The sequence below is a fragment of the Solanum lycopersicum genome, chromosome 2 (assembly GCF_036512215.1).
Source record: "Solanum lycopersicum chromosome 2, SLM_r2.1".
In the NCBI taxonomy this organism is placed as follows: domain Eukaryota; kingdom Viridiplantae; phylum Streptophyta; class Magnoliopsida; order Solanales; family Solanaceae; genus Solanum; species Solanum lycopersicum.
The window spans coordinates 63,495,896-63,564,117 of record NC_090801.1 but is presented as its reverse complement, the minus strand read 5'-3'; the positions used below and the strand labels follow the sequence as shown (position 1 = coordinate 63,564,117).

The 68,222-nt window shown below is 33.9% G+C and overlaps 1 protein-coding gene across 6 annotated transcripts; it reads left to right on the top strand.

Annotated features, from left to right (window-relative positions):
* The first annotated feature begins 16,886 nt into the window (after window positions 1–16,886).
* Window positions 16,887–67,930, top strand: LOC101262381 (uncharacterized). Of its 6 annotated transcripts, XM_069293841.1 has the most exons (20): window positions 16,887–28,325; window positions 28,903–29,065; window positions 29,165–29,389; window positions 29,564–29,620; window positions 30,809–30,908; window positions 32,456–51,689; window positions 51,796–52,863; window positions 53,562–53,636; window positions 53,733–59,738; window positions 60,327–61,367; window positions 61,459–61,498; window positions 61,593–61,675; window positions 62,237–62,282; window positions 62,354–62,472; window positions 62,590–62,642; window positions 63,260–63,322; window positions 64,158–64,280; window positions 64,677–64,901; window positions 65,075–65,131; window positions 65,770–67,930. In XM_069293841.1, exons 13-16 carry the CDS (start codon window positions 62,246–62,248, stop codon window positions 63,318–63,320), a joined length of 270 nt encoding a protein of 89 aa, XP_069149942.1. In that variant the 5' UTR covers window positions 16,887–28,325; window positions 28,903–29,065; window positions 29,165–29,389; window positions 29,564–29,620; window positions 30,809–30,908; window positions 32,456–51,689; window positions 51,796–52,863; window positions 53,562–53,636; window positions 53,733–59,738; window positions 60,327–61,367; window positions 61,459–61,498; window positions 61,593–61,675; window positions 62,237–62,245; the 3' UTR covers window positions 63,321–63,322; window positions 64,158–64,280; window positions 64,677–64,901; window positions 65,075–65,131; window positions 65,770–67,930. The 6 variants fall into 6 exon arrangements, 1 of the variants encoding a protein (XP_069149942.1); XR_011214812.1 differs by having other exon boundaries at window positions 16,888–28,325; window positions 39,111–51,689; window positions 62,237–64,280; XR_002026895.3 differs by lacking the exons at window positions 30,809–30,908; window positions 32,456–51,689; window positions 51,796–52,863; ... (11 more) ...; window positions 65,075–65,131; window positions 65,770–67,930 and adding an exon at window positions 30,218–30,801 and having other exon boundaries at window positions 16,899–28,325; window positions 29,165–29,393.
* The last annotated feature ends 292 nt before the right edge of the window (window positions 67,931–68,222 follow it).

The window sequence follows — 68,222 nt, the reverse complement described above, 5'->3', positions numbered from 1 at the left end:
AACATATTTTTGATATTTGTTACAGATATGATCAAAATTCGTGTCTTGATTATTAAAATCATATTTAAAATGACGTATCAATTTTTTTTAATTAATTAACTTTTTAAAAACAATAATCAAAGCTAAGCTCGTTTTGACATGTTTTTGAAAGAAATATTGTACAAATTTAAAATAAAATCTTTTGAATAGTTAATATTTTGTTCCTAAAAATACTTTAAAGAATTATTGCATAAACATATTGTTAATATTTGTTACAGAATATGGCCACTAAATTCGTATCTTGATTATTGAAATAATCTTTAAAATGACGTATCAATATTTTTAATTAATTTGAAAAAATATAAAATTACATGACCAAAAGAAAAAACAATGTTTGATTATTAAGAAATTAATGATTCGATAATGTATTCATCAAAATATTAAAAAATAAAAAAAATTATTTTTTAATAATAAATATTTTCTTAATATCAAATATGATAAACTATTTAATAGGAAAAATTTGACAAGAAAAAATATTATTATTCAAATTCTAAGGAATGTAAAAATACGAAATAAAGAAATATGAGTAGTTAAAAAATAAAGAAAACACAAAAAATGAAAATGTCAATAGCAAAGGGCTTGAGAAATATAGAGGAAGAAATAAAATTTAAAAATAAATAATAACTTGAAAAAGAAAAATGAGTATATTGGTTATTTTGCGGGGGTAAGATTCAAAGTTTTCTTTCACGGCATGATATTTAGAGTGTAGTATTAAAAAAATTATTAATATATATATATATATATATATATATATATATATATATATAACATTATGTCAATTCTTATCGTATATAGATATAAAATTGCTTTCATGATTGTTTTTATTTTTGTGAAGCTAGATATTTTAATAAATATTTTCAATATTTAAAATATAACAAATATAACATTATGACAATTGTTATTGTATATAGAAATAAGTTTGATTTCATGACTGTATTTAATGTTGTGGAAGTTAAAAATCAAGTTTTTAATAAATACTTTCAATATTAATACCAAAATAAATAAAAGTATTCTATTATCGAAGACAATAATCAAATGTATCACAAAATTCACCGACAAAGCAAATTACAAACACATTATACTTAAGTTGAAGCAATAGAGATTTGAAAGGCTTTGAATCGATCTTTACATGGTTGATCTATGATTAGTATTTTATGAGATGCAAAGCTTACGGTATAAATATTACAAAAATAAGATGATATCATTGTAGAAAATAGATACCATTTGCGAAAATATATGAAGATCGATGAACTTTTTCAAAGATATCAACATTTAATATATTCCTCGAATGTGAAATGTTTTAATTAATAATTATAACGTAATTCTCTATTTTCTTGTTGCATTGAATGTTTTAAAATTCAACTTTCTCAATTTGGATTGTAAACTACACATTTATATCGTATGAACATTTGGAAAAGGTTATTAAGTAATATATTGAAGTTATTTACTGGAAAAAAAATAGTAAGATGTATAGAAATCTCATATATTTTATATTCCAAAGTTTTCTCAATTACAAAAATCTCGATTTTTTCGTTGTTCTCGAATACATTTATTGTTTGTTTAATACATTACTAATGATATATATTACTTCATGAGAGAGATGTATTTGAGAGGGGATATTATGTGTTCGAGAGGGAAATATGATATCTTAAGTTGTAAACTTATATAATTTTTTCAACAAAATATATGAAATTATATTAGGCCCGTATCACGGGTCTTAAATTATCTAGTATATATATATATCAAACCAATCAATTGATCCGATTATAGGGAATAACTCACTTAGACTTAAATTGCCTTTTTGTAAAGACTAAAGAAGTTTGTTTCCTCTTTTATATATATATATATATATATATATATATATATATATATATATATATATATATATATATATATATATATATATATATATAAGGTATTTTTTATTTTTATTTGAAATTATTGAAAATTCATAAATTTTAATTTTTAAATTAGTCTTATCCAACAAAAAGCAAAGTTTCAACAGAATATATGACCTAACATCCACACATTGAGACGTTAAAGATTTGACAGATCTAAGCTAGGATTTGTAACACTGTTTTATAGAATTACTACTTCATAAACAAATAATATTGAAGTATAAGAGAAAAATATGAGTGTGAACATGAATAATTTTCTACAATTATTCATCACTTCTTGTGGTACCTCGAATTTTATTGAATTCTGAACTGCAAATACATTTGAGATTTTTTAAGAAGAAAATTAGAAAACTTAAAAAACCGTAGATTAAAAAATGAGAGAAAACCCCTCTATGTGTAGCTAAGAAATAGTAGTATTAATAGGTTTCTTATCAAAAAAGTTACAACATTTCAAAAAATCACTGCTCGTCGAAAAAGTCACAACATTTCGAAACATCATTGTTGGTCAAAAAAGTCACAATCCTTTGAAAAGTGACAACTCATCGAAAAAGGCTCAACCCTTTGAAAAAGACACAACCATTTTGAAACAATCACAACCCTTCAAAAAAGTAAGAATTTATCGAAAATGTGACGACTCTTCGAAAAAGTCGCAATCTTTTAAAAAAGGCATAACTCTTTAGAAAAATAAAAACCCTTTAATATACAAATGTAACTATTCTTATTATAATATAATTAATTGAATGAATAAATAATTAAAATTCAGTATTTTTAATTGAGGATATTATAGTAATTTAATGTTTAAGTTTGGAGTACATGCGTTTAAGGTAGTGTGTGTTTGTATATATATATATATATATATATATATATATATATATATATATATATATATATTCTCTACTTTTTTTTCTCATTTCATTTAATTACTTTTACGTTTTTATTTCTGTTTATTATAAATTGTAGAATGTAATTTGTATAATAGAATTTGTATAACTGTTTAAAGCTCAAATTTTTGTGTCTGTATAAATTCATTACTTAAATTTTATCAAATTTGTAAAATTTTGAATTTAATATTACTCAATTATACGAAATACGTGCGAATTATACAAACGAGGTGCGAATAACCTCTCGCCCCTCTCTCCTTCCTTAACATATAACTACAAATTATAATTAGCTATGAAACATGATTAAACTATGAAACATAATTAAATTTTTTTTTAATAGCTATATGTAAAAGTTCACATTAAGATTTCCTATATTCATTCACGTACAATCAATTATCCGCGTAATGCAAAGTAAAAATAGAATTAGTGCTTTTTAGGAAAGTATATATGAATATAAAAGGTGACATCAAACTGATCTCGAGGTAATATAAAAGGAATACCTGTGCATTATTCTTTTTATTTATAATATTAAATAAAATTTAAACATCAAAAAAAGGCGGGTGGAGTAGACAATATTACGGAGGAGTAATATTTTAAAAACTTTCTATAATGGACACGGAGATGAAATAAACAAGCGTCAATTTGAAGCTGCTCTCTCTATAAATAAACCCAAACGCATCTTCCTCTTTCTATTTAAATGGATGTTGCTATGTGATTTCAAGATTTTCGGTGAAATCAAACAAACTCTCTCTCTTTTGATTGCATCTTAGGTTCTTTAAGGTTTTATTGTTTTTTTTTTTGTGTTGATAAATTCTCTTTGTTCTTGTTATGTTTCTTGATTTCCGATTACTTAACAGTTTTTTTTTTCTGATAGTAAATTATAAGTTCGAGGGTGGTTTACTTGAACTAATATCTAGCTTCCTCTCTCTCTCAATGGATATTCCTATTGTGATTTCAAGATTTTTCGGTGAAGTCAAACAAACTCTCCCTCTTTTTATTGCATCTTAGGTTCTTTAGGGTTTTATGTTGGAGAATTTGAATTCTTGATGTTTTTTCTATCGTAATTTCACAATGTAATTTATATTATTTTGCTTTAGTGATTTCGTATGTTCAAGAATTTACAATGTCTTTGTGATTTTTTTGTCAAGATTCTACAATGTCTTTTCTTTAGTGATGACAGTTGTGTAATGGATAATTTGGTCACTACTTATGGTATTTACAAGGAGGTTGATGGTATTATTTTATTTTTCCTAAAACATATGAAGATTAATAATCCGTATGTTCCTATGCTCTATAGTTAAGTAGCTACAGTGGCTTAGTCATAGCAGTTGGAATTTCAGCTGTATTTTGTGACTTCTTCTTTTCCTGTGATGAGCAAAGAAATTTTTTCAGTGATGCAGTTAGGTTTCTTTTTGACTAGTACGTCCTTGTTTGGCATTCAACTTATCATTTTATCAAAGTGCTTTTCCACTCAAACCTTTATGACCAAATGTATTTTAATGCTGAAAAACATCACATTCCGAAACAGTTCCTCAGTGAAACATGAAGTCTGCCTCTGATTTCAAAGCAGCCCGTCCATTTAAATATCGTCATCTTTACATAATTTTCGTGATCCTTGCGATTTTTCAGCTACACGGTACTCAGAGTATCCTTTGTGCATGCCACAACTACTCTCTCACAGCATATCCTGGGATATTGTGCACAGGTTCATGGAAGCAAACCAGGCAAGGAAGCTGTAGAGGTTGTCTTGGTTGATGAAGAGGCTGTCGGAACAGCTAATGCAGTTGGATGTGGAGCAAAAGTTCTTCGTGGTAGCAGTCGGCTGGAGAATATTCCCCCCCCCCCCCCCATACTGGATTAACAATGACAATGGTTTGCTTCCTTTCATAGATAAGCATTTAAGACAACTTGCCACCAACACGTCAATTATGTATATGAGTATCTGCATAGCTAGTCCCTACCAATAATAGAAATGTTTGTCTAGGATTGACCTAAGAATCTAGAAATATAATTCTAGCTGATGAGATGTTCAATTTGGCAAGTGTTTATACAATTTACCTCCAATGTGTAGCCACCTTTAGTTTGTGTTTGAAAGTCTGTGATGTGAACAGTTTGCTCTGTCTTGTTCTTTTTAATTATCCAAACGTTCCTCTGAGGAGATTAACCAAATCTTTGGTTATGACAGTAAAATTTATTCATGAAAATACTCGCTCTGAGCATCTACCTTTAACTTTTCAATACCAAGGAATGAGTGCATGAACTGAATACGAATTCGGTTATAATAATATTTTCCCATTTAACGAGCAGTTTAATTGTCAATACTGTAGCATGAGGTAAACGTGCTGTGTAGGGAATCATTCATGGTAAAGATATAGACCAATAATGTCAATGGGCAATGGCAATGAATAAATTGGAGTACTTGCGGAGAAAACAAAATGCAGCACTAGTGCGTATACACTGAGTTCACATTTTCATGTTAAGCATTTCTCTTGGATATAGTTATTTGTACAGTAGCTTTTTTCAAGTAATTAGGCAATTGACAGTCAGAATGGACCTCGGTTGGTTCATCAAGATACATTAGTAATTTCTTTTATTGATTTTGTCCAACAGGTGCTGCAGAAGATGCTTGATGGAACTGTTAGTATTTATTGCAAATTATTTCTTCTGTTCGTTCCAATTGCCTATTACTCTTTGTAAACATGTATGCAAGTTCATGTCTGTAGTTCCTTGACTTCAAATGTGTTTTCTTTTGAAGCATTATTCGGAGATCAATAATCTCACTTGCTCGGTTCATTTTTATTTCTTCTACGGATTGTAAGTGTACCTGACAATAGAGTACAGAAGCATCCACGAGGTGATACTATTCAAGTATACTGAATCTATAAAAGCCTCTCTTGTCTACTTTTTCTATTTAAAAATTGCAGGCTAACAATTTTGTGGGAAAAACACTTAAAACTTGCTATTTGGACGGTAATATAGTTTAGTGCTTTTTAAGATATTTGGATTAAGTTGGGGATGAAAAAAAATCTCTGCGAGGAAAGAAAATTCGGCCAAGGAAAATCAGATGTTAGGCACTGACCTATTCAACAGCAAGAAACAGAACGTCTTCAGCTAGACTACACATGTTGGGAGGAGGGGGAGGTCAAGTGATGATCTCACTGCATATGGACTCATATAATTTGTCAGGCGGTTTCCAGAGTGTAGCTTCACTGGATGAGGATCATCTTGTTCAGGTTTGCCTACTCTTTTGCCTTTCTGCGATGTTGTTTCTAGTTTCACGTTTTCATGATTTAATCGGCCTTTTGGGAACTCCAACTGTGCTTAGGAGGTTGATGGCCAAATTTTAAAATAGTCATATTCTGTTGAATCCTCATAATATTTGTTGAGATGATGTCCTATTGAAATTGGCCCAACCAGAGTGAATTACACCTGACTTTTGAATGGGGAACTTTGAGAGTTTGTTCGATTTGCTTTTAGGTACTATCGTGGACACTTAGTTGATGACATTAAGAAGGGAAGACTAGTAAACTCAATATGTTCTGTTAAAGGTAACCTCTTCCAATATCTGCCTTTTTCTATATTTCTTTGATCCTTTTTTCCATGTTGACATCAGTAAAATCATCTTTATTCCTCTAGATTTGGAGCTTGAGGTGCTGCTGCCGCCTGCCAACAATTACATTGTCAAACTTCTTCAAATAAACCTCCATTTTTTTGGATTCTTTGCATTTATAGTCTAGATCAGAAGTATCTTGAACTTGTAGCTTCGTATTCAAATATTTGATTTTAGTACCTTGACCTAGTTAAATGCTAAAATCTTACAATAGTAGGTTTATACATTGATAGAGAAGCCAACAAACTTATGAAAATGAAAAGTGTGAGGCTGTATGTTTGTAAAACATCATTTACACCTGTTGTGAAAAGTCTTTTTGAGGTTCAACTTGCATGCCTTGAGAAATTATTTGGTTATGATTTTTGGACACTCGGGGAAAGGAAAAAAATATGTATAGGTCACTTGAAAATGAAAGAGGATATTTGAAGTTTATGTTCTCTTTTGCTTTTCACATTTCACATTGTTTCTTATACTCATGCTGTTCCTGTCTTGGAACTAGAAGCTTCTTATTGACCCTACTAAAATGATTGTAGTCTTCTCATAATGCATTTTGATGTGCAGAAAGGTCTGCTCAATTTTATTATTTTACTTCATCACATGAAGTTGTACTTTCTATTGGGATCTGGTGTCTCACGAGATGGACTGGTGCTGCTGATGGGAGAAAGATATGGTAATCTTTTTGCAAAATGTAGTGACAGTTTGTTTTCAGTAGCTAAATTAAGGATATTTCCTGTCTGGTTTCTTAGATTTTGTTCATTTGCATGCAGTGAAGATGACCTGATTTTCACACGTGCTTCTCCTTCTCCTTGCTGCTGTTGTCCAGTGGGTTTGGGATTCACCTGAGTTCCTTTAACAAAAGCGTTGTTGCATTCAAGCTTTTTCTGGTCCTGATGTTTACACAGTGAGGACAGTGAAGGTATACATGTCCAAATTGATGGATAAAGAGATGTGATGAGTCATCTTTTCTACACTGTTGTTCCTCTCTAATTTCTTGAAATTCCTGATAGAAACTTTTTGCATACATTGGTCACGCTTGTTAATAAGTTTGTGATGTTTTTTCCACTGCACCTCGAGAAGAATATTTGTCTATTCACAATCATGGTCTGTATAATTTTTTTGATAACCGAGAAATCAGTCTGTGACCCACCCTTTGGACCAATTACAGCCTTCTAAACTCGGTGGATAATGGGTCTGTCCCTCTACCCTTCTCCACTTAAATACTGGGCTTCGCGTTCTATGGTGTGGGCTTGAACCTGTAACCTAAGCCACAAATCCTACACCTTTTGCACCCGAGCTAGACCTTGGGGGCAATCATGGGATTTATATTGTTTGTTTAAGTATCAGTTTTGTGTTGTACTATCCCGCGGCTTTGGTTAGTGATGAGGACTCAGAACGGGATTGTGATCATGTCACAAGTTTGAACCTCTATCAATTGTCGTCAACAATGAACCTGATATTTAAGTGGAGAAGGGTAGAGAGGTGGCTCCATATTCTCTGTAGTTTCAAACTTGTTGGTCGATCTGAGCATTTAATTCACAAGAAAATTTGCTGTTAGTTAGATAAAAATTGAGCCCCACCAGGAAATTTAGGTTGATCTTCACTCTTCAGCCGTGGAGGTTGGAAATGCAGCTTTGACCTATGAAATATGGTAACACTGATGAACTAAGGTTGCTTGCCAGCATGGTCTAACTTTACGAGAAACAATCCACATCTTAGAGGAACACTATAACCATCTAACAGTTTAATTAAATATGAGAAATCATAAATTAGAATGAGAGGATTAAGGATAAGCCAGAAGAGTCTCTGAGGAAGTAACAAAATTTTCTTATTTTTCATTGATGAGTAGAGGTGGTGAGACCACATGTAAGCAGAGGACTGGATTAGGTTACTCTTAGTTTTTGACTAGACCAAACTTGAGAATTGTTGCATTTTTTAGGATTACTGAATTTTGTTTCAACTAATTACATTATCTGATTCTGTAGACCTTTTGCTATGAACTGGATAGGAAGCTAATGACTTCATGCTATGTTATTTGCTGAAAATGTTGGTCATCACCAGCTCAAAATTTCTACTTTGTGCACCATAGGTAGGTTAAGAAAGGAATAGTTGAACTTATCACAACAAAATTCCTTTTTGTCTGGCCATTTTTGTTATAATAGAAATAAGTACTTCCTACTTAGAGTAGGAATAGGAATAGGAATCCTAGTTGAAAAAGAATTTCAAATTTAGTGTCTGTAAATAGGTTTCAATGTAACAATTTAGATACAAAATTCAATAATATTTTCTCATATATTTCTCACATTAACTAAGGTTTCCTAAGCTTGATTTGCACCAGCAACATCAAAATACAGCCATTCAGATGATATCATGCTTTCCCATCAAGCTTTGGCTTTAAAAGAGGGGTTCTGAGATCTATTTCTGACGTTTCTTTGTTGGAAATTGTTACTAAAATTCATGGGAGGCCAAATGGATATCGTAAGGTTTTGAAGGTAAAAGTTCTTTTGGGTTTTAGTTGGTAGTCTCCATTAGGATAGCTATAAAACAACTAACCTAGTTTCTATTCTTGCCATTGTTTACTGGACGACAAGTGTTTGAACCTTGGAAATGATGATTGTAGACAAGATTTTGGTAAAATAGGTAATTCTGTATAAGCGTACCTGACACGAGCATTAGCTGTTGTTTTCTATTAATAAATTTCTAGTGATTTTTCTTTTTGCAGTCATTGTTCATGATGTATTTTACCACAAATCAGTTGACGGAAGCAAATGCACCCCAAGTACTTTTTTACTTCTCTGCAAACTCAAACACGTAAAAGAAATTGATTTACATACTTTACTTCTGATTGATTTTTTGTTTTGCATTTGTAATCTGGAAGTCCAAAGAGGGTCTTGCATTCTCTGAGTCTCTGCTGAGAATTATCAGGTCCTGTCTGGAAAAATGAGGCCAACAGTCTATCAGGGCAGATGAGCGAGTTTGTCTGGAAGAACTGTGTGGGAAGGTAATGATTGTCTAAAAACTCATTAAAGAGTCATTTCAACTTGGAGTCTGTAACTTATTAAATTATCATGTCCTGTCCGAAAGAATGAGGCCAGCAACCTATCTTGATCCAGAGCAAGAGTTGGTACATTAATTTGATATTATGTAATATTGATTTTGAGTCTTTTGGGGAAGTCTTGAAACTCTTTATGATAGGTACCATTGGTTTTGAGCCTTTGACCATACTCTTGCTGGTCATGTTTGAAATTGGTTACAAATTTCTACACAACTATGCTGACCAAATGCAAAACTGGGGTTGGATTTGCAGCATTCATTATCAAGCTTCAAGATTATTTACCATGTAATTTACAATTTTTGGTTAGATTTTCATCACACAACCAGTCTATGGGACTTGATAAAATTGCCATTTACCAGAAATTCCATTGCACTAAATTTTGCAACCTTCATTTAAGTTAAACCTAACACTGAGCATGAAGTTAGATGTTTTGGTTAAAATGGGAACTTAAATCTGATCCACAAGCAGCCAACATCTGTCACACTTCTTGCGTTAACATTCTCTATATTGTCTCTGCAATATTATATATTCAAAAAGTTAAGTACATCTCCTTTTCATGGAATTACACATGACATTCCTCTTTTCATTATTCTTATTACTCTCCCTCTCTCCTGGATAACAAATTCAATGCTTCAGCTAGATCCAGTTATTAATCAGACTGCTTGGCAGGTTCAAGATGGGAGGAGGAGTCTCAAACAATTGTCACTGCCAGATTAAAAGAGGATGCTTCATTAGTCACTTGAACTTGATGAGAGTTCAAATGTGATCAGGGAGAGGTTGGTGCATGAGAGAAGGAAACCATTTATGCGGAGCTGTTCTTTGCACAGAAGCCTGATCCATCTTTTGATAATGATGAAGACATTATGTTTGAAAAAAGTAATTACAGAATAAACAAAATCGCCTTGAATGATGATTAGAGTGTTGAATTTGAAGTGGCTGATGATGATAACCATGTCTTAAATCACAAGTCTCCTAGAGGCATGGAAATATATTTTGAGAAACTTCTCCAGGTGCAAAACTCAGAGCAAGGTATTGCAGAGGTCAAAATTTTTGTCAGGAGATTCAGAAAAATCTTTACAACTTCACAACAATGTATCTTTTAGTCCAGGAGATCCTTTGCTTGGGACCAGGTTTCAAGTTGTTAATCCTTACATCTATGTAAACGGGATTGAAATTCTGTTTGACTGTTAAACATGAAGTTGTCAGTATAAGTTTGGAATTATAGAACATAATCTCTTGTTCCCTGCCATAAATAATTTGGAAAAGAGGACTGCTTGCTCCCAAATCCTGCAAAGTTTGATCTCAATTTTCATGCTCTTTCTAGAGAGGATATGACCAGCATAGATGACCTGTCAGGTCATTCTGAATTCTATTATGATTGAGATGATTTGACACACATGTATTTTCATGGTGAAGAGAAGCTTCAGAATTATTTGCTACCACGAGCTATACTCGCCTCTAGGGTGGATTGGGACTCTCATAAATGATTGATGCTGATAGATGACCTGTCATGTCCTTCTGAATTCTATTATGATTGAGATGATTTGACACATGCATTTTCATGGTGAAGAGAAACTTAAGAATTATTTGCTACCACGAGCTATAGTCCCCTCTAGGGTGGATGGGGACTCTTATAGTTGGATTGATGCTGGAAGTCAAGGTAAAACAGATGAGCTTATAAGGAAGAAGAGTAGAAGAAGTCATTCAGCTCCTCCATTTTACAAAGGCAAGAAGTTCTTTGCCACAAGTGAGTCTTCAAGAAAGGCAGCAGGAAATAACAATACTTAGACTGTTCCATGATGTGCTCATGCCTGCTGGTAATTTTTGTTAATAATGAACTATGAAAGGATTTCTTTGCAACTAATTAGTGTTCTTTGCAGAATCTTGAGCTGTAACTGCATTGTTCTGCAGAAGCTATCTGCTTGGAGCCTCCGTTGTCATCCCGTCAGTGTGATCAATCTTCCACACAAAAATGTGGTGAGGGTGTATTCTCTAATGAAAGGTAATGTTAACAAGTTTCTTCTGAGGGTTAGGTCTCTTTCTGATATTATCTCAATCAAATATGTTAGTAACTCACACGACATGATATTTCTCTCTTCAGGCCAAGTGTTAAAATGGAAGCTCAAGGGGATTGCACAAGTTTACGCAGTGATTCAAAAGAAGGTAAACCATTTCTGCCATTTGTTTCTGACCTGGATAAGAGCTGAATTTATCTAGACTGCATTCTCATTAATAATGTGAAAGCATTAGAGATTACAATGTTTCTTTTCAAGTGTCCTAGGACACAGTCTCTTTCAAATTCCATCTTTGCTTATGTTTATTTGAAGTTTCTTATAGATTCTGGGACAAAATGGAGGGACTTCCATCCAGAGATTATAGTCCGTCCAGAGATTATAGTTAAGCACCTTAGCTATATCTTGGATGTGCGACTTCTCTATATTCTTTGTTCCAGAACGGTTCTGGAACAAAGAATCTTAAGAATCTGGATACTATACTCAATGTCACTTTTGGACTCTGGTGTCCTTGATATTGTTGGTGATTCATTGGTCCATGATACCATTGTGTAGGACCTTTCGAGATCTTATATGCCATGTTACACCTCTAGGGTGGATTTTGGGTCGTGACACATGTTCCTGCAGTTAGGAAAGTTGATTGAATTGATTTTCTAATCACTAATTAAAGAAACTACAAGCATCAATCGCTGGATAAGATCGGTTCAAAAAATAGTAAGCAATATCACTACCCACCATAAGAAAACCCTATTGAGATATTGCAGTTTATACTAACATTTTTGGAGAAGAGTAACACTCAATATGCATAGTTACTTCTGCAAAGAGCAGATTTTTCGATCAATTCCAAATCTACCTTGCTGCTCTAAAAAAGTAAATATGATATCTTTCCTTTCATGTAAATGACGGTATTAAATGTAGCATCGATATATGCCAATACTCACCGTCCAGGATTGACTCAAACATATTAGTGGCCCAAGGCAAAAATCAAACGGAGCTTTAAACTTGAATTGTTAATAACATTTATATAATTCATTTCTTCTAGTTTTCAATCGATAATATAACCATTCTTATTTTAAATTATTTTTAATGAGATATAGTACTCCAAATATGTCAAATTTCTTCAAATAATTCTTTTGAATTTCATAAAAAGTTTACTTTTTTTACAAATAGTATTTAATGTTTGTTAAAAATAGTAACTTATAACCTATTATTATTATTAAAAATGAGGCTCCTTAAATTTGGGGGCCTTAAGACACATGTTTTTTTGGGCAACTTTCACATATAGTAAACAAAAAATTCATATTTGTATGCTATAACAAAGTTTGCATAATTGCGCTCTATAGCAAACATAAAACTGTATAATTCGCTATACATATACAATTGTATAATTCACTAGTCTAAATTGTATAATTCGCTGGCCTATTTCGCTGCAATTGTATAATTTGTTTTGCATACAGTTGAATCGAACTAAAATGTATGTATATTGCATAATTATAAGTGTATAGCAAGAAGATATATATTTTTCTCGCTTTATACAAAAACAGAAACACAATATATACACTTCTGTTGTATAAAGCTAGAGAAAATTGTATTTCACTGCAATTGTATAATTCGCAATTGTATAATTCGTTGGTCTTTTTCTCTGCAATATTTGAAGTAAAATGTTTGTTAATTGTATAATTAAGTGTATAATATGAAGATATACATTTTTGCATGTGTATATATAATTTTCTCTCGCTTTATACAAAACAGAAATAGAATTATACACTTCTGTGTATAAAGCGAGAGAGGTGAGCGAGAATGGAGAGTGGCGAGCGAGATTTTTGGGAGAGAGACGCTGGCAAATTTTAGCTAATGTTTGCTATGGAGCACAATTAAATCAAACTCTAGCTATTTTATTTAATTTAGGTTATTAGTTTGCTATTATATACAATTTTTCCTATTTTTTTTAACACTGTCGAACCACCCCGCTCACGGAGGAAGTAAGCTGTACATAATCCATTTGGTTAATAAATTCAAGTTGTCTTCTTGGAATGTGAGTAAAACACGTTTAATTTTTAATTTATTAAAATACATGTTTCTTTTCTCTCTTTAAAAAAAGATATTTAGATTATATTAAAATTATATTCTAGTTATGGATCAACAACTATAAATATCGTAATTAAATTTTATATGAATCATAAATAATTAAAGAATTTACAAATAAAGATAAATTATTATTTTTTCTATTTTTATTTGTTTGTCTACTTTGACTTGATACGAAGTTTTAAAAAAAATAAATCTTATGACTTTAAATTAAAAATATATTAGGATTTCCTTTAATTTTGTTGTCTAAACATATTGTCAAAAGGTTAAAATCTTTAAAGAAAAAAGACTTAATTACTTGAGTGAATCCTTTTTAAAAAATAATTACTTATTTTAGCTATACTCTTTTATTATCATTTATATCAATATAAAATAATATTATATATTATTATAAGATTTTTCTCGCTCGCTCTTTCTCTTTTTTCTCTGCCTTTTTTTTCTTTTTGCTGCTCTTCCTCTTTTACTTTCTTTTTATTGTTTTTTTTCTTTTTTTCTCTGCCAATTTTTTTCTTTTTTGTTGCTCTTCTCCCTTACTTTCTTTTTATTTTTATTCTTTTCTGTTTTGCTTTCTTTTTGCTATGCACTCTCTGGTTGTTTTTTTCCCTTTAGTTTCTCTCTTTACTTTCTTTCGTAGAGTAGTCAATAATTCATAGAATGAATAAAATTTATATTAATAATTAATTACTTAAATAAATAATTTAATTGTAATAAATGAAGACACATAATAAATTGAAAAATGAATTAAACTTGAACTTAAAATGTATCACACACATATTAAAATTGAATTAAAAATATATTACACACAATGGTCTAGAATAAATTAAACTTGTATTAATAATGAATTAAATAATCCAATAGTAATAAAAAATAAAAAAAATTACAAAATCAATTAAATTGCTTTAAAATTGTATTACACAATATTAAAGTTAAATTAGAAGAGAATTTAAAATGAATGAAAGTAAATAACAAAAGACAAGACAACAATCTATAAATTGAATTAAACTCATATTATCCATGAGTAAAAATTATATCATATGTATCTTATAGATTATCTTTGCTTTTATCACAAAGATAATCAATTAATTTGACAAGTAATCTAATTGTAACAAATGAAGAAACATAATAAATTGTCAAATGAATTAAACTTGAATAAAAAAATTGTTACACATATCAAAGTTGAATGAGAAGCAAATTAAACATGAATGCAAAATTTAGCACGAAAGAGCATTATGTAATTTGTAAAAACTTGTATCAATAAGAATTAAAGACGTAATTCAATTATAACAAATCAACCAATAAAATGCAAAATGAATTAACTTGTATTAAAAGGCCATACACAAATATTAAATTAAAACTGAATTAAGCATAGATAAAAATTATAATCAATGAAAAATAAGACAATGATATATAGAGTGAATTAAACTTATATCAATAATGAATTAAACAAGTAATCTAATATAACAAATAATAAACTACAAAATGAATTAAATTTGCATTAAAAATGTATTACACAATATTAAAGTTGAATTAAAAGAGAAATAACAAATGAAAAATGTAACTAACGGAAAAGAAGATAATAATCTATAGATTGAACTAAACTTGTGTTGTTCATGAATAAATTATAAACTTAACCAAAATCAATTATAAACTTAACCAAAATCCTCTTAAAATTAGGATATAAACTCCAAACGACATTTCATTTATTTGTAGGAACAACCTATCCAAGTTTATTACAAATTCATAAAATTGAATCTTTATAATGACAATTGATGATTAACTCTTGTTTCTATAATTTTAAAATTCCTATTTGAGAACATCATATTGTACAATTTTCTGTTTTTTCTATTTCTTTTCTTGTTGTGTTTTTGAACAAAAATAGTGAAATATGGGAAAAAGCAATTTAAAATAATTATTTAAATGAAAATTAAAAAAAAAAGGAGGAAGAGAGATTGACACAGAGAAAAAAAAAAGAGGAAGAGAAAAAGCGCAGAGAAAGAGCAAATAAAGATTAACAGTACAACTTTTAATTCTTAAAAATTGTTATAATTAGTTAGAAAAATTATACTGACATAAATGATAAATATTTTTTTTAATATGATACATTTGTGTGATTTACCCAAAAAAAAAACCCATTTCATAAGGAAAAGCCCAATAATGAATCAAATCAAATATTTAAAACAAAAAATAAGTTATAATATTTTTATTCTGAATATTTTATTTTAAAAATCTATTTAATTTATATTAGAAAAAAATTAGTAATCTTCATTTAGAATTAAAACATTTTAAATTATAAATTTTAAATTCTTAATAGACCTATAAAATGGCCCTAAATTAAACAATTCAAACTTACCTACTCTATCCTAACAATATTTTTACTACATTTAACTTAATAGATACAACATGTGCTAGCATCGGTTCAATATTTTAGTATTTTTTTAATTTTAATTTATGTGTTATACATAGAATTTAAAAGTTAAATAAATTTAATATGATTTTTTAAAATATATAAGTGGTCAATTATTTTTTGTTTGCGCAAATTTATTTTGAAGAGGTCCATCAGGATGTTCACGATTAAAATATTTTCCGTCGCAATTATAAATTTTTTACTCAAAGTAGTAAATAAATATTATCGATATTCAAAATAATAAAAACATAAGTAAGAGCGTGAATTTAAAACTAAAAGTTATAGCTAAAAAAGATTTTATAATTTCGAAAAAGATTATACACTAATTAAATTAAAGAAGAACAAAAGAAATAACTTTTTTTTTTAAAAATCGAAACACGCTGAAGGAGGCACGTCGATTTTAAAAGTCATAGCTAAAAATGATTTCATAATTACGAAAAAGTTATACACTAACTAAATTAAAATAGAACAAAAGAAATAAAATTTTATTTTTTTCCGGACACATCCTAAAAATCTGAGCTAAAAAGAATTCTATATTTTTCAAAAAAATTATAGACTAATTAAATTAAAGTAGAATAAAAGAAAGAAAATTTTGAATTTTTTTCCGAAACACATGCTGAAGCAGATAAGTCAATTCTAAAAGTCTTAGCTAAAAATAATTTTATTATTTCGAAAGATCATGTACTAATTAAATTAAAACAGAACAATTTTTTTTTTTGAAAAAAGACATTAAAATACACACGTCGATACAAACTTTAACATTAACGGTCTCTTATATAATAATAATAATGTCTCTTATATAATAATATATATATATATATTATATTATGAGTAAAATTAAAAGAATTTATTACCTTCTCGAATCTGCACTAAAACTATATTCTAAATTACTTTTTTCCGTGTATTTGTGAAAAGTGTTCCTTTTGAAAGCTATAAAATGACACCGCCTATCTTCACACGCTACTTCTGATTACAAATTACGCTACTGACGCGCATTGTACAACTTCATACGCTACCGGCGCATAGCGGATTGCTGCTCTTAACTGTCACATTGACGATCCAAACCCTATGCAAGAATGGGAGGTAATGCTCTTGAAATTCTTGCCTGCGTATTTACATTGTAATTCTTGAATGCTTATTTAAGGAACTTGATGGTATGCGTGGGAGTTGCTGGGTTTTTGAGGGGTCTTGTGTAAGGTTCTTGAGGAGTTGGTTTTCAACAGCACCTCAAGGCTGGTGCGACCAAGGTGCACTAATTTACCCTTTCTAAATTTCAATGTTCTTTATGATTTTTACAAAGATGTGTAGTTGTTCTTGAAGGCCCCACTCGAACAACTCTAAAAAATAAAATTAAGTAGTTCAATAGTAAGAAATTGTGATTTGTATTATTTTAAATGAAGACACTTCTGTTAGTGTCTTAGACTTTGATTGTTTCTTAAAAATGGAAAAGTGTGCTACCTAAGAAATAGGGAATTATTTGGTTCATCTTTTTTTATTTTGTAAATGTTTTGAGGATCAGTAGAGGTGAGCTGCTGAGAACTTTTAAATGTTTAGACTAATTGCACCTGTGAATTTGTGTGTTGCTCGCACAAAAGGCATTGACCAGTGAGGCACTTCAACGAATTCTCATGTTCCTTTGTTTGCTGCTTCCTTATAGGGCTGTTCTTGTGTTTGTTGTTCTTATAAGTAGTGTACTCCTAGTTTGAACTTTAACCCAGTTTCCACTTTCCATTCTCCACCCGCTAGGTATCTGTTGCTATAGGCATTGGGACCTGCTATGTTAAGGTGGTATCAGTTCCTTCCCCACCCCTTACTAAACGACCCTTTTCATGATATTACTCATGCACTCCCTCTTTTGTTATTCTTTATACTCACTCTACTCGGTTTTATACACAATGAAGATTTAGAGGTTTTCATCTGTCGATGTTCAATCAAACATGTTGCTTGTCCAGCTAAAGAACTGTTAATTTGGCATGGCACTTCATGTTTTGGGTTTATGAGATTTTTCGAGAAATTTCATTTTTTGGTCTTCCTTTTCTGTCTCATAGGCAAACTGATGCTTGCAGCCATGATGGGTTTCAAAGCTTTTGAGCTATCATGTTTGGGCGTCCCAAAGTTCAATTTTTTTGTTGGTAAATCACCCTTTTGTGAAACTACACGACCTTCTACTTTTCTTGTTCTTTTATTACTCTCTCTTGTATAACTCAAAAAAAGCAATTTAGCATGTTCTCTTTGAGCTGAAAAACTGTTGATTGGCATGGCAGCTCAGGTGGGTATATGAGATTTAGGAGAAAGTTCCATTTCATGGTGCATTTTCTCTGTCTCACAAGGCTTACTGATGCTTGCAGGCATGACAGACCGATGCTCGCAGTCATTCTGGGTGTCAAAGCTTTTGAGCTAATCATGTTTGGTTGTTGCAAATTCAATATTTTTGTCGCTAAATCATCCTTTTTATGAAACTACACGGCCATCTTCTTTCTTGTTCTTATTACTCTCTCTTGTATAACTCAAACAAGACAATTTAAATCTCTCTTGAGCTGAAATACTGTTGCTTGGCATGGCACCTCAGGTGAGTATATGAGAATTAGGAGAAAGTTCCATTTCATGGTGCATCTTCTCTGTATCATAAGACTAACTGATGCTTGCAGCCACGGACAGATTCCAAAGCTTTTGAGTTGTTTCGTGTTTCGTCTTAGAAAAATTCAGTTTCCTTCCCACCCTCCCCAAACCACCCTTTTCGTGAAATTAAACATGACCTTCCTCTTCTTTTTTTTTTATTACTCTCACTGCTCCGTTTATTAAACCATGAGGATGTGGAGGTTGTCTTTTTGTGGAAGTTCAATAATTCTTCTTGCTCTTCAGGTGGGTTTATAAGATTGGAATTAAATTTCCATCTCATGGTGTTTCTTCTCCATCTCACACGACTGATTGATGCTTGTAGCCACGACAAATTTCAATTCTTTTGAGCTTATCATGTTTTGGCTTTGTAGAGTTCAATTTTTTTTTCTTTCACCAAACCACCATTTTGGTGAAATCACACACGACCTTCCATTTTTCTTATTTTTAGTGCTATTTCCAGTATAACTCAAATAGGGCAATCAAACCTGTTCTCTCTTGAGCTGAAAAACTGTTTTTTGGCATGGCATCTCATGTGGGTCTCTGAGATTTTTGAAGAAGTACCAATTCTTGGTGGTTTTTCTCTGTCTCTTAAGGGTAATTAATGCTTGCAGCCATGACATGTTTCTAAGTTTTTGAGCTGGTTCGTGTTTTGGGTTGAGTTTCTTACCCATCCCTCATCGTACCACCCTCTTTGTGATATTACACATGCACTTTCTCTTCTCTTGTTCTTTGTACTCACTCTGCTCCGTTTTATATACAATGAGTATTTGGAGGTTTCATCCATCGATGAATCAAACATGTCTCATGTCAAACTAAAGAACTTTTGCTTGGCACGGCACTTCAGGCGGGTCTATGAGATTTTGGGAAATGTTCCACTTATTGGTCTTTCTTCTCTGTCTCCTAGGCAGACTGGTGTTTGCTGCCATGCTGGGTTTCGAAGCTTTTGAGATAATCATGTCCGGGCATTGCAAAGTTCAATTGTTTTGTCACTATATCATCCTTTTGGTGAAACTACATAACCTTTTGCTTTTCTAGTTCTTATTACTCACTCATGTAAAATTCAGAAAAAGCAATTTAACAAGTTCTCTCTTGAGCAGAAAAACTGTTGCTTGGCATGGCACCTCAGGTGGGTATATGAGATTTAGGAGTAAGTTCCATTTCATGGTGCATCTTCTCCGTCTTATAAGGCTTACTGATGCTTGCAGCCAAGACAGATTTCAATGTTTTTGAGTTGATTTGTTTTTCGGCTTGGCACTTCCTCAAATCACCCTTTCCGTGAAATTAGACATGACCTCCTTTTTTTGTTATTCTTATAACTCTTTCTCCTCTGTTAATAAACCATGAGGAAGTGGAGGTTTTTTTCTTTTGTGGAATTTCAATCAAACTTGTTTTCTCTCAAGGTGATTAAACTGTTGCATGGTAGTAGGTACGACACCTCAGGTGGGTCTATGAGATTTTGGAATTAAATTTCTATTTCATGGTGTTTATTCTTCATCTCACTTGACTAGCCAATGCTTGTAGCCACGACAGATTTCAATGTTTTTGTTCTAACCGTGTTCTGGCTTTGCATGTTCAGTTTTTTTCTCTCACCAACCTCCCTTCTGGTTATATTATGCATGACCTTCCATTTATTTTATTACTCTCCCCGTATTACTCAAAATGGCAATCATTCAAACATGTTCTCTCTTGAGCTGAATGACTGTTGCTTGGCTTGGCATCTCATGTGGGTTTGTGTGATTATGGGGAAAGTTCCATATCATTTTGTACTTTTCTCTGTCTCACAAGGTTAACTAATGCTTTTGCAGCCATGACAGGTTTCTAAACTTTTGAGCTGATTCATGTTTCTTTCCCACCCATCACCTAACCACTTGCACTCCCTCTTTTCTTATTCTTAGTACCCACTCTGCTCCGCTCTATACATAATGAGATTTGGAGATTTTCATCCATTGTATTCAATCAAACATGTTGCTTGTCGCGCTAAAGAACTGTTGCTTGGCACAACACTTCCAGTGGGTCTGTTAGATTTTGGGATATGATTCCATTTTTTGGTTCTTTCTTCGGTGTCTCATAGAAAAACTGATGCTGGCAGCCATGTTGGGTTTCGAAGCTTTTGAGCTAATCGTGTTTGGACGTCTCAAAGTTCAATCTTTTTGTCGGCAAGTCAACCTTTTGGTGTAGCTGCACGGCCTTCTACATTTCTTGTTCTTATTACTCTCTCTTGTTTAACATGTTCTCTTTTGAGCTAAAATTTGATGCTTGGCATGCCACCTCAGGTGGGTATATGAGATTTAGGAGAAAGTTTCATTTCATGGTGCATCTTCTCTGTCTCATAAAGCTAACTGTTGCTGGCAAGTTCAACTATGAAAGATTTCAAAGCTTTTCAGTTGATTCGTGTTTTGGCTTGGCAAAGTTCATTTTCCTTTCACCCCACCCCAAACCACCCTTTTTGTGAAATTGCACATGCCTTTCCTCTTTTCTTATTCTTATTACCCTTTCTGCTCAGTTTGTATACCATGAGGATGTGGAGGTTTTGTCTTCCCTGGAAGTTCAATTGAACTTGTTTTCTCTCGAGCTGATGAAACTGTTGCTTGGCACGGCACCTCAGGGGGGTCTATGAGATCTTGGAATTAAATTTTTATTTCATGGTGTTGCTTCTCCATCTCATACTGTGAGCTTATTTGTTTATGATTTTTGGACTACCAGGAAAAGGAAAAGAAAGATGTAGGTCGCTTGAAGATGAAACAGAATATTTGAAGTTTATGTTCTCTTTGCTTTTCACATTTCATATTGTTTCTTACTTCATTTTTTTCCTTTTAATTGTGGATCCTTATTTTTGCTCTCACAGAACCCAAAAATGCTCTTTGCAAGCAATACAAGCAATCAACTTGAATAATGTAAGCTTTTAGCTCAGTGCTGTCTTTATTCAGTTATAAATTTTTGGAAGTCATTTATATTCTGGACTGATTTTCTTGAGCCTGAGGTCTACCCTTATCTTGGCGAGGCAACCCAGTAAGGCATCTCCGTTGGGAAACCGAGGTCTGCTTTCATGGGGGTTTCTTTGTCTCCTTTTTGCCTTAGAAAGAATCGGCCGAATGACGCTTGAAGTTTTGTGAATTCCCTTTCGTTAGGTTAGCCTAAAAAGGCAAGAATGAGGCAGCAGAGAGCATGATATTACTATCAAGGTTGGTTGCCCCTCTCTCTCTATGCTTCGCCTGCGATTCTCCATTTTTTAAAACAAACCAAAAACCCTAAAAAAAGAGGGACAGAGAGAGTGCACTTGAGTTTCTGGGTTTCTTTGCATTTTTGCACCCTTGGACGTATGCTCATATGGCGACAGACAACTATACTACAACAACATGACTATGAAAATTATTAAAGAGGCAGTGATGATTTCTGGGTTAACTAAATTCGGGCAATGAGATTACCCAACCCGTATCTTGGTGCGGCAATCCGGTATGGCCTGTAATTGAGACGCAGAACTCACACATGCAATCATGTATTGCAGCCACGGCGTGGTTGGCTTCTCTTTGGCCTTCTCATAATACAAATCTGAGCCTCAATTTGCTAAAGAAAAAAAAGGGTAAAGGGTCAAATTTACACCTTTACTATGCATAATTTGCAATATCTTTTCCATGATTAATGTGGGAGATATTGAACCCACACCCTTCTGATTAGCTGTTTTAATGCTTTTCATTCGTAGTGTATCTCCATATTTTGTTCTTGAAGGCCCCACTAGCACAATTGCAAAAAAATTTATGTAGTTTAACGTAAGAAAAGTTGTGATTTGTAGTACTTTGGATGTAGACACTCAATTGGACATACTTACGTAAATGCCATCAGTGGTCATTTTCCTTCACATGGTCTTGATTTTTTTATTGTTTCTTAAAAGTTGAAATTGTGACTTGTAAGAGAATGAGGAATTGGACCTGCTGTGGTAAGGTGGATGACAATGGTAAGTATTACTTTCTTTGACATTGATCTGATGCACTTTGATGTGCAGTTTCTTTCTTTTGAAGGATCATCTGATGTTAACTTTCTTTTGAAGGATCATCTGACGTTGCACTTTCTTTTGAAGGATCATCTGAAGTTGTACCTTCATTTGAAGAATCATCTGAAGTTGTACCTTCTTTGAAGGATCACCTGGATTTGTACTTCTTGTTGGACAACTTCTTGAGTCCCCCCCCCCCCCCACTAAGGATCGGGGTAAGGTCTATCTACCAATGCTAGCTTTTAATTATAGCATAAGGCTGTGATGATGACATATGAGGTTGAATAGATCTTCATCTTTTCTTATTCGTATTACTGTCTGCTCTGTTTATAAACTACGAGGATGTGGAAGTTTTGCCTTTTGTGGAAGTTCAATAAAACTTATTTTCTCTCGAGCTGATTGAACTGTTGCTTGGCACTGCATCTCAGATAGAACTACGAGATTTTAGAATTAAATTTCTATTTCATGGTGTTTCTTCACCATCTCATTCGGCTAACTAATGCTTGAAGCCTCGACGGATTTCAATGCTTTTGAGCTTATTGTATTTTTGCTTCATGAAGTTTTTTTTTTCATTAAACCACCCTTTTGGTGAAACTACACATCACCTTCCATTTTTATCTTTTAGTACCCTCTCCGGTATAACTAAAACTGCAATCAAACATTTTCTCGCTTGAGCTGAAAAACTATTACTTCGCATGGCATCTCATGTGGGTGTGTGAGATTTTGGAGAAAGTTCCGTTTCATGGTATTTTTTCTCTGTCCCACAAGGGCAACTAATGCTTGCAGCCATTCCAGATTTATAAGCTTCAAGGGTAACTTTTGCGGCCAATACTTGGGTCGGGCATTGGAGCTACCCTTATCTTTGCGAGGCAACCCTGTAAGGCATCTCCATTTTGCAACTGAGGTCTGCAGCCATGCCGGTTGCTTTGTCTTCTTTTGGCTAGTTTAACGAATTTGAGCCTTAGGAGAAAGAATTGGCCTAATGACACTTTACGTCTTGTGAATTCCCTTGTGTTAGGTCAGTCTATAAAGGCAAGAATGAAGCAGCAGAGACTATGGTATTTCTTATCAAGGTTGGTTGCCCTTTTCTCTATGTTTTGCCTATGATTCTCCATTTTTGAAAAACAAACCAACAGCCCTTAAAAGAGAAAGAGAGTGAGAGAATACACTCGAGATCTTGCCTGCATTCTTCTTAAGAAAATTATGTTTTTAAGGAATTCAAAGAAACAGTAGTTTTCAAGAATGTATTGGCATGGTACGAATTAAAGGAAATTCAAGAAATCTTTAATTCTCCTTTTTGCCTGGTTTAATCTGAGCATAAGGAGAAAGAATTACTCATTTATTATTCATCGCGTAATAATCCACATATTATTATTTACCACAGAGCAGTTTTTACGTTATTATAACAGCATAACTAATACTTCAACAAGTAATGTCTTCCTCTCTTATATTGCAATTTTGTGACATTACTGTAGAAAAAAAGACTGATATATAGAGTGCTTTATCATGCTTCTTCACTTTGTGATGGTCTGGTGAAAGTATATTTTTGTGCAGAAACTTAGGTCCATATCAAAATAAATGTGCGTCCCTTTTTACATAGTCAAGGTTTATGATTTTTTTGTTTGATTCTTGCATTTATCTTCATTGAGCATTATAGTCATTGTGATTTTCTTCAGCATGCTGAAGATGAGTGAATTCGTTTGGAAGAATAACGTGAGAAGGCAATGATTGTCTAATAATTCATTGAAATGTAATGGAGTCTGTACTTTATTGTATTATCAGGTCCTATCTTGAAAAATCAGGACAAGAACCTATCTTGATTCTGAGCAAGAATTGGTATATTCATTTTGATAGTTGGTAACATTGGTTTGGAGTCTGGTGGGGAAGTTTTGAAACTCTTTATGATAGGTAACATTGATTTTGATTTTTGAGTCTTTTACCACTCTTTTTTAGTTCATGCCTGAAATAGCAATTGCTACTCAACTATGCTGATCAAATTCTAAATTGGTGTTGGGGGATCTGCAATAATCATTCTCAAGCTTCAAGATCATTTACCAGGTAAGATAAGATCTTTGTTTAGATTTTCATTTCACAAACCAGTCTATGGAACTTGCCATTTACCAGAAATTCCATTTCTCTAAATTTTTCAATGTTCATTAAAGTTAAACCTTACTCCGAGCATGAAGTTACATGTTTTGGTTAAAGCAGGAACTTAAATCTGATCCAGTGGAAGCTAACATCTGTCACGCTTTTCTAAGCTTTTGAGCTGATTCATGTTTTGAGTGGAGTTTCTTTCCCATCTCTCACCGGACCACCCTTTTCGTGATATTACACATGCACTTCCTCTTTTCTTGTTAATATTACTCACTCTTCTTTGTTTAATACACAATGATGATTTGGAGGTTTTCATCTATTGATGTTCAATCAAACATATCTCATGTCGAACTAAGAAACTGTTGCTTGGCACGGCACTTCAGGCGGGTCTATGAGATTTTGGGAAATGTTCCTTTTTTGGGATTGCATGCATTACTCAACTAATGGGCTGTTTGACGGTTTTGTTCATTAATATCTCACTAATATTTTTTTTTTTTTATAGATGTTCTTTATTTATTATTTTGTGGTTTTACTTGTAATTGGGAGAACTGGTATGACTGTACACAACACAAAACATTAACGCTTACATTTTATTTTGGTTTTATTGCAAGATGTTTATGTATATCACATTCCTGGTACTTCGTTTCCTGTAAAATACTTCCTTTACCTGTACCGTGTCTAGAAAAAAAATACGGAATGGCCGGAGGGGTGCACACACACTCAGATACATACAAAGAGAGATGAAATATAGTTTTTGTTGCTCACTAATGTATGTAGAATGAAGTATGGTTGGGACATACATTTTGGTGCGTGTAGAATGAAGTATGGTTGGGACATACATTTTGGTGCGTAGGTACTTCTAGCCAATCTTATGGAGAGAATATGTGCCTGTTTCTTTCATCTTCTGTTGCGTTTCCTTTTTGTCTGGCCATTTTATCTTATGGTTTTGAATGCTTGCTTTACACCCGTGACGTTGAAAATACACCATTCAAATGATATGCATGCTTTCCCAGCAAGCTTTGATTGAAAAGGAGAGGCTCTAAGCTCTTAGATTTCTAACGTTTCTTTATTGGAAATTGGTAGTTAAACTCACGGGAGGCCAAATGGATATTGTAAGGTTTTAAAGGTACAATTCTTTTGCGTCTAGTTTCAGTATCCATGAGGATATGTATGAAACTACTAAATTGGCCTTTGTTCTTGCCATTCTTTACAAGATGACAGCAAGTGTTTATACCTTGATTATTGTAGACAAAATAATTGTACAACAGGTAATCTGCATATAAGACTACCTGATACATGAGTTGACTGTTGTTTACTGATAAAGGAAATTTCTTGGGATTTCTCTTTGCAGTCATTGTTCGTGATGCTATTACAACCAATCAGTTCGAAGGAAGCAAATGTAGTCGAAGTACTTCTAGTTTCTGACAAACAAATATAAAATATTGAATTACACACATTACTTTCTAAAGCTGTACTATTTCTTGATTGATCTTTTTGTTTGCATATATAATCTGAAAGGCCAAAGAGGGTGTTGCATTCTATGAAAGAGTCTCTGCTAAGAATCACCTCTGTGCTTTCCAATGTCTCCTTCAAAATTTCCATTTTTGTTATTTTTAGTACTCTTTCCGGCATAACTCAAAATGGCGATCAAACATGTTCTCTATTGAGCTGAAAAGCTTGTGCTTGTTATGACATCTCATGTCGGTCTGTGATACTTTGGAGAAAGTTTCATTTTATGGTGTTTATTCTCAGTATTAGAAGGTTGTGGCTAAATGATGCTTACAGCCATGAAAGCTTCTATGCTTTTGAGCTGATTCATGTTTTGACCTGACAATGTTCAGTTCCTTTCCCACCCCTCATTGAATCACCCTTTTCGTGATATTGCACATGCACTCCCTCTTTTATTGTTCTTACTACTCAGTCTGCTCCGTTTTATATACATTGAAGATTTAGAGGTTTTCATCTGTCGATGTTCAATCAAACATATTGCCTGTCCGGATAAAGAATTGTTGCTTGGCACGATACTTAAAGTGGGTCTATGAGATATTTTGAGAAGTTCCATTTTTTGGTCTTTCTTCTCTGTCTCATAGGCAAACTGATGCTTGCAGCCATGCTGGGTATCAAAATTTTTGAGCTAATTATGTTTGGGCATCGCAAATTCAATTCATTTGTCGGTAAATCACCCTTTTTGTTGAACTACACAACCTTCTACTTTTTTTGTTCTTATATCTCTCTCTTGTATAACTGAAGAAAAATCAATTTAGCATGTTCTCTCTTGAGCTGAAAACTGTTGATTGGCATGGCAACTCAGGTGGCTATATTAGATTTAGGAGAAAGTTTCATTTCATGGTGCATCTTCTCCGTCTCTTAAGGCTTACTGAGACATGACAGGCCGATGCTCGCAGCCATTCTAGGTGTCAAAGCTTTTGAGCTAATCATGTTTGGGTGTCTTAAAGTTCAATATTTTTGTCGCTAAATCATCCTTTTTTTGAAACTACGCAACCATCTTCTTTCTTGTTCTTATTACTCTATTGTATTACTCAAACAAGGCAATTTAATCTCTCTTGAGCTGAAATACTGTTGCGTGGCATCACACCTCATGTGGGTCATGAGATTTTGGGAGAAAGTTCCATTTCATGATGCGTCTTCTTTGTATCATAAGGCTATAACTGATGCTTGCAGCCATGACAGATTTTAAAGCATTTGAGTTGGTTTGTGTTTTGGCTTAGCAAAATTCAGTTTCCTCCCCCGCTCCCCCAAACCACTCTTTTCGTGAAATCACACATGACCTTCCTCTTTTTTTTTTTTTTTAAAAATTATTCTCTCTGCTCCGTTTATAAACCATGAGGATGTGGAGGTTGTCTTCCGTGGAATTTCAATAATTCTTGTTTTTTCTCGAGCCCATTAAATGATGCTTGACACCACTCCTCAGGTGGGTCTATGAGATTTTGGAATTAAATTCCATTTTATGGTGTTTCTTCACCATCTCACACGGCAAGTTGATGCTTGTTGGCACGACAGATTTCAATGCTTATGAGCTAATTGTGTTTGGGTTCGCGAAGTTCATTTTTTTCTCTTACCAAATCACCCTTTTGGTGAAATTGCTCACGTCCTTCCATTTTTCCAATTTTTAGTACTCTTTCCGGTATAACTCAAAAGGGCAATCATTTGAGCTGAAAAACTATTGCTTGGCATGGCATCACATCGGGATTCGTGAGACTTTTGAAGAAGTATTATTTATTGGTGTTTTTTCTGTCTCTCAAGGTTAACTAATGCTTGCAGCCATGACATGTTTCAATACTTTTGAGTTGAGTTTATTTCCCATCCCTCACTGAAAAACCCTTCTTATTGCACATGCACTTCCTCTTTTCTTGTTCTTAGTACTCAGTTGCTCCATTATGTACACAAAGAGGATTTGGAGGTGTTCATCCATAAATGTTCAATCAAACATGTCTCTTTGACGAAGTAAAGAACTGTTGCTTGGCACAACACTTCGGGCAGGTGTATGAGATTTTGGGAAATGTTCCATTTTTTGGTCTTTCTTCTCGGTCTCATAGGCAAACTGGTGCTTGCAGCCAAGCTGGGTTTCGAAGTATTTGAGCTAATCATGTTTGGGCGTCGCAAAGTTCAATTTATTTTGTCGGTAAATCACCCTTTTTGAGAAATTACATGACTTTCTATTTTTCTTGTTCTTATATTACTATCTCTTGTGTAACTCAAAAAAGTAATTTAGCATGTTCTCTTTTGAGCTGTAAATCAGTTAATTGGTGGCAGCTCAGGTGGGTAGATCAGATTTAGGATAAGGTTCCATTTCATGGTGCATTTCTCTGTCCCGTGAGGCTGTCTGATATTTAGGAGAAAGAGAGCTGCAGCAGCACATTTTAGAACTCACCTCAAATACACCGATCGCCTGTTTTCCTCCCAGAGGCTTCACAGGATCAGCTCTTACAGTAGTATCTGATGGATGTTTTGGACACTACTTTGGTTATGGTATGGAGTACCAGAGGGGCTTTGCAGCTTTGTGGGGTTCTTTGAGGGATTCAGGGATGCATAGTTTCACTTCTAGTATATTCATCTGTTCATTCCAATTGCCTATTACTCTTGTAGATATGCTTACAAATTTAAATTCTGTAGTTCCTTGACTTCAAAACTGTTCTCTTTGAAGCATTATTTGAGATCAATAATCTCATTTGTTGAGTTTATCTTTATTTCTTCTTCAGATTGCAACTGTACCCGAAGAGCACGGAAACATCCACGTGGCAATACTATTTAGGTATACTGAATCTATTTAGTGCCTACGTTGAGGAAGGCATTGCCAAAAGCACTGGTGCACAAGGCTCAAGATCTATACTAGAAATTATTTTGACTGAAGCCACGTTTGAGGTATTGTCAAGCATGGTTTCTCTTTTGTAATCTGGTTCACTTTTGCACTATCAGCTAGTTATTCTATTATAAACTTTTGGTGTTCATATTTGTTTGCAGGCTGCTGACTTAAATGTCAAAGCAACTCAGCAAGGGGTTGTCTAGATAGAGGAAGTTGATAATTAGCCAAAAAGTTCAAAAATTATTATCTACATGGATATGAATAATCGAGTTTGAAGTCATCCTTATAATTAGTCACCTGTTTAGGCTGAGAGCCTTAACATTTGCAGAGATTTATCTGAGAAGGATGTCCAACAGGCGCTGCTTAAGATGCTTGAAGGAACTGTGGGTATTTATTGCAAATTATTTCTTTTGTTCATTCCTATTGACTATTACTCATGTAAAACATTTTTTTAAGTTCATAGTTCTAGTTCCTTCACTTCAAATGTGTTCTCTTTTGAAGTATTTTCCGGAGATCAATAATCTCACTTGCCGAGTTAATCTTTATTTCTTTTTCAGATTGTAAGTGTACCTGACAATAGAGCATGGAAGATTCCACCTGGCGATACTATTCAGGTATACTGAATTAAAACCTTTTTATCTAATTTTTCTTTAAAAAAAATGCAGGCAAACAGTTTTGTTAGAAAAATACTTACCACTTGCTATTTGGATAGTAATATAGTTTAGTACTTTTTAGAATCAATTGGATTAAGTTGGGGGTGGAAAACAATTTCTACGAGGGAAGAATGTTTGGCCAAGGAAAATCAGATGTCAGACGCAGACACAGACCTATTCAACAAACAAGAAACAACACTTCTTCAGCTAAACTATATGTTGGCAGTGGGAAGTCAAGTCAAATACTGGTTTATATTCCTTGAAACAATTATCTACCAAGGCTGTGAAGTTGTCGGGTTGTTCCTGTCTTGGGCCTAGGAGCTTCTTATTGACCCTACTAAAATGGTTGTAGTCTTTTTCATATTATAGAGCTTGTTGCATAATCAACATCGGCCTGCCAAATATTTCATTTTCCTTCTTAAATTGTTTAACCTTTTCCCATTTGTTGTTTCTTGTGTTGTTCCTATGTTGGGGCTAAGAGCTTCTTGTTCAATAGCTCTTCGCTGTTCTTTCTAGATGCTGACTGCTCTTTATATTTTTCCATACAATAATCTGCAGATAGCTAAAGCTATCCTTTTTACCTGTGCTGGAGCTTTTGTTGGTTTAGAGAAGACAATTCAGAAAGGTTATTTGTCAAACTCAACTAATTTCATGAAACACTTTTAGGTCAAGTGATTCAATATGGTACAACTTATCATTCCTTTATTCTGAGACGGCAAAATCCTTTAATTGGATTCTGAGCACCTGTTCGAACTAACATGAGAGTTGGTGGTCTAACTGATGTTATAGTTACTTCATCACTATTGGAATCTCTGAGGAAATCCCTGTAACTTGAGCTTAGTTTTCTTTTCCGGATCACTATAATTTAATAATTTCATGACTCTTTGTTCTCGTGAAATTCTAAAAGCCAAATACATCGAAAGCATTTGTTCACATTGGTTTTGTTTTCTAGGTAGAAAGTGATCTCACTGTGTATGGACTTATACCTGAATTTGTGCACGGCTTCCAGTTTTAGTGAGTTGTATTCCCTGGATAAGGATCATCTTGTGGAGCTTTGTCTACTCTTTTCACCTTTTGGCGACGTAGTTTCTAGTTTCATGATTTCCTGGTTTAATTGACTTAGTTTGGCTCCATTTTTGCTGATGACAGGCAGTAACAAATACTACATATATATGGCAATTTCTGATTTTCTAAAGGAGTTAAGCAAAGAGGGTTTTAAACTAAATGTTTCTGGATTGGCTGTGAAATGGTATGACCTTTTCTCATTTTTTGTTTCTTATGCTCGTGTTTTTCCTGTCTTTGGATTAGGAGCTTCTTATTTGACCCCCTACTAAAATGGTCCTAATGTCATATTATAACCATAGGTTTGTGACCAGCAAATTTTAGAGACGACTAATCGGGTTTGTGATAAATTTCTTAATGGAAAAGATTAGCATTGTGATATTGCTAGCATAGCTTTGAAGACTTTTATATCTGAAGTTCCTTCATCATGTATTGCTTGAAACGTCCTCGTCTCTGTAACACCTCGGACTTCGAGAAAGGTCTAGAAAGGACAAGCGGGTAAGTCCACAAACCCAAATGGACCATGTATCCTTCATAGGCACCCTAGACGGGCCGTTTAGTGGTCCACCGCCCGTTAAGGGCATCGTGAGACCATCCTGGCCTGTCCCTAGGTTGTACTAGTCACCTAGACAGTGAGGTTGCACCCAAGGTCACTGTGAAGGACCACAAACGGCTAGACGGTCCATGGAGCTTCACACGGACCGTGAAATCGTCCGTGAATGGGGCTTATCAGGTTTTGAGTTTTGGGTTAACTTCATTCGATCATATCTTTCAACACAAAATTAATTAGGTTGCCCATGACCTATCAAATAAAATGTCTCTGAGTCATTTTTCCAACGTCACCAAGTTCGCCTAATACTGAGCTCGGAGTTAAAAGTTATGTCCGTGTTAGTGAGGCCCTGTCGGGCAGGGGATCATTACAACCCACTAGATGGGCCATGATGCTCTAGACGGCCCGTGAAGCCTCTCGTGGGAGGCACTTGGTCAGGTTTAAGTCTTGGCCGTATCAGTCTTAAACTACATCATTTGGTTCATATACTACATTGTTTTCATCTAAGCCTAGTAACCTAGTCGGAAACTACCTAAAACCTTCATTGTCATAAAATCATCTAAGTTGGAAAGAAAAGAAGAGACGAATGCGTATCTGAGAGTCGGATTCGGTGAAATCCAAATTTTAAGATTCGTGGGTGCGAAGCTGAGTATGGATACGGGTGCGGGGATATGGCTAAAAAAATTCAATATTATAAAAATATAGGTATGAAGATAAACTTACATGTATTTTGTAAAATTCTATCTTGCGTTCTTCAAGATGAGATTACTCTTCTATTCTTCCTACAAAGACACAACAAAATAGAAACTAGACATTTAAAGCATTTACAAATTACAACAGAATAAATCATATATCATATATTATTATAAGCGGGAAGCTCTCAACTTAAAAGTTGAATTACTATTTAGCCCTTAAAATAAATTAAAGTAATTAAATAATATTATTGAACAATATTTTCCGACAATTAATTTGAAAGTTGAAAAGACTTAAATCAGTTTATTATGAAATTTGAAAGGATGCATGAAAATGTAGAGTATAATCAGTTATGTATGGAATTTAAAGGGTTACATCACTATAAATAGGGTTATATCCTTCATTATATGGAATTCAAATGGCTACATCAGTACCATGACTGACATATACTCATATTCATCATTTGGATTGTTATAACGAGAGTTTTCCAGGTTGGATGAAATTCAAAGAATGAAACAATCTTAGCTTCTTGGACAAATATGCTTGGTGTCTTGATAGGAGAATAACGGTTTGGGATATCAGGATCGATATATTAAGAACAAACTCCAAAAGATGAATCACTAGAATTGTTGTTTATTCATGGTTATATTATTACAAATCTGGCATATGGCTGAAAACATCCACCATGATGATCACCTGTATGAAGATAATCCCCCCCCCCTCACCCGATGGTCCTAGTATATATATATATATATATATATATATATATATATCCCTTGGGTAAGTAACAACTGTTTCTCTCTGTAACATTTTCATATGTATTTAGCCAACAAAGAATGAGTCAAACTTTGTTTTCATTTAAACGTGTAATATACAGTTGCAATGCACGTGTCAAGGACTAGTATAACTAAAAGAATCAATAAAAATTGGAAAGAAGAACTAACCTTAGAACATGGATAGACTCTTGAAAGTTGAAACAAAGTGAAAAGTGAAGAAAACACTACAAAATTATTAAAATTCAAGAGATACACAAAGATATTTGTCCACAATTTAGATATTCATAATTACTAATCAATATTCAATACACCAAGTAAAAGTGTAAAACATACTATTGAACAAAAAGCAAGAGATTGTCTCAACTTAATCCATAACTTAAAATTAACATAACAACAAAATATTGTCAATTATCAAGTTATTTAATTAAGTTAGCTATCTCTTCCACATTTTCTTCAACTTATTCAAAATCTTCAAACTCTTCCTCAAATATCACACTTTCAATTTGAGGATCATCTATTGAAAGCTGGTTAGATCATTGGTTGTCTCATCAATATCAAATCGATCTCCACCTAAAATAAATTAAAAAGAATAAATATATTAGAAGATCTTATATAAAAAGAAAAGAACACCATTTAAACTAAATAATTGAAGAAAATATAGACATACCAACATTCCAATATTTGCTTGGCCCATTTATATATTTCTCTTTCTTGCGAGACAACAACCGAAGATTATAATGTACAAACACTAAATCTTCGGCTCTTGAAGTTGCTAAGTTATTTCTCTTGATATTGTGAATCAAAGAATATGTACTCCAATTTCTTTCACAACAAGAGGAAGAAGTCGGTTGAGTAAGCAATTTGTAAGCTAATTGTTGCAAAAGTAGAGCCGAGACCCCATGATTTGCCCACCAAGAAAGAGAATCTTCATACATCATAGCCTCAATCACATGAGGCTCACTAAAATAGCCATTTCCACTACGAAAGGATCTATACTCCAATGAGGCTTGTTTCATTTCATTAAAATCTTTAAAGTACCTTTGAAAGCACTTGACTCTATTCAATGAAATTTCACTATCTTCACTGGGAGCTAGCTTTTGAATTCCATTCTCTCCTTAAAGCCATGATTCATGATAATATTTGGGAACCAAAGAATGTGCCATACAATGTAGAGGTGTGTTACTTTTGTTCCACCTAGCTAGTATCAAAAAAATTTGATTGACCGGAAATGAGATTTCTCCCTCATGCTCAAAGATGACTTTCTCAATCATTGAGTCCCACATATCATAAACGAGATGTAATTTTGGACCATCAATATCGGCACTTCGTAGCATATCAATAATTGGTTTCGTAAATTTCAAGAAACAGTCAATACTATCGCTTTTTTCATCATTCATTATAAGGGTTTTTTTATTTCACGTGTCTTGGCTTCAATTTCCTTATCCCCCTTATAATTATTCCATTCATCATCCATGACCATTTTCTCCAAAGCAGATTTTACTTAGCGAATTCGGGTGGTCATAATGATGTGTGAGGCAAATCTTGTTTCACCAACCTTCAACAAACACAAATCCGAATGTTTTTGAAAAAGTGCATGTGCCGTGTCATGGTTCACAACAAAATTCTTTAAATTACTCATTTCACTAAGTAACTCTAAAATTCATTTACAATTAGTAAAGTGAGGTGATTTTTTCGAAGGTTGGCACATACTTTTCAAAGTTGGATTCAAACAATTAACAACGCAAATAGTCCAAAATATATGAGGATATTTTTGCTCCACTATAGTACCGGCAAGTTTCATATTACTTGCATTATCCATAAGAACTTGAACAACATTGTTTGAACCTACATTTTCTATTGCTTCAATAAATAAGTTAGCAATATATCACCATCTTTTATGATTCCACTAGAATTGATTGAATTCAAAAACATTGGACCTCCACCAGATGATGTCATTATATTGATCAAATGTCGTCTTTTAGTATCGGACCATTCATCCAAACAAATCGACAATCCTTTCTTTTTTCATGTAACTTTTATTGGTTGCAACTTTCTATCAATATGTGTTTTTTCTTGAGCTAAAAGAGTTGACCTCAATCTATTATATGATTGGGGAATATAACCGGGAATGAAATTTTCGGCTAGAAACTTACAATATTTTTTTAAAATAAGGAGTGTTGACAAAGTTGAATGATAACCCTAATGCGTAGAACAACCTAGCGGCTAATTTGTCGGCCGCATTCCTCTCATAGATACCGAATGATTTTGCGGTAGCTCCACTACTCAAACTCTTTCATTTTTTTTTGTTGAATTAGATCAGTTCCCTCCGGAAGTGATATATAATCAGCTTTTTTCTTACATCAACTTGAACATTGGTTCGTTTTCTTTCTGCTTGTTCATGCTCCATCATCAATATCGCGTATATACCACCACTACTTTCTTTACATATTTGAACACCATGTCCCAATAATCTCAAAAGATTTGCTTTCACCCTATTATATGATCCCGTAACTATTCTATTACAATAGTTACAAGACTATGTCCTATTCTCATCCCCATTTGGAACCATCGGAATAACTTTAACATGATTCCACGGAGGTTTATCATCAAAATCTATTCCTACACTTTATGTAGGTTTCATAAAAATCTTCTTTTTTTTGACTACTTGATGTCATCTTGTTAAATTAAGGAAGATGAGTTTTTTTTTGCTTACAATTAACTTGAATGAAAAACAAAGAAGAAACAATGGTGTTTTTGGTTTTGGGAGGGAAAAGTAGGTGAGTATGAAATTTGTTCAGACTAGATGATGAGTGATGGGATGTTTTTTTTGACTCCTACTCTACTTGGAAAACTTTTGAGCTTTCTTTTTTCATCATTCAAGAGGAGTGTATGTATATTGTATACATATATTTTTACTATTATTATTTGAATTGTTTTTATAGTTCTAATAGAAAAATTTATGTTATCTAATTTTTATTTTTCTGAGAACGTATGGGTATAATGCTTTTATCTAAGAATTAAGTAGTTTTAATATTTTTTTATACTTATATTTTTAATATTTCGATAGTTTGAAGCTTGTAGTGATAGAAAGAACAAAAAAATCTAATAAGATGAGATCTTTAAAGCGTTTGTAATGATAGGAAGAATTTAGTGATCTAGCAAAACATGATCCTTGATCTGGATATGATATTGTACGTGAAACTTTATATATATACAATAATGCTGTTGTACAAATGGTGTTAAAAGATGGGGAATATTGACGTATTTGATAAAGTTATGTTATAATGTTCATAATTTCCTCAAAGTAGCGGTAATAGATGGTCGAGTTCGTATGTAAGGAGAACCAACTAAAAATGTGAACAGCTTGATTGGCTCTTACAGTCTATTCATCAAAGTTTGGATGTCTGGAACCAATGGAAAGTGTACTTTATGGGCGAAATTGAAATTTTTTGGCTCTATAACTATAGTACCACACGTCTTTATCTAAATAAAAAAAATATGCGTTAAACTCACTCTAAATATGTACGGCAAGAAGTTAATAGATTTTGCGTAAGACTTTGGGCAACAAAGATACATATTTTTATAGATCATCCATACGCTACAAGTTTAGGATTCTGAGTTAAGAGGCGTATATTTTTATAGATCATCCATACCCTACAAGGTTAGGATTCTGAGTTAAGAGGCGTAAGGAGGTTTATTGGAATCTCTTTCATTTATATACTAACAAAGTTAAAAAAAAAATCATAGATATTGCCTTTATTTGAATAGTTTTTGTACACATTGTTGGAATAACCCCATTAATTGTTGTTATTTGTAATTTCATTTGAATGACAAATGGTTGGTGGTTGCTGGTGAAGAGAATCAAGAAGCCAGTAAGCAGGAGTATTGGAAAAGGAGGGTGATTGAGGTGGTTTTCCCTAATAAGTCTGTAAATCCTCCAAAGTAAGTAATTTTTGGATTAATTTTATGTTTTTGTAGCTTTTGTTATCTTAATTTTACTTGGTTTTAATATGTTTTTTCTTATTTAATAGTCTTTACAACTTGTCTGACCTGGAAAAAGGTTATGATGATAGCCAAATTCCAATACTCAGAACAATTCCTATAAAAGAAGAACCAACACATGATTTGACAGCTTCTATAACCGTTGTTGTAGCGGCTTTTGCAAAAAATCAAGAGAAGGATATTTCTTCTCCTACACCTAGAAGAAATACCAAAGCTAATGAATGAATGTGGCATGACTACCAATGCTGCAACTGCTGTTTCTCTCAATATTGCCATGTCTAGCCAGTGGATCCCTTGCCTAGGACAAAACCGGATAAGATAATTAACAAGCCCATTAATGAATGATTAATGAATGTCAAGCTCCCCATGCAGGATCTTGACAAAGTTTTTGGCCAAAGTCAATGACAAATTTTGTGCCCTTGATAATAACTATGAGAAGTGATTTGATTAATGAACAACAAACCCTCTTTCTTCAGGTAGAAACTACAAACTTTAGAGAGAGCAAGTCAACAATAGCCTATTCCACTTCAGAGCTTGATATGGAAAATATTAAGAAACTGATTAGCAAATATGAAGTACCTGACAATGTAGAAGGAAAGCCCTTGGTTATTTTTTAGTTGGTTTTCAGATATGATCCAACCAGCTTGCATATGTTGGCCATACATCCTCGATGACTAGTCACAAAGATAACATCAATTACTGCAATTCCCTGATCAAGCAACATGTAGAAAAACTGAGTTTATGGTTGATGAAATCTTACAAAATAAAATCATCATAGTATTACACAGTGCAAGTTTGATAAAGAACCAAAAATCTATTCAAGTGCAGCTTAACACCTTGTGTTTTCTTTAATAAACCTAAGGGATGCCGTAATGGCTCCTCTTGTCACTTCCTGCATGATATATCTGGTAAAAAGAGATCTGGGAGGACATCAAAAGGTCGAGATTCAAAAAACTGAAGGAAAGTGGGGTACATTAATATGGCATGACTCATAGAAGTTTTCTTTTCTTTATACAGGGATTTACTAGTGACAAAGCAGTTTGAACAAATGTGCAACTGCTTTGTCACTAGTAGTTCCCTGTATAAAGAAAAGAAAACCTCGTTGAGTCATGCCATATTAATGTTCCCCACTTTACTTCAGTCTCTTCGAATCCCGACCTTCTAATGTCCTCCCAGATCTCTTTTTACAGAAATATATCATGCAGGAAGTGAAAAAAGGAGCCATTACGTCATCCCGTAGGTTTGTTAAAGAAAACACAAGGTGTCAAGGTGCACATAATTTGTTTTTGGTTCTTTAACAAACATGCCTCCTGTGTAGTACCATGAGGATACATACTTTGTAAGCTTTCATCAACCACAAACTCAGTTTTTTCTCTACGTTGCTTGATTAGCGAATTGGAGTAATTGATAATATCGTTGTGACTAGTCATCGAGGATGTATGACCAACATTTTGTGAAAGAGACAGTTAAGGCTGCAAGCTGGTTGGACCATATCTGGAAACTAACTCAAAAATAACCAAGGATTTTTCTTTTGCATTGACAAGTACTCTATGTTTGCTAATCAAGTTTCTTAATATTTTTTGCAGATCAAGCTATGAAGTGGAATAGGCTATTGACTTGGTCTCTCTAATGTTTGCAGTTTCAACCTGAGGAGGGGTCCCTTGTTCATTGACCAAATCACTTCTCATAGTTATTGTCAAGGGCACATATTTTGCCATTGGCTTTGGCATAACACTTTGTCCTGATCCTGCATGGGGAGCTTGGCATTCATTAATGGGCTTGTTGATTACCTTATCCAGTTTTGTCGAGGACAAAGGAACCAGTAGATCCACTAGCCTAGACATGACAATTTTGCGAGAAACTACAGTTGCCGCATTGGTAGTCATGCCACATTCATTCATCAGCTTTGGTATTTGTTCTAGGTTGAAGATAAACCTAATCAATAAGTTGGCATCAATCAGACTATCCTGCTCTTGACGTTTTACCAGAGCAGCTACAGTTGTGGCTACATAAACTGTCACATCATGTGTGGATTCTTCTTCTGTAGGCATTGTTCTGACTACTGGAGTTTGGCTATCATCATAACCTTGTTCCAGGTTAGACACATTGTAAGGAATGTTAAATAAGAAAAATAAAAGATTAAAAACAAGTAAAATTAAGATAACGAAAGCTACAAAACATAAAAAAAATCCAAAAATTACTTACTTTGGAGGAATTGCAGATCGATTAGGGAAAACCGCCTGAATCACCCTCATTTTCCTATTCTCCAACTGGTTTCTTTACTTTCTTCCAGCAACCACTAGCCATTTCTCATTCAAATGGAATTACAAATTACAACAACAAATTCGCTTGGTCATCATACTTGAAGGTAGTGGCAGCTCTAAGGCTAGGGTGTTTGTGAACACTTAAGTACGCATGGCGAAGCCGATGGATCTAGGGTATCATGTAAGGGAATCTAGGAACAATTTAAGCATGAATTGCCAAGTCAAAGGATCTAGGTATTCAGTAAGGGTTCTCGAGAACAATTTAAACATGAATGGCCAAGTTGACGAATCTAGGGTATTTGGGTAAGGGTTTTCATGAACAATTTAAGCATGAATCGCCAAGTCAGCGAATCTAGGCTACTGGGTTATGATTTTCTGAACTAAGCCTCCAGATCTACGCTATCCATCCGCTGCTATCGGGATGCACACAAGATCAAATCCCACTCAGCCGCGCGTATGTAATAACTCACAAATTACAGAAGGAAAATCACATAGATGCGACACAAGGGACCACTCCGCCGCTCTTATTTAATAACTCACAAATCACACAGACGACACACAATGTAAAATCTCACTCCGCCGCTCTTATGTAATAATTCACAATTCACACAAAGGAGTTGACTTGTACTAAGCAAGCCGAGGTTAGGGTTTGGGTAAGATTTTTGCTCAAACTTTACATTTATATAGAAGAGCCAAGTTGAGGACGATCAAGGGCAAATTTGTCATTTCATAAATATACTAGAATGTTTGTTTTTATGTTATGGCATCAAAAAAAATGGTAATAGATTTATAAGAACATATAACCAAATATCTTTTCTCAAATTTTCTGTGTATCCTAATGATGTGACATTTAATTTGGACACAAATTTTCTATAGATTTTTTTTTCTTTTATTGTAGTGTGATATTTCCATAAACAAAAAAATATCCATTAAACAATGGCATTTTAGTAACTTTAATATTATTTAAAGGCGAAATAATTGTATAATTAATGATCAAAATGAAAATTTAGAAGAATTCACATATGTCTTTACTTTTAAAATTGGTTCATAAGGAAATTTTTATAATTGTTGTAAAATGAAGAAATTCTATTAATTAGCTTTTTACAAACAATAATAAATGCTAAGCTTGTTTTGACATGTTTTTGAAAGAAAATTTTGAACTAATTTAAAATAAAATGTGTTTGAATAGTTAATATTTTGTTCCTAAAAATACTTTAAAGAATTATTGCGTAAACATATTGTTAGTATTTGTTTCAAATATGACCACTAAATTTGTATCTTGATTGTTAAAATCATCTTAAAATGATGTATTAATATTTTTTAATTAATTAACTTTTTAAAAACAATAATAAATGTTAAGCTTGTTTTGACATGTTTTTTGAAAGAAAATATTGAACAAATTTAAAATAAAATGTGTTGAATAGTTAATATTTTGTTTCTAAAAATGCTTTAAAGAATTATTGCGTAAACATATTTTAAATATTCGTTACAGAATATGACCACTAAATACATATCTTGATTATTGAAATAATCTTTAAAATGACGTATCAATATTTTTAATTAATTGAAGAAATGTAAAATTGCATGACTAAAAGAAATGACAATGTTTAATTATTAAGAAATTAATGATTTGATAATGTATTTATCAAAAGATTAAAATATATAAAATTTTCATTTTTATATAATAAATATTTTCTTAATATCAATCATGGTAAACTATTTAACAGGGAAATTAGACAAGAAAAAAAATTAATATTCAAATTCTAAGGAATATTTTAAAATACAAAACAAGAAATACAAGTAGTTAAAAAATAAAGAAAAAACAAAAATTGAAAATGTCTATAGCAAAGGGCTTGAGCATATAAAGGAAGAAAAAATTAAAAAATAAATAATAACTTGAAAAAGAAAAGTATATTGGTTATTTTGTGGGGGTAAAATTCAAAGTTTTCTTTTATGACATGATGAGTGTAGTATCGAATAAAATTATTAATGTAGTTTAGAATATAACATTATCTCAATTGTTATCGTATATAGAAATAAAATTGCTTTCATGATTGTTTTTATTTTTGTGGAGTTAGAAATCAATATTTTAATAAATATTTTCAATATTTAAAATATAACATTATGATAATTGTAATTGTATATAGAAATAAATTTAATTTCATGATTGTATTTATTGTTGTGGAAGTTAGAAATCAAGTTTTTAATAAATACTTTCAATATTAATATCAAAATAATAGAAATATTTCTATTAACGAAGACAATAATGAAATGCATCAAATTAACTGACAAAGCAAACTACAAACAAATTATTTGACGTAGAACACAATAATAATAATTTATTTTACATTTGAAAGGAAGGATCTAGTGTAAATTTGTGTCAACTCGACCTTATATACTTTCAATTTCATTCCCAATATAATTTAAATAAAATCATTAAATCCCATTTAAATTGAATTGAATCATAAGAATAACTTTTGGCCGCTCGAATCTAAATGTATTCAATTATTTTGTACCATTCTTAGGTAGTAATACACTAATACCAACACTTTATCCAAGGTCAAATAGGTGATCCAATTTGTGACAAATATCATAGAACCTACTTGCTCTTGTTCAAGTTATCTCCTCGTAGTGTTGCGCAAATTGACTCATATTTCATTCCCCAAGGAGATATTTTAAGTGTGTAGTATTAAGGACAAGTCAAATTGACATGCTTTCAGTATTACTTATATAGAGCGTTGATATGCTTAAGTTTTTTCCAAATATTTCCTTAACAAGTTTGTATAATTCTACCATTGAACAATTTAACATTATCGTAAAGAGGATTGCCCATCAAAAGTTGGCAAGGATCTCAACGATATACTCAGTTAAAGCAGACACATCAAAGCATTAATAGATCATAGATCATCTGAAAGAAGAGATTGCTTGAAGAAGTCAGAAGAGAGACTTTCTTCCAAATCTTTGGTTATATGGAAATGTCTTCCCAAGTTAATCTAAATTTAGACTATAGGAATTGCCTTTATTTGAATAATTTATGTATCCATTGTTGTGATAACCCCATTTCTTGTTGTTATTTGTAGTTCTATTTGAATGAGAAATGACTAGTGGTTGCTGGTGAAGAAAGTAAAGAAGATTTTGATGAGGTGCTAGGACTTTATGATAATAAGAGCAAGAAGAGACTACAACCAAGTAAATTGATATAAAGAAGCGATAAAACCTAAGAGATAGTCCAAAAATACCACACTTAAGAGGAATTGTAGACTAATAAGGATAAACCACCAATCACTTTCTTTCCCCTATGCTCCGCTCCTTAACACCTCCTTCTTTACTCTCATCACTACCAACCATACGCCAATTATTGGTCAAATCAAACTAGCAATAACAACATTAAATGGGTTGTTACGACAATATGTGAATAAACTAAGCAAATAAAGACAATTTCTATCATCTAAAACCTAGATTACCTTGGAAGAGTGTTTCCATTTAGCCACAGATTTGCAAGTAAAGCCTCTATGTTGACTACTTCAAACAACACCTTCCTTCAGATGATGATTTAATAATTAAATAGTACTTGGATGTATACACATTAACTAAAGATGATGTTGAGATCACCTAATAATTTTTTATGCGCAATCATCCTTTTAAATATATTTTTACCTGTCGAATACTAAAATATGCAAACTTGTTAAAGAGAAATTGAAATAAACTAAACCTTTCTATAGGATAGGTCCGCAAGTTATGTAAAAAGGGTTTCTTCCCCTTGTCTCCAGAACTAATCCGCCCCGCCCCATAACTATCAAAGCACACGGAGAAGGAACTAGCCATAAAACCTTCTTGAGACACCATACTAGAGACTGATATCTTCTCGATACCAAGCCCAAACAAACTGTTTGGTGTTGCAACATCTTGAAAAGAACCAGCTTGAGTCTATCCACTACTGCACAGTTGAAATTGGCATGTATCAGAGAATGAATTTGAGCAGAAGCAGAAGAATTGCTCACATCTAATTAAAAATAACTACAACTCAAAAATCATTTATGAGTCAGGACAGGACATCCCTGAGTTAAATTTGATCTACAAATCCAGAGCTGCAAAGTAGATTGGTCTTGAATACTTAAAGGTCGCGGCGGTTTTAGGGTATCAAGTTAGGGCTTTCAGGAATGACTTTTGCGCAAACCTTATATTTATACAAAGAATCTATTAAATATACAATAAATGTTTGTTGAAAACTTTCTAACAAAGCAGTCACTTGGTCCCGAGTTAGTGAAAAAGACACTTATAGTTAACTTGCCTTTTTAATGGGGGTTTGATTCGCCTTGAACAAATATAAAGAAGTTTTGCTTTTAAGTTTGTAACTAATGGGAATTCATAAATTGAACTAGAAAGGAATTCGTCAGTAAATTATATTGCCTATATAAGTAAAATAGTACCCTAAATGACTACTTACCTTTGGATACCTTGAGCCCAATAGGCATGTATAGCCAAGTGGTTCTTGGGGCTGTTAAATCGCACGCAGGGGAGCTTGGGGATCGTAAGTTTGATCCTCATCAACAAGATTTGTCCTTTATGCCATTTTAAATATTTTAAGGGAAAAAGGTCTGATATACCCTTCAACTTTGTCATTTAGAGCTGATATGCCCCTTGTTATGAAAGTGGCTCATATATACCCTTACTTGTAAACAAATTGCTCACATATACCCTTTTCCTCTAACGGAAATGAAAAAGGGGAAAAGGGTCTGATATACCCCTCAACTTTGTCATTTAGAGCTGATATATCCCTTGTTATGAAAGTGGCTCATATATACCCCTACTTGTAAACAAATGACCCACATATACCCTTTTTCTCTAACAAAAATAGAAAAAACATTTAATCTAAATTTTTATTATTTTTTTCTAAAAAATATAATCCCATATGAGTAAATTTAATCCTCGTCAAACATATTTTTTTTGACTTTTTTTTGTTTCAATGATGAATTTATAATTATTATTTTGATAATCAAATTTATTTATGTTTCACTAATATTCTTGTAAAACTTATTGTAGATGACCAAATTTTTTCTTCGAATACGAAATTAAATTATAATACACACACAAAAAATATTTTAATTTTTTTCTCTTTAAACTAAGGAATGAAAGAAAAAAATAAAATAAGAATAAGAAACTCAAATAATTATAATAAAAGAGTCAAAAAATAATTTATGTATGAAAAAAATTAAAATATACCTTGAACTTTGATAGAATAATCATATATACCCCTAAATAATTTTTTTTAAAAAAAATTAGAAGTAAATAAATATAAATTTAAAACTAATTTTTTAACTTCCGTCAAATGAAGGGTATATGAGCCGTTTGTATAACGGTAAGGGCATATATGAGCCACTTTTATAACGAGGGGTATATCAGCTGCAAATGACAAAGTTGAAGGGTATATCAGACTCTTTTCCCATGAAAAAATAATAATTTTCAATCTAAATTTTTATTATTTTTTTCTAAAAAATATCCCATATGAGTAAATTTAATCTTTGTCAAACATATTTTTTTTTGACTTTTTTGGTTTCAATGACTAATTTATAATTATTATTTTGATAATCAAATTTATTTATGTTTCACTAATATTCTTGTAAAACTTATTGTAGATGACCAAAATTTTTTCTGAATACGTAATTAAATTACAATATACACAAAAAAATAGTTTAGTTTTTTCTCTTTAAATTAAGGAATGAAAGAAAAAAATATAATAAGAATAAGAAATTCAAATAATTATGATTAAAGAAGTCAAAAATAATTTATGTATGAAAAAAATTAAAATATACCTTGAACTTTTATAGAAGAATCATATATACCACTAAATAATTTTTTTAAAAAAATTATAAGTAATAAATATAAATTTAAAACTAATTATTTAAAATTCCGTTAAATGAAGGGTATATGTGAGCCATTTTGTAACGGCAGGGGTATATATGAGCCGTTTGTATAACGGTTAGGGTATATATGAACCACTTTTATAACGAGGGGTGTATCAGCTCTACATTACAAAGTTGAGGGATATATTAAACCCTTTTTCCATATTTTAAAATAGAGTTTTTTTAAATTTCTTTCTTAATCTAAAATATTTTAAAATAGAGCTTTTTATTATTTACTTTTTAAATCTAAATAATAGTTAATAAATCTATTATTAGAAATAACTAAAAATTAATATTATTTGATAAAATAATTCTTAATTAGATACACTTGAAAAAAATCAAAAATTTTAGAAGCGGATAAGAATTTTAATTGATTTGATTTTGTTTTCTTTTTAAAAAATAATAAAACTTATATTTTTAATTTAAAATTAAATTTAAGTTAAATTTTTAAACAATCCTGAAATATTATATAAAACAACTAAAAAGCAAAAAAGGCTGCATATATTATTATTATTATTATTATTATTATTATTATTAAAAGTAAAAATAATATATTTTGTAATTTGCATTAACTATAATCTAGACGTATTTTTTTTTCCGCGTTTCTGAAAACTATAAATAAAGGTAGCCGCTAAGTTTACAACTCACAAGCGTAACATAGACTACTCCGTGTCACTGCTCTCCGGTGACGATGGCCGATCAAGATCAATTTTCCGATCTTGATATTCTTCCATCCGACAACATGAGTTTATTGGAATTCATGCATGCTGTCGATGGCCGATCAAGATCAAGAATTCTCCACTGGATTGCTGTCCCAGTGACGATTCCGATCAAAACCCTAAACCCCAAATCTTGGAATCCCCGATGATTCCGGTAGAATTTCGAGAACTTAATTACCCAGATTAACTTTTAATTGTCGTCTTTTTGAAGTTAAATTGGAATTCTTTATTTTAGAAAAATCAAGAACTTGTCTTTTTAACGCATATTTTAGGATCTTCAAGAAATCTTTTCTTATATTCTAGCCGTGTGTGTTAAGTTTGTTCAAGAAACTGTTTTTACTTTTTTAAGGGACATTAAGCGAATGCCTGAGGCTATTTGGAGTTCAGTGCGTCTTCAACAGTTTTATGCTGGTGCCACAAAGTTATTGACGTGGAGTTGTTCTTGAACCCACTCGCACAACTCTAATTATAAGAAGTGATTAGTAGTATTTTGGATCAATTAGTTTAATGATAAGACATACAGACTTCGTAATCGCCCTCACTGACTATCTTTCTTTACATGGTCTAGACTTTTCGACTTTGATTGTTTCTGATTTTGTTAATGTTTTCATTTGAGAGTCAGTAAAAGTCTGCTAAGAACATGATATAATTAAGTGACTAACGGTGTCAAGTCGCGCCTTCATGCAGTTTTAATCATTTAGACTGATTGCATCTGTGAATTTGTCTGTGGCTTGCACAAAAGGCTGTGACGGGTGGGACTTTTGTGCGTATTCTAAATTATTTTTTTCCGTGTGTATTTACAAATGTTTTCATTTTGAAAGCTATAAATGACACTGCCTATCTTCACACGCTACCTCTTCTGATTACAAATTAAGCTACTGGTGCAGTATATAACTTCATGCGCTACTGACGCGCATTGTAGAACTTCATATGCTATTTTCCTTTACACGGTCTAAGACTGTTTGACTTTGATTATTTCTTAAAAATGGAAAAGTGTGCCACCTAAGAAATAGGGAATTTTATTTGGTTCATCTTTTTTGATTTTGTAAATGTTTTGAGGATTAGTAGAGGTGGGCTGCTGAGAACATCACACACTTTCAATTGTTTAGACTAATTCCACCTGTGAATTTGTGTGTTGCTTGCACAGAAGGCATTGACCAGTGAGGCTCTTCAACGAATTCTTATGTTCCTCTGTTTGCTGCTTCCTTATAGGGCTGTTCTTGTGTTTGTTGTTCTTATAAGTAGTGTGCTCCTTGTTTGAACTTTAACCCAGTTTCCACTTTCCACTCTCCACCAGGTATCTGTTGCTATAGGCATTGGGACCTGCTGTGTTAAGGTGGTATCAGTTCCTTTCCCACCCCTCACTTGACCACCCTTTTCATGAATAACTCATGCACTCCCTCTTTTGTTAATTTTTGTACTCACTCTACTCGGTTTTATACACAATGAAGATTAGAGGTTTTCATATGTCGATGTTCAATCAAACATGTTGCTTGTCCAGCTAAAGAATTGTTGGTTTGGCACGGCACTTCATGTTTTGGTTCTATGAGATTTTTTGAGATATTTCATGTTTTGGTCTTCCTTTTCTGTCTCATAGGCAAACTGATGCTTGCAGCCATGCTGGGTTTCAAAGCTTTTGAGCAAATCATGCTTGGGCGTCGCAGAGTTCAATTTTTTTGTTGGTAAAATCACCCTTTTGTGAAACTACAGGATCTTCTACTTTTCTTGTTCTTTTATTACTCTCTCTTGTATAACTCAAAAAAAGCAACTTAGCATGTTCTCTTTGAGCTGAACAACTGTTGATTGGCATGGCAGCTCAGGTGGGTATATGAGATTTAGGAGAAACTTACATTTTATGGTGCGTTTTCTGTCTCATAAGGCTTAATGATGCTTGCAGCCATGACAGACCGATGTTTGCAGTCATTCTGGGTGTCAAAGCTTTTGAGCTAATCATGTTTGGTTGTTGCAAGTTCAATATTTTTGTCGCTAAATCATCCTTTTTGTGAAACTTCACGACCATCTTCTTTCTTGTTCTTATTAATCTCTCTTGTATAACTCAAACAAGGCAATTAAAATCTCTCTTGAGCTGAAATACTGTTGCTTGGCATGGAACCTCAGGTTGGAATATGAGATTTAGGAGAAAGTTCCATTTCATGGTGCATCTTCTCTGTATCATGATGCTTGTAGCCACGAACAGATTCAAAAGTTTTTGAGTTGGTTCGTGTTTCGGCTTAAAAATTCAGTTTCCTTCCCACCCTTCCCAAACCACCATTTTCATGAAATTAAACATGACCTTCCTTCTTTTTTTTTTTTTTAATTACTCTCACTGCTCCGGTTATTAAACCATGAGGATGTGGAGGTTTTGCCTTCTGGGGAGTTCAATATTTCTTGTTGCTCTCCAGGTGGGTCTATCAAATTGGAATTAAATTTCCATCTCATGGTGTTTCTTGTCCATCTCACACGACTGATTGATGCTTGTAGCCACGACAGATTTCAATTCTTCTGAGCTCATCGTGTTTTGGATTTATAGAGTTCAGTTTTGTTTCTTTCGCCAGACCACTATTTTGGTGAAATCACACACGACCTTCCATTTTTCTTATTTTTAGTGCTCTTTCCAATTTAACTCAAAAGGGCAATCAAACCTGTTCACTCTTGAGCTGAAAAACTGTTTTTTGGCATGGCATCTTATGTGGGTCTCTGAGATTTTTTAAGAAGTACCATTTCTTGGTGTTTTTTCTCAGTCTCTCAAGGCTAACTAATGCTTGCAGCCATGACATGTTTCTAAGCTTTTGGGCTGATTCGTGTTTTGGGTTGAGTTTCTTACCCACCCCTCAGTTGAACCACCCTTTTTGTGATATTACACATGCACTTTCTCTTTTCTTGTTCTTTATACTCACTCTGCTCCGTTTATACACAATGAGGTTTTGGAGGTTTTTATCCATGGATGTTCAATTAAACATGTCTCATGTCAAACTAAAGAACTTTTGCTTGGCACGACACTTCAGGTGGGTCTATGAGATTTTGGGAAATGTTCCACTTATTGGTCTTTCTTCTCTGTCTCATAGGAAAACTAGTGCTTGCTGCCATGCCTGGGTTTCGAAGCTTTTGAGCTAATCATGTTTGGCATTGCAAAGTTCAATTGTTTTGTCACTATATCATCCCTTTGGTGAAACTACATGACCTTCTACTTTTTTTGTTCTTATTACTCATGTAAAATTCAAAAAAAAAAAAAGCAGCAATATAACGAGTTCTTTCTTGAGCAGAAAAACTGTTGCTTGGCATGGCATCATTGGTGGGTATATGAGATTTAGGAGCAAGTTCCACTCATAAGGCTTACTGATGCTTGCAGCCAAGACAGATTTCAATGTTTTTGAGTTAATTCGTTTTTTGGCTTGGCAAAGTTCAATTTCCTTTCCCCCTTACCCAAATCACCCTTTCCGTGGAATTACACATGAGCTTCTCTGTTTGTTATTCTTATAACTCTTTCTCCTCTGTTGATAAACCATGTTAAGAAACCAAGAGGAAGTGGAGGTTTTTTCTTTTGTGCAATTTCAATAGAACTTGTTTTCTCTCAAGGTGATTAAACTGTTGCTTGGTAGTAGGTACGACACCTCAGGTGGGTCTATGAGATTTTGGAATTATATTTCTATTTCATGGTGTTTATTCTTCATCTCACTTGACTAGACAATGCTTGTAGCCACGACAGATTTCAATGTTTTTGTTCTAACTGTGTTTTGGCTTCGCATGCTCAGTTTTTTTCTCTCACAAACCTCCCTTCTGGTTATATTACGCATGACCTTCCATTTATTTTAGTACTCTCCCCGTATAACTCAAAATGGCAATCAATCAAACATGTTCTCTCTTGAGCTGAATAACTGTTGCTTGGCTTGGCATCTCATGTGGGTTTGCGTGATTATGGGGAAAGTTTCATGTCATTGTGTACTTTTCTCTGTCTCACAAGGTTAACTAATGCTTGCAGCCCTGACAGGTTTCTAAGCTTTTGAGCTGATTCATGTTTCTTTCCCACCCATCACCTAACCATTGTATTCAATCAAACATGTTGTTTGTCGAGCTAAAGAACTGTCGCTTGGCACAACACTTCCAGTGGATCTGTGAGATTTTCGTATAAATTTCATTTTTTGTTCTTTCTTCTGTGCCTCATAGACAAACTGTTGCTAGCAGCAATTTTTGGTTTCAAAGCTTTTGAGCTAATCGCGTTTGGACGTCTTTAAAGTTCAATCTTTTTGTCGGCAAATTAACCTTTTTGTGTAATTGCACGACCTTCTACTTTTCTTGTTCTTATTAGTCTCTCTTGTATAACATGTTCTCTCTGAGCTAAAATTTGATGTTTGGCATGACACCTTAGGTGGGTATATGAGATTTAGGAAAAGTTTCATTTCATGGTGCATCTTCTCTGACTCATAAAGCTAACTGTTGCTTGCAACCATGAAAGATTTCAAAGATTTTCAGTTGATTCGTGTTTTGGCTTGGCAAAGTTCAGTTTCCTTTCACCCCTCCCCAAACCATCCTTTTTGTGAAATTGCACATGACTTTCCTCTTTTCTTATTCTTATTATTCTTTCTGCTCAGTTTGTATATCACGAGGATGTGGAGGTTTTGTCTTCCCTGGAAGTTCAGTTAAACTTGTTTTCTCTCGAGCTGATGAAACTGTTGCTTGTCACGACACCTCAGGTGGGTCTATGAGATTTTGGAATTAAATTTCCATTTCATGGTGTTATTTCTCCATCTCATACTGTTAACTTATTTGTTTATGATTTTTGGACTACCAGGAAAAGGTAAAAGAATATGTAGGTCCCTTGAAGATGAAAGAGAATATTTGAAGTTTATGCCTTTTCACATTTCATATTGTTTCTTACTTCATTTTTTTCCTTTTAATCGTGGATCCTTATTTTTGTTCTCAATGAACTCAAAAATGCTCTTTGCATGCAATACAAGCAATCAACTTGAATAATGTAAGCTTTTAGCTCAATGCTGTTGACCTTTTAGCTAAGTGCTGTCTTTATTGAGTTATAAAGTTTTGGAAGTCATTTAGGTTCTGGACTGTGATTTTCTTGAGCCTAAGGTCTTTATCTTGGTGAGGCAACCCGGTAAGGCATCTCCGTTGGGAAACCGAGGTCTGCTGCCATTGGGGGTGCTTTGTCTCCTTTTTGCCTGGTTTAATCTGAGCCTTAGAAAGAATCGGCCGAATGACGCTTGAAGTCTTGTGAATTCCCTTTTGTTAGGTTAGCCTAAAAAGGCAAGAATGAGGCAGCAGAGAGCATGGTATTTCTATCAAGATTGGTTGCCCCTCTCTCTCTATGCTTCGCCTATGATTCTCCATTTTTTGAAACAGACCAATAGCCCTTAAAAGAGAGACAGAGAGAGTGCACTTGAGTTTCTGGGTTTCTTTGCATTTTGGCACCCTTGGACGTATGCTCATATGGGCCATACACAACTATACTACAACAAGATGACTATTTAAATTATTAAAGAGGCAGTGAAGATTTCTCGGTTAACGGGCAGTGAGATTATCCAACCCCGTATCTTGGCGCGGCAACCCGGTATGGCCTGTAATTGAGACGCATAACTCACACATGCAATCATGTATGGTTGGTTTCTATTTAGCCTTATCAATTATCGTAACACAAAATCTGAGCCTCAATTTGCTAAAGAAAAAAAAAGGGAAAGGGTCAAATTTACACCTTTACTATGCATAAGTTGCAATATCTTTTCCATGATTAATGTGGGAGATATTGAACCCACACCCTTCTGATTTGCCGTTTTAATGCTTTTCATTCGTAGTGTATCTCCATATTTTGTTCTTGAAGGCCCCACTAGCACAATGGCAAAAAAAATTAAGTAGTTTAATTGTAAGAAAAGTTGTGATTTGTAGTACTTTGGATGTAGACCTCAATTGGACATACTTTCGTCAACGCACTCGGTGGTCATTTTCCTTTACATGGTCTTGATTTTTTTATTGTTTCTTAAAAGTTGAAATTGTGACTTGTAAGAGAAAGGTGAATTGGGACCTGCTGTGGACTGTGGTAAGGTGGATGACAATGGTAAGTATTACTTTCTTTGACATTGATCTAATGCACTTTAATGTGCAGTTTCTGGTCAATTTATGATATATTAGTTCATTATCTGACATTGTACCTTCTTTTGAAGGATCATCTGATGTTAACTTTCTTTTGGAGGATCATCAAATGTTGTACCTTCTTTTGAAGGATCATCTGATGTTAACTTTCTTTTGGAGGATCATCAAATGTTGTACCTTCTTTTGAAGAATCATTTGAAGTTGTACCTTCTTTTGAAGGATCACCTGGAGTTGTACTTTCTTGTTGGACAACTTCTTGAGTCCCCTACAAAGGATCGGGGTAAGGTCTATCTACCAATGCTAGCTTTTAATTATAGGATAAGGCTGTGATGATGACAGATGAGGTTGTATAGACCTTCTGCTTTTCTTATTCTTATTACTCTCTCTGCTCCGTTTATAGACTATGAGGACGTGGAAGTTTTGCATTCTGTGGAAGTTCAATAAAACTTGTTTTCTCTCGAGCTAATCGAATCGTTGCTTGGCACTGCACCTCAGATGAACTACGAGATTTTAGAAATAAATTTCTATTTCATGGTGTTCCTTCACCAGCTCATTTGGCTAACTAATGCTTGAAGCCTTGACGGATTTCAATGCTTTTGAGCTTATTGTTTCATAAAGTTCATTTTTTTCCCTCATTAAACCACCCTTATGGTCAAAATACACATCACCTTCCATTTTTATCTTTTTAGTACCCTCTCCGGTATAACTAAAACTGGCAATTAAACATGTTCTGGCTTGAGCTGAAAAACTATTTCTTGGCATGGCATCTCATGTGGGTCTGTGAGATTTTGGAGAAAGTTCTGTTTCATGGTATTTTTTCTCTGTCCCACAAGGTTTACTAATGCTTGCAGCCATGACAGGTTTATAAGCTTTAAGGGTAACTTATGCGGCCAATACTTGGGTCGGGCATTGGAGCTACCCTTATCTTGGCGAGGCAACTCTATAAGGCATCTCCATTTTGCAACTGAGTTCTGCAGCCATTGCGGTTGCTTTGTCTTCTTTTGGCTAGTTTCATAACGAATTTGAGCCTTAGGATAAAGAATTGGCCTAGTGACGCTTGAAGTCTTGTGAATTTCCTCTGTTAGATTAGCCTATAAAGGCAAGAATGAGGCAGCAGAGACTATGGTATTTCTGTCAAGGTTGGTTGCCCTTCTCTCTTTGTTTTGCCTAAGATTCTCCATTTTTTAAAACAAACCAACAGCCCTTAAAAAAGAAAGAGAGTGAGAGAGTACACTTGAGTTCTTGCCTGCATTCTTCTTAAGAAAATTATGTTTTTAAGGAATTCAAAGAAATTATAGTTTTCAAGAATGTATTGGCATGGTACGAATTAAATGAAATTCGAGAAACCTTTAATCGTCCTTTTTGTGAGCCTAAGGAGAAAGAATTACTCATTTATTTTTCATCGTGTAATAATCCACATATTATTATTTACCAAATAGCAGTTTTTACATTATTATAACAACATAACTAATACTTCAACAAGTAATGTCTTCCTCTCTTATATTGCAATTTTGTGACACAACTGTAGAAAAAAAGACTGATATATAGAGTGCTTTATCATATGCTTCTTCACTTTGTGATGGTCTGGTGAAAGTGTATTTTTGTGTAGAAACTTAGGTCCATGTCGAAATTAATGTGCGTCCATTTTTACACAGTCAAGGATTATGATTTTTTTTGGCGTTTATCTTCGTTGAGCATTACAGTCATTATCATTTTCTTCAGCACGCTGAAGATGAGTGAATTCGTTTGGAAGAATTACGTGAGAAGGCAATGATTGTCTAAAAATTCATTGAAATGTCATTTTGACTTGGGAGTCTGTACTTTATTATATTATCAGGTCCTGTCTTGAAAAATCAGCACAAGAACCTGTCTTGATTCTGAGCAAGGATTGGTATCTTCATTTTGATAGTAGGTAACATTGGTTTGGAGTCTGGTGGGGAAGTTTTGGAACTCTTTGTGATAGGTAACATTGATTTTGATTTTTGAGTCTTTGACTACTCTTTTGCAGTTCATGCGTGAAATTGATTAGCAATTACTACTCAACTATGCTGATCAAATTCTAAATTAGGGTTGGGGGATCTGCAATAATCATTCTCAAGCTTCAAGATCATTTACCCGGTAAGCTACGATCTTTGTTTAGATTTTCATTTCACAAACCAGTCTATGGAACTTGCCATTTACCAGAAATTCCATTGCACTAAATTTTTCAATTTTCATTAAAGTTAAGCCTTACTTCGAGCATAAAGTTATATGTTTTGGTTAAAGAAGGAACTTAAATCTGATCCAGTGGCAGCCAACATCTGTCACACTTTTTCCGGTAACATTCTCTGCTGTCATAGTATACATTCAAAAAGTTAAGTACATGTAAACCATTTGCAGATCAGTCTTTGAAGGGAAAGGTATATAAGTACTGATTGTAGTTGTTAATGTAGGATTAGTTGCTCACCTACATTCTTGAACCTTTTACTACACTTTATAGCTTGTTCTCTTCAACCTTCATATTTTTCCTTCTGAAGGATCTATGCCTGTCTAAATGTGGAAAACAAAGCAAGACAATCACTTCTTCTCAGGCTAGTTATTCCTTTCTGAGGTGATAATAACAGTTTATATCAGTTCTGTGCTCCATCATGTTGAAAGCCAGAAGGGTTTAGGGCTTTCAAGTGTCATTTGTGTGCATTTTCTCATAAAGTCCATTGTATGTTAATTAGGTTGATTATTGCAGTAACTTATAAGGGAAGAGCTTTTTTGTTCCAGTACCATCATTAACAAGAAAAGGGTTGTTTTTTTGGTAATACAGGTTCTCTGTATTTTGTGCGTTAGTCTTACTGTTGTGGATCTGTGGATCTGTTAGAATTTATTCAACATGTTAGTCCATCGACACTAACTAGCTCTCATATTTTAATCCTTCATCTAACTCCAATCTTTCTCATGGAATATTTGCTCAAGTTCTTGTTTAAATGCCGTGTCAAGTACTCTGAAGAATTTATTTGCAACCCACAGCTTGCTGATACAGATGGATCATCAATAGTACTCCCATCAGTGAATATACAAGGCTTGCGGTGCAAGTTATTTTTTAATTTGTGAATTTGGAGCTATCATGATGCTCTCTCGCTTCCACCCAGTGCCATATATGAAAAATAGAGAACTGGGAATTATAATCTGAAGCTATTTAAGATATTTTTCTTTATTCTTGTTGCCTTCGTTTTCATTTTGTAATGGAACAATAACTCTGATATGGACAAAGTGGAACAGATACAGAGGAATGAGATTTAGGAGAAAGTTCCATTTCGTTGTCTGCATCTTCTCTGTCTCATAAAGCTAACTAATGCTTGCAGCCATGACAGATCTCAAAGCTTTTGAGTTCTTCGTGTTTTGGCTTGGCAAAGACCAATATCCTTACCCCCTTCCCCAGACCACCCTTTTCGTGAAATTACATGATTTTCCACTTTTTTTATTCTTTTATTACTCTTTCTGCTTAGTTTATGAATAATGGGGATATGGAAGTTCAATACTACTTGTTTTCTCTCGAACTGATTGAATCACTGATCGAAGAGCGAGCAGCAGCCATGTTTAGTGAAATTACATATCACCTTCCATTTTTCTTATTTTTAGTACTATCTCTGGTATAACTCAAAATGGCAAATCAAACATGTTCTCTATTGAGCTGTAAAATTGTTGTTTGGCATGACATCTCATGTGGATTTCTGAGATTTTGGAGAAAGTTCCATTCCCTGGTGTTTTTATCTTTGTCTCACATGGCTAACTAATGCTTGCAGTCCTGATAGGTTTCTAAGCTTTAGAGCTGATTTGTGTATTATGTTGATTTTCTTTCTCACCCCTCACCGAACCACCCTTCGTGATATTGCACATGCACTCTCTCTTTTCTTATTCCTAGTGTTGACTTTTCTCTTTTCTTGGTAATCACAAATACAAATTTTAAGGAAATCAAGAATTCTTGCATGAATGCTTGATAAAAGAAATTCAAGAACTTTTTGGCGAAATATAAGGAAATCAAAGAAATCGTAGTTTTCAAGAATACATTGGCATTGCACATCATAAAGGAAATTCAAGAAATCTTTTTTTTAAAAATAAATTATGTTGTTATTCTTGTAATGAGTGTTAAGGATGTCCAAGAATTTGTTTTTACCTTTTTAGTGAGATTGAGAGCATTAAGCGAATGCCTCAGGCTATTTGGAGCTTAACCCAGTTTCCAACAGGTATGTATTACTTGTGCAGTAAGTTTTGTTCAATTTAATATATATTACTTCACATATGAAGTTGTACTTTGTTTTGAAGGATCATCTCAAGTTGTACTGTCTTTTGAAGAATCATCTGATGCTTACTTTCTTTTGATGGATCATCTGATGATGAATTTTTTTTGAAGGATCATCTGAAGTTGTACTTTCTTGTCGGGCAACTTCTCGAGTCCCCACAAAGGACAAGGGTAAGGATCCACCAATGTTAGCTTTTAATTATAGAATAAGGCTGTGATGATGACAAATGAAGTTGTATAAGGTTGGATCTGGAAATGGAGCTACCCTTATCTTGGGGAGGCAACCCATTAAGGCATCTCCGTTTTGCAACCGAGGTCTGCAGCTATTGCTGTTGTTTTGTCTCCTTTTGCCTGGTTTTATAACAAATTTGAGCCTTCGGAGAAAGAATTGGCTGAAAGACACTTGAAGTCTTGTGAATTCCCTTTTGTTAGGTTAGCCTAAAAAGGCAAGAATGATGCAGCAGAGCGCATGAGATTCTATCAAGGGTGTTTTCCTTCTCCCTAAACTTTTCCTATGATTTTACATTTTTTAATACAAATGGACAGCCCTTAAAAAAGAAAGAGATACAGAGAATACACTTGAGTTTCTGTGTTTCATTGCATTTTTGCATTCTTAGACGTATGCTCATAAGGCAATACACACAACTATACTACAACAGCTTGACTATGAAAATTATTAAAGAGGCAGTGATGATTTTTGGGCAAACTAAATTTGGGCATTGAGATTACTCAACCCGTATCATTGCGGGGAAACCTGCTATGGCCTGTAATCGAGACATAAATCACACATGCAATCATGTATTGCTGCCATGGCGTGGTATGCTTCTCTTTGGCCTTGCCATAACACAAATCTGAGCCTCAATTTGCTAAAGAGAAGGGAAAAGGGTCAAATTTACCTTTTTATATGCACAAGGGGAAATATTATTTCCATGATTAATGTGGGAGATATTGAACCCAGACACGTCCTTCTGATTTGCAATTTTGATGCTTTTCATTCGTGATGTGTCTCCATCTTTTGATAAGTACCAGCTCAAGAATGAGGCATTTGAACGAAATGTTGGATTATTGAGGGGTGGTTGCCTCCCTCCCTGATTCTATTTTTGAAGTTTTGCATTTTTATGCATCTTTTATTGCTTCAACTTTTATATTCCTCCCACTGATGGATATATGTCTGCCTAAATGTGGAAAAAAACATGACAACACTTCTTCTCAGGCTGGTTATTCCATTTTAAGGTATCAATAACACTGGTTATATCAGTTCTCTGTTCCATCTTGTTGATGAAACCAAGAAGGATTTTTGAGGGTTTAACCCTTTGAAGTGTCATTGTTGTCTAATGTCTCTTAAGGTCCAATTTATGTTTTATTTGGGTTGATTATAGACAGTGAATTGTGAATTGTACTTATAAGGGAAGAGCTTTTTTGTTGTGAATTATGAATTGTAACTTATAAGGGAAGAGCTTTTTTGTTCAAACATTCAAATGAGAGGCTCTGATATCTATTTTTGATGTTTCTTTGTTGGAAATTGCTACTAATACTCATTGGAGGCCAAACGGACATTGTAAGATTTTGAAGGTTATAAAGTTCTTTGAGTTTTAGTTTTGGTAGTATTCATTAAGATAGCTTTCAAACAACAAACCTAGTCTTTGTTCTTGCCATTGTTTACAGGACGGCAAGTGTTTGTACCTTGGAATTTGATGATTGTACAAAATATGTTGGCACACCAGGTAATTCTGTATAAGCATACCTGATACGTTGCAGGTTTTGTCTTCTGAGGAAGTTCAATAATTCTTGTTTTCTTTGGAGCTAATCAAATGATGCTTGACACCACTCGTTCGGTGGGTCTATGAGAGTTTGGAATTAAATTTTTATTTCATGGTGTTTCTTCTCCATCTAGCACGGCTAATTGATGCTTGTAGCCACGACAAATTTCAATGTTTCTGAGCTCATTGTGATTTGGCTTTGCACAGCTCAACTTTTTTCACTCGCCTAACCACCTTTTTGATGAAATTGCACGACCTTCCATTTTCCATATTTTTAGTAATCTTTTCGGTATAACTCAAAAGGACAATCAAACCTGTTCTCTCTTGAGCTGAATAGACGTCGCTTCGCATGTCATTTCATGTGGGTACGTGATATTTTTGAAGAAGTACCATTCATTGGTGTTTTTTCTTTCTCTCGAAGCTAACTAATGCTTGCAGCCATGACATGTTTCTAAGCTTTTGAGCTGATTCGTGTTTTGAGGTGAGTTTCTTTCCCATCTCTCACCGAACCACATTTTTCTTGCTATTATTCCTTACTCTACTCTGTTCAATACACAATGAGGATTTGGAGGTTTTCATCTATTGATGTTCAATCAAACATGTCTCGTGTCGAACTAAGGAACTGTTGCTTGGCACGGCACTTCAGGCGGGTCTATGAGATTTTGGGAAATGTTCCTTTTTGTTGGTCTTTCTTCTCTGTCTCATAGGCGCACTGGTGCTTGCAGCCAAGCTGGGTTTCGAAGCATTTGAGCTAATGATGTTTAGGCGTCGCAAAATTCAATTTATTGTCTGTAGATCACCCTTTTTGAGAAATTACACGACCTACTTTTCTTGTTCATATATTACTCTCTCTTGTGTAACTCCAAAAAGCAATTCAGCATGTTCTCTTTTGAGCTGTAAATCTGTTGATTGGTGTCAGCTCAGGGGGGAGATCAGATTTAAGAGAAGGTTCCAGTTCATGGTGCATCTTCTCTGTCTCGTGAGACTGTCTGACCACCTCAACAGAGTCCTTCACTGGTCGGCTCTTAAGATGCCCAATTATAGCCTTCTTTTTAGAAAAAGATTTAGAACTTGGTATCAGGTAAGAAACCTAAACACATTTTTCCCTTTTCTTATCTGCTTGAAAATTCTTGCAAGCCTTTTTTAGAAAAATCAAGAACTTTGCTTTTTGAAGTTACGTTGGTATTCAAAAATACATATATTTTCAGAAAATCAAGAATTTTTGCATGAATGCTTTTTGAAAAAGTTCTTGAACTTGTTGGCATATTTTAAGGAAATTGTAGTTTTCAAGAATATATTGGCATTGCACATACAAGAAATCTTTTTTGAAAATATTATGTTGTTATTCTTGCAATGTGTGTTAAGGGTCAAGATTTTGTTTTTACCTTTTTAGTGAGATTGGTAGCATTACGTTGCTATTGGCATTGGTACCTGCTATGGTATGGTGGATGGCAATGTTAAGTATTAGTTTTTTCGACATTGATCTAATTCACTTTGATGTGCAGTAAGTTCTGTTCAATATATTATATATTATCATCTGCTATATTTTCTTTCATGGTCTCCTTTTTCTTTGTACCTGAATTTGTTGTACTTGTGTCAAGGGTCTTTCGAAAACAATCTCTTTTCCTACACGAGGTAATTTCTGTGTACATTCTCCCTCCTAAAGCCCACTTGTGGAATTTCATGGGGTATGTTGTTGTTGTTGTTAGTATGATGCTCCATTCTAATCATAATTTTTTTTCTTAATGAATGTTTCTGTATCACACCTCTCTCTGTTTTTTTTTTCATTAGATTTAGAGCTTGTTTGGATTGGCTTATTCTAGGTGCTTTTAAGCCTAAATAGCTTTTAATCCAACATAGCGAGGAGCTTTGATAATTCTTCTGACATTGAGAAGTGAAGTAGATCTCAGATAACCTAAAATGCCTAAGATCTTTATATGAATTGACTTTGGAGCCTTCCAAGACCTCTGAGGGATTTAAGGTGAGGTTTTTTATTGGCATTTATTGGAGTATTTAGTTGTTTTAGTGTTGCGTAACTTCTGACATTGGATTTGTTTTTGTAGAAATGAGTTTGTGTTGGTGCGTATTTTGTGAGAATTGATTTGGATCGTTTTCTGTGTAAAAATATTTGAAAACACCTATTCATTTTTTGAAACTTAAATGTGGGTTAAATAATAGGTTAAAACTGGCTAAACATCATTATTTATTACTAATTGAATAGGATTTTAAAGTATTAACAAGGACCTCCTGACAGAAATCCCCTTTGTGTCACAGCTGTTCACGATGAACAAAATAATCTCCCTTTTGTTATGGGAGAACCATGAAAATCACGTTTCTTGCTTCTATTGGTTGCAAAACACAACAGGCTGTTAACAAGGACATGTACATATTTGTAGCTTGATTGTTGTGTTGTATTTCTTATTATAATTTGTTTTTTCTCCTTACTAAATAATTCTTCTAGTTTGAATGAGCCTGATATTTGAGTGGGATCAAGGTAGTATTCTCAGGAGTTAAACTTGCAGGTCAATCTGAGCCATTTAATTAACAAGTAATTTTTTTTGTTATGCAGAATAGAGCCCTAATATGGTAGAGACAAGTATTAGAGAAGCACGGGTCCTCAATCCTGCCATATGGAATATGAATGTTGAAGAGAATAAGCTTATGGTGACTAGTTGATTCTTAATGTTACTTGTAAGATTGGGGCCCCATCCTTATCTTAATGAGGATACTATCGTGAATATCTGGACTGGAAGTAACTCTCGGTGAGAGCAATTGTACCTGACATTCTTATGCAACATCACTTTGATGTACTGTATTTGATGTTATTTGTACATGAGTCTTTAATCACTCAACATTCCCTTCCCTGTATGTTGTAGTCCCCGCCTGCCTCCCTAAAAGTAGGAGGGGGAACAAATTGTGGAAGGTTGGTTAGTGGAAGAGAGCTGAGAGTTACTTATGCATCAGATGTTGCAAAGCATTTCAGTGTTATGCCATCGTATAGTTTTATCACTTTCTTTTCTCTTTAGTTATTTTTGGAAAACCTAGATAAGAATGTAGTTGTTGAACTATCCTCCTCATCTATTGCTATCCCATTTCGTTCTCCTCTTTTCAGATATACCTGTGAATTATGAGATCAGGAAAAAGAGTTGCAGGCCCAGAGTTGCAAAGCGAAACTGAACTTTCTTCCCCGTAGACAAAGAAACCGACTGGATAGTGCGCTGTCAGGAGAGAGATTTGATCTTCACAGAATATTATGTGGGGAAGTGCTTCTGAAAAGCATGATCCCGAGTCCAAATTCCCCTTGTCAGATCAAAAGTTCAAGTCGGTCAATCGATGGCTCTCTTGCTCATTGCAGAGTCTCTGTGAATTGGATATCCAGAAGCTTTGTGCGACCCCTTTCATCTATACAGAGGATGATTTCCTGGATAAGAAATTCATTGCTTCAGATAGATCCAAACAGTTATAGCTTGCAGATCAAGCTTCATTTATGCGATCAGGGAGAGGTTGCTGCATTAGAGAAGGAAACCATTTATGCAATGCCCTATGCACAGAAGTCTGACCCCTGATGGATCATCCTTTGATAGTGATGAAGATATTAAGTTTGAAAAATGTACGTACAGAAATAAACAAAATCGCCTTGAAGATGATTAAGAGTGTTGAATTTGAAGTAGCTGATGATATTAACCATGTCTTGAATACAGGTCTCCTGAATTATCAGAAACTTCTCCAACTCAGATCAAGGTATTGCACCGGGACTGGGAGGCATAATAGTCGTGACACATGCAAGTTGACCTGAACATCACCCTCGGAATTTTTATTTTTTATTTTTTTGCAGAGAGAGAGAGAAGGCAGGTTTGGTTGATTTGCATCATAATTTCAGATTCCTGCTGCTCTGTTTGGTAGGATCAGCTTGTTCAGGTTTTTCTACTCTTTTTGCCTTTTGGCGATGTAGTTTCTACTTTCACGTTTTCCTGATTTAATCGGCTTTTGAGGAACTCTAACTGTGCTTAGGAGGTTGATGACCAACTTACAAAAAATTTATAATGAATTTTCATCGTACTTGTTGATGAAGTTCTAATTATATTCACCCAACGAATTGGAATTACACCCCGATTATTAAATGTGGTTTTGATCGATCGATTCGATGGGGAACTTATAGAGTACTTCATTTTGCTTTTAAGTGCTATATCGTGGACTCTTTGTTGACATTAAGAAGGGAAGAGCATAAACTCAATATGTTTCGTTAAATGGTAGCCTCTTCCAATATTTGCCTTCTCTCTTTTTCTTTGATCCTTTTTTCGATGTTGACAGTAGTAAAATCATCTTTCTCCCTCAAGAATTGGAGCTTGAGGTGCTGCTGCCACATTCCAACAATTACATTATCAAACTTCTTCAGAATCTTTGCATTCATAATCTAAATCAGAAGTACTCGAGTCTTGAACTATTGCTTATAATTCAAATATCTGATTTCAATTGTAGGTTTAATACATGGATATAGAAGCCAACCAACTGAAGAAAATTAAACGTGCGTGGCTGTGTTTGTTTGTAAAACATCACTTACAGTAGTATCTGATGGATGTTTTGGACACTACTTAGGTTATGGTATGGAGTACCAGAGGGGCTTTGCAGCTTTGTGGCGTTCTTTGAGGGATTCAGGGATGCACAATTTCATTTCTAGTATATTCATCTGTTCATTCCAATTGCCTATAACTCTTGTAAATATGCTTACAAATTTAAATTCTGTAGTTCCTTGACTTCAAATATGTTCTCTTTGAAGCATTATTTGAGATCAATAATCTCATTTGTTGAGTTTATCTTTATTTCTTCTTCAGATTGTAACTGTACCCGAAGAGCACGGAAACATCCACGTGGCAATACTATTTAGGTATACTGAATCTATTTAGTGCCTATTTTAATCTGCATTATCTTTTTAAAAATTGCAGGCTAACAATTTTGTGGGAAAAACACTTAACACTTGCTATGTTGATGGTAATATAGTTTAGTGCTTTTTAAGTCAATTGGATTAATTTGGGAGTGGAAACAAATCTCTACGAGGATAGAATGTTTGACCAAGGGAAATCAGATGTTAGGCACTGGCCTATTCAACAACAGGAAACAGAATGTCTTCAGCTAGACTACACTTATGTTGGGAGGGGGGAGATCAAGTGATGATCTCACTGCATATGGACTCATATCTGAATTTTTGAGGTGTTTTCCAGTTTTAGTGAGTTTATCTTCACTGATGAGTATCATCTTGTTCAGGTTTGTCTACTGTTTTTGCCTTTGCGATGTAGTTTCTAGTTCACGTTTTGATGATTTAATCGGCTTTTTTGGAACTCCAAATGTGCTTAGGAGGTTGATTACCAACTTTAAAATAGTCATATTATGATGAATCCTCATATTATTTGTCCCAACCAGAGTGAAATACACCTGACTTTTAAATGTGGTTTTGAACGATCGATTGGATGGAGAACTTTCGGAGTTCCTTTGTTTTGCTTTTAGGTGCTATCGTGGAATCTTAGCTGACATTAAGAAGGGAAGTAAACTCACTATATTCTGTTAAAGGTATCCTCTTCCAATATTTGCCTTTTCTATATTTCTTTGATCCTTTTTTCCTTGTTGACATCAGTAAAATCATCTTTACCCCTCTAGATTTGGAGCTTGAGGTGCTGCTGCAACGTGCTATCAATTACATTATCAAACTTCTTCAAAAAAATCTCCATATTTGCAAATTCTTTGCACTTATAGTTTAAATCGGAAGTACTCTTGAACTTGTAGCTTATTTTTCAAATATCTCATTCAAGTACCTTGACCCAGTAAAATTCTACAATGCTACACTAGTACGTTTATACATGGATAGAGAAGCCAACAAAATTATGAAGTTGAGGCTGTGTGTTTGAAAAATGTCATTAGTCATTACGCCTGTTGTGAAAAGTCTTTTGAGGTTCAACGTGCATGCATTTGAGAATTATTTGTTTATGAATTTTCAACTACCAGGAGAAGGAAAAAAAATATGCTGCTTGAAGATGAAAGAAAATATTTGAAGTTGATGTCCTCTTTTGTTTTTTCACATTTCATATTGTTTTTTTACTTCATTTTTTTCCTTTTAATTGTGGATCCTTGTTTTTGCTCTCACAGAACCCAAAAATGCTCTTTGCAAGAAATACAAGCAATCAACTTGAATAATGTAATCTTTTAGCTTAGTGCTGTTTAGCTCTAACGTACGATATTTCATTCCTCTGCAAAAGGAAGTTTATGTCTTTATCCCCAACACATTCACAGGGAAAAAGGGAAAGAGAAGAAGTAGAACCTCTCTTGATAAAAGAAAATGATACTCCATTCCGATGCACTGTATCAAAATCAGTCAATTTACTGCAAACAATTTGTTCTGATGTTACAGGTCAACTTACAGTTTACCGAGAATGCACTTCTAGTTATTGTTGAGGAAGGCATTGCCAAAAGCACTGGTGCACAAGGCTCAAGATGTATACTAGAAATTATTGTGACTGAAGCCATGTTTGAGGTATTGCATGGCAGCACAGCTTCTTGTGTTTGGCGTTAATTCTGGAAGAGCTTGGAAAAATATTTCACTTATTTTACTCTTTATCACATTGAGGCTACTAAAGGGAGGAGATATCACCATTTATTTGAGAGTTTGAACTACCTGCTTTTGAGTGTTACTTCCAAAATTTTACTTGAGCACCCCATGAGTGTTGAAATAGCTATTTTTTGAAGAACTTAGCCTAAAATGAAACTAAACATGACTTATACCTGCCTTTCGAAATGTGCCTAAATATTGGTTTCAAAGGCTCGTATTCATTGTCAAGCATGGTTTCTCTTTTGTAATCTGGTTCACTTTTGCACTATCAGCAGCACAGTTATTCAATTATAAACTTTTGGTGTTCATGTTTGTTTGCAGGCTGCTGACTTAAATGTCGAAGCAACTCAGCAAGGGGTTGTCTACATAGATGAAGTTGATGAATAGCCAAAAAGTTCAAAAATTATTATCTACATGGATATGGATAATCGCCTTCGAAGTCATCCTTATAATTAGTCACCTGTTTAGGCTGAGAGCCTTAACATTTGCAGAGATGTATCTCAGGAGGATGTCCAACAGGCGCTGCTGAAGATGTTTGAAGGAACTGTGGGTATTTATTGCAAATTATTTCTTCTGTTCTTTCCAATTGCCTATTACTCGTGTAAACATTTTTACAAGTTCATAGTTGTAGTTCCTTGACTTCAATTGTGTTCTCTTTCAAAGTATTTTTCGGAGATCAATAATCTCACTTGCTGAGTTTATCTTTATTTCTTCTTCAGATTGTAAGTGTACCTGACAATAGAGCATGGAAGCTTCCACGTGGCGATACTACTCAGGTATACTGAATCTATTATAACCTTTTTATCTAATTTTTCTTTTTAAAAAAAATGCAGGCAAACAATTTTGTTAGAAAAATACTTACCACTTGCTATTTGGATGGTAATATAGTTTAGTGCTTTTCATTATCAAAAAAAATATAGTTTAGTGCTTTTTAGAATCAATTAGATTAAGTTGGGGGGTGGAAGACAATTTCTAAGGGAAGAATGTTTGGCCAAGGAAAATCAGATGTCAGACACAGACACTGACCTATTCAACAAACAAGAAACAACACGTCTTCAGCTAAACTATATGTTGGGAGTGGGAAGTCAAGTCAAATACTGGTTTATATTCCTTGTAACAATTATCTACCAAGGCTGTGAAGTTGTACTCGTGCTGTTCCTGTCTTGGGACTGGGAGCTTCTTATTGACCCTACTAAAATGGTTGTAGTCTTTTTCATATTATAGATCTTGTTGCATAATCAAACATCGGCCTGCCAAATATTTCATTTTCCTTCTTAAATGGTCTAACCTTTTCCCATTTGTTGTTTCTTGTGTTGTTCCTGTTTTGGGGCTAAGATCTTCTTGTTCAATAGCTCTTCGCTGTTGTTTGTAGATGCCGACTGCTCTTTATATTTTTCCATCCATTAATCTGCAGATAGCTAAAGCTATCATTTTTACATGTGCTGGAGCTTTTTTTGGTTTAGAGAAGACAATTCAGAAAGGTTATTTGTCAAACTCAACTAATTTCATGAAACACTTTGAGATCAAGTGATTCAATATGGTTCAACTTATCATTCCTTTACTCCGAGACGGCAAAATCCTTTAATTGGATTCTGAGCACCTGTTCGAACTAACATGTGAGTTGGTGGTCTAACTGATGTTGTAGTTACTTCATCACTATTGGAATCTTTGAGGAAATCCTTGTAACTTGAGCTTACTTTTCTTTTCCGGATCACTATAATTTAATGATTTCATGACTCTTTGTTCTCGTGAAATTCTAAAAACCAAATGCATCGAAAGCATTTGTTTCATATTGCTTTCACTTTCTAGGTAGAAAGTGATGATTTCATTGTGTATGGACTTATACCTGAATTTGTGGCACGGCTTCCAGATTTAGTGAGTTGTATTCCCTATATAAGGATTAGCTTGTACAGGTTTGTCTACTCTTTTCACCTTTTGGCGATGTAGTTTCTAGTTTCATGTTTTCCTGGTTTAATTGGCTATTTGGGAACACCAACTATGCTTAGGAGGCTGATAGTATTTTTTTTTATTTTTCCTAAAATATATGAAGATTAATAATCAGCGGATCCCTTGCCTTAGACAAAAACCGAATAAGGTAATTAACAAGCCCATTAATAAATGCCACACTCTCATGCAGGATCTGGACAAAGTTTTTGGCCAAAGTCAATGGCAAAATTTGTGCCCTTGACAAGGACTATGAAAAGTGATTTGGTGAATGAACTACAGACCCTCTTAAGGTAGAAACAGCAAACATTAAAGAGAACAAATCAATAGCCTATTCCACTTCAGAGCTTGATCTGGAAAATATTAAGAAACTGATTAGCAAATATGGAGTACCTGAAAATGCAGGAGGAAACCAACTCAGAAATAACCAAGGGCTTTCCTTCTGCATTGTCAAGTACTCCATATTTGCTGATCAATTTCTTAATATCTTTTCCTGATCAAGCTCTGAAGTGGAATAGGCTAGACCTGCTCTCTCTAATCTTTGCAGTTTCAACCCGAGGACGGTCCCTTGTTCATTAACCAAATCACTTTTCATAGTCATTGTCAAGGGCGCAAATTTTTCCATTGGCTTTGGCCCAAAACTTTCTCCAAATCCTGCATGGGGAGCTTGACATTGAGCTTGACATTCATTAATGGGCTTGTTAATTACCTTATCCGATTTTGTCGAGGACAAGGAACCAGTAGATCCACTTGCCTAGACATGGCAGCATTGAGAGAAACAACAGTTGCTGCTTTGGTAGCCATGCCATATTCCTTCATCTGCTTTGGTATTTCTTGTAGGTTGAGGAGAAGCCTAACCAATATGTTGGTATCAACCAGACTACCTTGCTCTTGACTTTTTGCAAGAGCAGCTGCAGTTGTGGCTATAGAAACTGTCAAACCATGTGTAGATTCTTCTATAGGAATTGTTCTGACTATTGGAGTTTTGCTATCATCATAACCTTGTTCCAGGTCAGACACATTGTAAGGACTGTTAAATAAGAAAAATAACAGATTAAAACCAAGTAAAATTAAGACAACAAAAGCTACAAAACATAAAAAATAATCCAAAAATTACTTACTTTGGAGGAATTGCAGACCGATCAGGGAAAACCGCCGGAATCACCCTCATTTTCGTATCCTCCTATTGGCTTTTTTGCTTTCTTCACCAGCAATCATTAGTCATTTCTCATTCAAATGGAATTACAAATAACAACAACAAATTCTCTTGGTGGCGGATCTAGGGTTAGGGTTTTTGTGAACACTTTAAGTATCCATGGCCAAGCCGACAGATCTAGGGTATCATGTAAGCGAATTTGGGAACAATTTAAGTATGAATGGCAAGTCAATGGATCTAGGTATTGAGTAAGGGTTCTCAAGAACAATTTAAGCATGGCCAAGTTGGCGGATTTAGGGTATTGGGTTGGGGTTGTCATGAACAATTTAAGCATGAATGGCCAAGTCGACGAATCTAGGCTACTGGGTTATGATTTTCAGGGCTAAGCATGCGGATCTACGCTATCCATCTGTTGCTATCGGGATTCACATAAGGTAAAACCCCAATTCGCCACGCTTATGTAATAACTAACAAATTACAGAAGGAAAAATCACATAGACGACACACAAGGTACCACTCCGCCGCTCTTATATAATAACTCACAAATCACACAAATGGCACACAAATTAAAACCTCGCTCCGCCGCTCTTATGTATTAATTCACAATTCACACAAAGTTGGCTTGTACTAAGCAAGCCGAGGTTAGGGTTTTGAGTAAGATTTTTGCTCAAACGTTACATTTCTTTTTTATATAGAAGAGCCATGCTGAGGACGACCAAGGGTAAATTTGTCATTTGATAAATATTTTAGAATGTTTATTTTTATGT

Coding starts and splice junctions, on each gene's coding strand:
- LOC101262381 (XM_069293841.1), top strand. CDS start 62,246: ATGGATATAGAAGCCAACCAACTGAAGAAAATTAAAC. Junction 62,283..62,353: donor CCAACTGAAGAAAATTAAAC/GTGCGTGGCTGT, acceptor GACACTACTTAG/GTTATGGTATGGAGTACCAG. Junction 62,473..62,589: donor TCCAATTGCCTATAACTCTT/GTAAATATGCTT, acceptor TTTCTTCTTCAG/ATTGTAACTGTACCCGAAGA.